Source organism: Fundulus heteroclitus, chromosome 13 (assembly GCF_011125445.2).
Source record: "Fundulus heteroclitus isolate FHET01 chromosome 13, MU-UCD_Fhet_4.1, whole genome shotgun sequence".
In the NCBI taxonomy this organism is placed as follows: Eukaryota; Metazoa; Chordata; class Actinopteri; order Cyprinodontiformes; family Fundulidae; genus Fundulus; species Fundulus heteroclitus.
The window spans coordinates 10613819-10672167 of NC_046373.1; the positions used below are offsets into that span (position 1 = coordinate 10613819).

The window sequence follows — 58349 nt, forward strand, 5'->3', positions numbered from 1 at the left end:
GGGTTAAACAGTACCTTTTTATTTCAGGTAAACCTTGTAATAGTAAATGTGAATACTGTGGAACATGTTATGTTGCACTGTAGAATAAATATGAGAGACAACAACTAATTCAAAATTGTAATAACGTTAAAGTGAAATTAGATTTAGTTAATTTATTTAGAAGTAATTCAAAAGGTTAATTATATCAGATACCGGTAATATTTCGTTTTCTAAAAATAACACAACTGTACAATAACACTGTTATTGTACAGTTGTGTTATTGTACATATATATATATTAATTTGCGAACCTGAGTCATTCCGGTTCGCACTCCGTACCAGGAGGTGGCGGTAAGGCCCCAATTTTATTGTTTGCCAACTGCCAAAAATAACAAAGAAGAAGATCGCGCTGTTAGCTTTATACTATGCAGTGGTTAGCTCGATGCTAGCAAAGTAACACTAATGTTTGCTCCTATTATTGACTGGAGATGGGCAAGAGAGACAATCGAGTGGTGAGTTCACTGCAAGTTAACCCGAACAAAATGTAAACATTATGTGTTTTGATATTTGCTAAGCGTGTCAGGTGAAAAGAATCTGTCTGACCATTAGCATTAGCATTAGCGGGCCTTTTTCAGGGACTATGTCAAGCTAAACATCAACACGTCTCCGCCAGACACAAACATGGCTTCTTATTGCTTTAACAGAGTGTATTTATCTAAACCTACGGCATTTATTGCTGAACTGATTAAGTGTATCATATGAAGAAACATGCTAGCTTTAGCTCATATTCAGCTGTGTCGCCCCTAAATGAGCTGGTGGGAATGTATCAAGCTGTCATCTTTACTATTAAACCATTTTCTGGCCTATGATGATCATATATATATTAATTTGAAAGAAGCCACCGAATAGCAGCCTTCTTCTAACTATGGAGGGTCTAAATTACCACAAGCAAATGATAAAGCATTAATTCACCTTTATTCCAAACAACTTGGTCGACATCATGGATTAAAAAAAGAGTCAAAATGGGAAACACAGTGCATTCAACAACGCTATCAAAGCCAAATCTATTTTATGATAACACACAAATGTGAGTTAAATCAAATCCATGAAATAAATCCATAAATAGTTAAACAGTTGATCCTGGAATAATTTAAACCCCCGAACATCTGATTGGCCGTCCTGGTCAGCAAAATGTCTGCAGACCAATCACCATCAGCCTGCCCACCAACTTTGAGACACACCAGATAAAACACATTTAAATTGTACTGCTCTACAGGACTATAAAATAAAATATATATGGGATATAAACATATATGGAGTTTAGATTTGTATTTGGTTCTACATTTAATGAAGTGAATGTGTATGTATTAAGCCATTTAAAATGTTTATTCAATGCATGGATTTCCTCTGTTATTTAAACACATAAAGAACTATTTAATGCCTTTTTTTTTATTAGGGATGCACCAATACTAATATTGAGGTTATGTCTGTCAACCAATATTTACAGATATGTGTGTGTGTGTGTGTATAAATACACACACATTTGATGGTCAAATTTTGCACCATTTTTTTTTTTTTAGCGACTGAAAAAACATGCTGACTGAATTTTTGGATGTGGTTTATAGTCTAGACTTCGTATGTTTTCTCTTGACTCCGTGAAAAACAACCACATTGCTGATATTGCATCTCTGCTTCATTTAAAACGCCCACAATCCTGGGTGTGATGCATCTCTGTGGCATGACCGAACAGAATCTGCATGAGCAAGAAAGCCACTTTTCAACAGGGTTTGTTTTCTTTCAGAGGTACAATGATCAGGCTAAAGTCGATTGTTTAGAGGACATGTTTTCTTTTTATTTTTCTAATTTGTTTCATTGTGGGTTTTTGTTGCAGTAACAGGTTCACTATTAAAGGACAGTTATTTTCTTAGTGCATTTAATTATCATTCCCCAATTAAAACTGATTACCACAAAGTTCCTCTGTTGTGTTTCAGGCATACATAAACCCCATTGCGGCTGCTCGAGCCAGGGGGCCTGTCCAGAACTCCGGACCAACTATACAGGATTACCTAAGCCGACCTCGGCCAACATGGTTAGTTGGTCACAAGTATTTTTATTTATTTTTTTGCCAATGTGTCCTTTACTAATATTCTAATATCCTTTGGATCAATTTGAGCTTACTAGTCACCTTAAATTGCACTAGCATCATCTCTTCTAATGTTTTTGGAAAGATGTTATCCTAATTGGAAACAATTAATTGATGGAGGAAAGAAACTCTTGAGTATGTATTTATAGCAAAACTGTTACATTTATCACACACAGCCAACTACTGTTAATATATCCAAAGCATTTATTTAATTTAAACCTTTTAGGAATTTTGAGTACTTGCTTTCCCCTTGTTATAAATGAGACTTGATGTGCACGCTCATTTCTCACAGTCGACGAGGACTCCGAGCTTGTTTTGGAAGGTGAAGTGGAGCGAGAGTAGGTGGAAACATCCCGGAAGCTAAATGTTGGAGAACTAAAACAATGAAAGAAATCTTGGCATTACAGAGTCTCAGTAGAAACCATTAAGGCAAGTTTAGTTGCATTAAAGCAACAAGACAGCTCAAAGTGCTTTACATGATGAAATTCCCCATTGTGGGGCAATAATGGGCTTTCTTAAATGGTGCATTGCAGTGGCACATTAAAGAAAAGGAAAGAAAAGTTGGACTACAGATGGAAATGAATGATGTTTTAGTTAATAGTTTATGTAGCAAAGTCAAAGAACTCAGGGTTTCAGCATTTTTGTAGTTCTCTGATAGTTTGTTCCAGATTAATGGAGCTTAAAAACGGAGCCTTTAGCTCTGTGTTTGATTCTGGGGGTGTGGAGCAGACTTGAAGACCTGAGCAGTCTGGAGGGGTTGATACGACATCAAATCTTTAACGCAGTTTGCTGCTGAGTCGTTTGGCATTTTCTACATGCCGACTGGTTTTTACCACTGTTGCTAATGTCGTTGTGCGCCTGGATCCAATAAGGAGAAGACAGTACCTCTGGGGAGCAAGCACTCCAGTGGCTTTGTTGTAAAACATATTGCGGGTTTGAGTAAGTAAGATAAAGTTTGTTTCTCTTCCAAAAGGTCCTTGGAAGTCTCTGGTGGAGTGCATGACATGGTGACCTTTCAGTCACCAGGAAATGTCATGTAAAAGTCTGGTGGCCGTGTCTGTAGACGGTAGACCTTTGGTATTTCCTCGAGAAAATGAGTCAAAACTTACAGCTTAACAGACTAATCACAGCATCATTGTGACAACTGACGGCCGTAAAGGCCCGTTATGCTGAAATGTGCTGCAGAGAACCCCTTATCTACTTTGGCGAGACCCCATCCAGCAGAGTGAATGTATTTCTACCGAGCAGACGCACTGAATTACTGCCATGCTGAATATAATAGTTAACATATTGGCATTCCAAACAGTCCTTTGTGCTATAACCGTTGCTGAGACCGATATTTTGATGGAGGTAGAGTTGCTGAAAATTATGCAGCCGTAGATTTGTCTCACTGATTTCTCTACCAGGTTAGGGTCATAATAATAATGCAAATAAAACGTCTGCCAGTGAAAAGGGGAAATGGAGGCCTTTCGAAACTGAAAAACTGCATGTGAACTGGTGGGAGTTTTATTGATTGCTACACTTTGGGAATTGTAAATTCACAACCGTCAGCGCAGTTATCTAGCTCCTTGTGTGTGCATTTCCTTCTGCCAATATAAAAAAGGCAGAAGGTGTAAAACTGTTTCCCTAACTTTCAGCAGAAAGCTTCTCTCTTGCAGAGAGTGCTGTAGGGGTGATACCAACAGTTTCTTTGCTATTTTTCCTTATTGAAATGTTCCTCTTAGACAAAGGTGATGTAGTTTTTTGCTGCAGTTGTTTTTTGTGCTGCCACCGAGCTATCCATGACAAGAGATTACTGTGAAATTTTGGATTAGGAGTGCAAATATTACGTTACACCACCGCTTTGTGGAAAATCTGAGTCCTGGTAGTAGCTCACCCGCTACTACCATCTAATGTAGAACAGATTCCTGGATCAATGTGTGCTTCTGTGCTTTTTTGTCTCTCTTGTTGTCTCTGCTCTGTCTTCTGTAACCCCAGTCGGTCGAGGCAGATGACCGTTCATACTGAGCCCGGTTCTGCTGGAGGTTTTCCTTCCCGTTAATGGGGAGTTTTTCTTCCCACTGTCGCTTCATGCTTGCTCAGTATGAGGGATTGCAGCAAAGCCATGTACAATGCAGATGACTCTCCCTGTAGCTCTACGGTTCCCCAGGAGTGAATGCTGCTTGTCGGGACTTTGAAGCAATCAACTGGTTTCCTTATATAGGAAATTTTTGACCAATCTTTATAATCTGACCCAATCTGTATAATATGATTGAACTTGACTTTGTAAAGTGCCTTGAGATGACATGTTTCATGATTTGGCGCTATATAAATAAAATTGAATTGAATTGAATTGAATCTTATGCAACCAGAAGAAACACCCCAAAACACATAAAGCACAGCACAACTTGCAATAAGCATTACCCTGTAATTTAAAAAAAAAAAAAAAACATTACATGTCACACAGTAGCTGGTGTGCTTCTAGATTTCATTTAGTTGTTAAAAAGATTCAATAGTGTTGAAAATGTGCGGTCGTTGCATTCTGATTGGCTCCTCTGAGTACCTCTGGATAACTGTGGCTGCCCTGGTCATTCAGTTTAACTTTGTGTTTAACAGGGAGGAGCTGAAGGAGCAGCTGGAGAAGAAGAAAAAGGGATCTCGAGCCCTGGCTGACTTTGAAGACAAAATGAACGAGGTAACGATGTCGTAAGATCTACTGATTTCACAGAACTACACGTGCGTCTCCTGCTAATAAACGGATCGCTTTGACTTTGCTAATGCTAATTGCAGAGATGGAGGAAAGAACTGGCTAAAAACAGAGAAAAACGGCTCGGGGACAAAGACCGGGACAAAAGGTCGACGGACAGAGAAGACAAGAAGGACAAAAAGGAGGTTTGTAATGGGATTTATGAGTGATGATCCTACCAAATTGTACATTTACTCACCCCAGCTCCTCCTTGTTTTCACACATGTATTCAGAAAAAGAAGAAGGAGAAGAAGAAGCCTAGCAGGGTGAGGAGAGACCTCCAGTGTTTTCACGGGCAACTTTACAGCCAATATTTCCCTGGCGTACAGATTTAAAGTACAACAGAAATCGGATTTAATCCTCGTCCATTTATTGGCTCAAGTCTAATGAACCCTGCTTTTAATGTGTTTTGCTCAAGCATTCTTCATCTTCCTCCTCCTCATCGAGTTCTGATTCCTCCAGCAGCTCTTCTTCGGAGTCCGAAGGCGAGGTGAGACATGCTGGAGAGAGTTGGTGAAAGCACTGCCGTATAACTGAAGCGTTTTGGTTTTAAATATAATCCTGATCTCGGCTGCTGGGCTCGTAATTCTCCTGTGGTTCTTGTTGAGGTGTTTGTCAAAGCAACGTAAAGACACGTCTCACATTATGGGACTGAATATAAAGCAAAACAAATTCTAACATAACAGCACAATTTGATAGAAAAAGCTGATTTTTCATGAATGTACTTTATTGTGCACTAAAATGTTTGCCATACGTGAGTTTCTGGGCATGGAAAGTTTACCTTTTTAGGAGCTGTGATCAACCACTTAAACCCATCATGACTCGATTTCTTTATAAAAGTAAAATCTCTAAAATGGTTTAAACCAAAAAGCCCAGAAATTATTGGAGAGGGAAAAAAAAAAAAAAAGAGCATACAACTTTAGGTCTGATTGGGTTGTAATAATTAAAATCGCCTGTGGTGTCTGCTGTCTTTTGACCATTTATGTGCTCCGTGTTTTTGACAGACTGTCCGGTTTCTTCAAACGCTGATCAGAAATATGATGATTAGACTAGATTCATGTTTTAATTTGTCTCCGTTTAAATCCCACAACTCAGTTAAGGAGCCGTGTTGTGACCCATGGACACATGCTTGTCACTTTGCCTTTAATTGATTGGTGTGTTTTTGACACAGGATGAAAAGAAGAGTATAAAGAAAAAACGGAAGCGGAAGAGATCTTCGGCCAGGAGACCGTCGGACAGCTCAGACGAAGACTCGGACGCTGAAAGCAAGGTTTGTTTTTCTTTTTCGTGATCAATTCCGCCTTTTTTTATTTCAGTAAACTTCAGGAAAAGGAAATCCAGATCTTAAGGCTAACTTTTCTTTTTCTTATTTCGAAGAAAAGGAAACGAATCAGGGAAGACGGAGAGAAAGAAAAGGTAAATTCCACCTGCCCATTAAATGAAGGTATATTAATGGGAAGTTTCTGACCCTTAAATAAACGACTGTAAACCTCGTCTCCATCAGGATGAAAAGGAGCGGAAAAGGAAAAGGAAGGCCGAGAGGAACCACAAAGACTCCTCATCAGAATCCAGCGTTGACTCCGATTGGGACGAGGTATTATTTGTTTGTACATTTATTTCATTTTTGGAGAAATGGGCTGCTGAAAACGTTTTGTTAGAAAGTGATTCCATAATTGTGTTTTCTACTTTGTGGTTATCAGACATATTACCCAAAAGGCATTTGTTGCTTGCCAGTATTTCCACTTCCTCAACCAGATAATTTACATGTCTTATTAAGCATGTAGTAAACTGCTGCTGACCGTCCTCCGGTCCACCGTGCACCAGGCAGGACGCCCTGCAGGGACTAATAAAGACAGCTCTAACAATCTTAGCCTGCCTAGTCCTCCCTTCCTCACCGGAGGACTTTTGCCAGGTCTGGCTGGCTAAGAAAATGCTGCCTGACCTCGCACACCCCGCTCAGAGACTCTTTAACCTTCTGCGCTCTGGCAGGACGTTCGGGAGTTTAAAAAAGACGCACAAACCGCCTCAAAAACACCCATTTTACCCAAGAGCTCTGAGACTCCTAGACACCGACTCTACGAGGTGAAACAGGCCCATTCTGTACGTGGCTCATCATCGCTCACTCACACCCCTGCATATGTCGCATAGTTTTTCTCCCTTTCATAATTCTGTTTTTAAGACCTGCTTTCTGGAAGTTTAAAGTGAGCCGCTCGATACGATTTTGTTGTGTAATGTAAAAGTTGTGCAATGACAGTAAGACTGAAGTCTCAGTAAAAGCATTCCTGATGATTGTGAGCTAGAGAGGTGGAGGTAAGTCACAGGAGTGCAGCAAGACGGCCTTGCATGAGGGGAAATCACATAAACCAGTCAAGAAAGGCCTAAAATGATGTGACCAGATAATTCCCTTTTAGTATTCTTTGTAAAATGGTTCTTGACCTCCTTTTTCTTATCACAACCCAGTTTATGGCATCAGGCGATGCTTGTCAGACGTCCGCCGCTTCAAAGCCGCTCAGCTAAACCGCTTCTGGGCATAAAGTGGCGTTTTGTTTTCTGTATGACACTAAAACGGACAATATTACCCAGGTATATCGGCTCTACATAAAGAGTTCATTAAAGCGTGAAGAGTATGTGTTTTATTATCTAGAAAGGCATCTTAGCATTCATGCATGGGTACTATGAGGTTTATAGCTTCCTCTAAAACCAAGCTGCAAAAGCGTCCATCATTGTTAATGGGCAAACCTTGCTGACAGTTCTCTGTGTTGTAGCCAAAATAAAAAGTAACTTTTATTCCTTTTTACAGGCTGAACCCAAGAAGAAAAGGAGAAGTAGCGAGGAGAGGGAGAAATGCACGGTGAGCAAAACACTTTCCCCAAATCACAAGCAAAGCGTTTGACAATGCAAAGTGTCAAAAACAAAGCCGCCCGTTTCCCAACAGCGTTTTATAAGACGGGCGCTTCGTGTAAATGCGATTTTTATCTGCTGAACAGAAAACATTTCTCGTCCCAGGGGAAGTCCAAGAAGAAGAGGAAAAAGAAGCACAAGAAGCACGGCAGGAAAAAGAAAAAGAAGGCAACATCTCAGTCGGACTCGGAGCTCGATTAAAAAAAGAAAATGTCTGGTGGCGGCGCTCCTGTTTTCCTCACGCCTCACCGTTGTCATGTTGCCCTCGATCATGAAAGGTTTTCCTCGTCGTGCTGCAGCCCTCAGGATGGAGCACTAGGACGTCAGGCGCAGTGCTCAGCTTCTGACATGAGAGACATGCCGGTACATCCATTTTTTTTCTTCCCCCAGAGACTGTTTATTATTTTTTTTTTGTGTAGATTTTGAGTTGCTCCACAAAAAAAGGCCGAGGTGACTTTTTATTTTTCATTTTCATCCCATGCATCTGGGATTAGGTGGGTGTGCTTTTCTCCCACATCATACCTCACATCTCCCGCCGCTCCACGAGGCTGTTCTGCCAGTGCCTGTGTCATGCATGTAGACCCTGATGTCTCGCCAGCCTCACATTGAAGTTGGATCTGTTAAAGGTCGTTAGCCGCACAGGCGACAGTGACCTCAAGAGATACTGGCTTTGTTCGTCGAGATGTTACATTGCAGTGTAAATGTATAAATGACAAGAATTCAATTAAAAAAAAAAGTGTTGTTTTAGCTTCTTCTTTTTTTTTTTTTTTTTTTTTTACTTGGTTGTAACGGGAAGTCTGAAACTTGTTTTTTTTTTATGGGTGTGATTGTGACATGTTGACGCTGCATTATGGTAATCCAGGCTATATTTAAACTCAGCATAGGTTAATTTTTTTTTTTTATCTTGGCGGTAATGCACACTGAAAGTGACAGTTATGGATACATGAGTGAAATATTTCTAGTATTTTATTTCTTTTCATTTGACTATGGATTACAGCTAATGAAAACTCAACATTTGGTGTCTTGGGAAATAAGAATAGTGCATAAGATCAATAAGAAGGATAGCTTAAACCAAAAAGTCAGGTTTCTGAAGGTAATATGGAGATAATACATTTTCCACATATGCCCGAGTTGTTAAACTCGGGTGACTTGATATCAAAACCTGTTTAATCTGATATATTTAAAGGTGACAAGAATAGCAAAAAGAAAACTATGCAAGGGGGGAAAAAATCTTTTTCCCAGCCCTGCAGGTAAGATTGATAGAGATGGCATCAATGTGTCGTTACAGGAATGTAAAAGTTTGCAGAAAGTAAAATAAAATATGGAGAGCATTACTACTTTGCTCCAGACTAAACCCCTTATCCAAAAACGAAGATGATTCTGGAGTTGACATCATTGAACCGACTTAGAAGCATTTGGGATATGTGTGCACGGTGGGTGGGGGGGGGGGGTAAACCTCCAGTTTTATTACACTTGGGCAACATGTAATGAAGTATTGCGTTTGAGTCGTGTGACTGGAACAATGTGATGTACCAAAGGTCATCACAAGCTGAAGAAATATGTTCCTCCAGATAGTGAGCGTGTTCTGTGTGGGAGGGTCTGTGTGTGTTTTTCTGCCTGCCAATGATTGCAATACCTTCGTCGGTTTCCTGCCATATTTGAATGGGAGGGTCCGGTGTTGGCTATAAAGAGCGAGGCACCACCCTTGTGACAGGCAGCTGTCTGATCACTTCATTCGCCAAAGGTAAGCATTTACTTGAGCTTTTGTTTTGTTCTGACCCGATTTATGTGTCCCAGTTACTTTATTGGGACCCGTGGGCGTAAAGTGGTTTGTTGGACTTCGATTAAAAGAAGTGAAAGCTCCAGATTTCTGACACTGACCGTCTCTCTCCGTCCAGATGCCGGGGATCACTTTGTGGCTGTGCGCAGGAGCGTTTCTGTGGGGCTCTGCGCTTTGTGACATCAAATGTCCTGATGGGACCCCCTGCGCTGATTTGTCAACCTGCTGCCAGACCGCTCAGGGTTACGGCTGCTGTCCGTACCCAAAGGTAAGCCGCACACCTTCAACCTTAACGCCACAGGTGAGAATCGGTTCTTACTCGGTGTCTTTCGCGTTTGTCCGCAGGCCGTCTGCTGCGCTGACCATTCCCACTGCTGCCCCTCGGGGTACAGCTGCAACCTTGCCGCGCAGACGTGCGTGAAACAGAGCCAGCCGTGGATCAGCATACCGATGGCCAAGAAGGTGACTGCAGAGGTGCCAAGCTCCCCGGCGCTGTCTCTAATCCCCTCTGAGGAGGTGAAGAACAACGACAACAACAACAACATCTACGTCCCCGACCAGATAAAGAGCACAGTTGTCCACTGTGACAACTATTACGTTTGTCCGGATGGTACCACCTGCTGCAGACATCCAGCGGGTGCCTGGTTCTGCTGTATATACTCTCCTGTGAGTAGATCTGCAAGCCCTATTGGTCACATTTGAGTTAAATATTTTTTTCATGGGTTTGTTTTGAAATTTAACGCCGCCTTTTCTCAATGTGGCTGCGTCCGCCGGCCTCGTAGGGAAGATGCTGCCTGGATGGCTACCACTGTTGTCCGTACGGTTACGACTGTGATTTCACGTACACTCACTGTATCAGAGGAGGCCTGAGGTACCCGTTCTACTACAAACCAGCTCTGTCTTCAGTCCCCGCCTCTCAGCTCTCAGCACCCCAAGACGGAGGCGGCCTGCAGGAGGTAAGCTTTGCCCCGCTGCGTTTCCCTGAATGCTACCCATGGAGGGTGGTCTGTGAATTTAAACACGTGACGCCTTGTTCAGATTTAAAAAAAAAAAAAAACGAAGGCCGTGCTTCATTTTTCCATTCACTTCAGAGCTCTACTTTGTTTTGGTTTATAGCGCATACAATACGCTGACGTTTGCGGTTGTAAACGTAACAAAATGGGAAATTCAATCCATAAACTATCTTTTTATGAGGCACTGTATATGTAGGGATGAGATGTGTTTGGTTTTGACTGCCAAGAAGCTGCTGATGTTTTATTATTTAAAAAGGTCTAGTAAGGATTAGTGAGCCCCTGTGATAAACTGTCACACTGGCAAAGGAAAGAGTCTCGAGTGTTCAGGAAGAAAGTTTGTTGCCTGTTTGTATTAAAATACTGGTGATTTATATGTTGAGGGCTTGGTTCCTGTTAGTTTGTTTTCCTCTGTCCTGCTTGTCTCTACTTCCTCTAGTGGTTAAAATATGACCAGACAGTTTAATGGTAACCTATTAAGTTATCATATTTTGTGACACAAAAGCACATTTTTGACTGATTTGTGGATGAATATATTTTTTTTAAAATATTATTAAAGTAAAGTGCATGCAAATACGGATGCTAAAATAACGATTAAACTGACCATATTCTTACAGGCTGTGCAAATGGCTCTAACAGAGACCAGCGGCAGCTCCTTTGAGCGGGGAGCCAGTCGCTGTGACGATAAATTTCACTGCCCGAAGGGCTCAAGATGCTGCAAGGGACCCGACGCCCAGTGGAGCTGCTGTCCTAACTAGCTGGTACGGTCCGAGCATTTAGTCCTGTCAAGCTGCAGATTTCAACATGCAGCGGAACGAATAATAGTTTTGTACAAGTGATTTATGGAGAAGAATATCTTCCACAAATAAGGAATTTAATATGTTGAGTGTAAAAGATTTGTTCCTGTTTAGTTCTAATCCTGAGTATGGTTTCAGAGTCTTCTGCTGCTCTGATGGTCGGCTCCACTGTGAGTACGGATCCTCCTCTACGGCCAAATGCAGAAAACAGAAGAAGTTGAACCCAGGAACACACCAAAAACGCTTAAAACGCATTAATCATTTTTTACTCATTTTTATTGGACCTGTTCTCTTCTGATATTTGATAAACATGTCCAGCAAAGTCTCTCTGTGCTTCATTCTTTCACTTAGGCTGTACTGAATAAGATTTGTTTCACAGTTAACAAGTAAATAATGTGCTCACGACCACATGAGATTATCATGACGGACAGTTATTATTTGTTGACCTTTACATTACTTCATGTCACTGTTTGGCTACAAGGAACAATAAAGACTGAGCAGAAAATCAAACTTTTTTTTCCAATGTTGTTGTATTCAGACAATATGAGTGCTTACAGCCGAGCGAACAACACTGATTTAAAAGTCCGTTACAGTGAGGTCTGTCTTCCCATAAGCCTTCAGTTTCAAATTTTGCTCACGTTTTGACCAGCACCCTTGATACACATGAGTCTTAACGCTCCCATTTCCCCCCCAACGACCGTATCACCAGAATGTATTCGCCGTGGTCGTGTAAAGCATTGCTGCAGTGAATGGAAGCAGCTGAAAGTCTCGCTTTTTCACAGAGTCTGAGAGCGTTCTCGTAAGTTGGAAATCACTGGAATTTATCCATTGTTTTAGTGACGACTACTAATTACCAATAAAAGCAAATATCAATATAGTTCTCCAGATTTTATCTCTTCATACCCTAAAGACTGTTTGCACGCTTTAAGCTTCTCATGAAGCATGTTGGTCCATGCAATCAACTGATTTCACTTTTTCTTTTTAAGTTAAAGTATTATGTCTTGTGTTATATATGTACATCTCACTATTTTAGGACATGGTGACAATAAAAGATTCTCGATAAAGAAGCAAGTTCACACACAGAGAGTTTGCATCGGTACTGATTTAAAGAGATACAAACCACTAGAAGTGCTAATTGTTCATAGCGGTACTTCTCAGTACATATCAGGCACAAAACTAGAGGCTTGGTAGGCAAGACTTTGGGAAAATCCAGCTACTGACTGCAAAAAGAGCACAGCATTACTCATGAGGGTTTAACTGCACTACAGATACGTACCTGTAAAAACCTGCTTTAAACGCACATTTTCCTTCCAGTCTCTCACTACAAGTTTGCCTACTAGTTTTCTTGCAATAATGTTTCATTTGCCAAATAGATACTTCATATAGTGGTTGAAAGGGAGGTGATAATACTCATACACAACAATTTAATTTATGGCTATTTTAAGGCTGTAAAATGCTGTAACTTCTATCAATATTGGTTTTACAAAATGAGCCAAACTGGAGGTATTAGTGGGACTTTTGCCAGTCTTTTGCTTTTGGCCCTTAGAGGGCGTCCTGTTCAAAAGCCTGAAAGAATGTCTGGAAACATCAGCATCCTCTCTGGTAACCAAAGGGTTTCCCAGCACACACGCCTAGCTTTGACTTTGTACAGAATGCTTTTACCGTCCCGGTATATCCACCAGGAGATCTCTGCTCAGATGAAGACCCGGCTGCTGAAGCAAGTTTTTCATAATTCGTCTAAACTGATACTGAAAGCATTTTTTTTCCATGTGCTTCAAAACGGAGTGTTAGTATAACTTTTGTTTTCCAAAAAGAGGAAGCAAAACAGGGGAAGGTAGAGCTCAAGATAACTAATGCTTACCCAGTCACTAAAGAAAGAAACCTGTAAAATCCTATAAATATGACTTAGTGTTCATCAGAATGAAGGGAAAGGAAGGCTGGGCCAAAGACTTTTCAAAAATTGTCTTAATTCAAATGGGGTCTATTTTTTTAGTTTGTTTATAACTATTATAGAGGGGAAAGCTACTGAAAATACTATTTGGATACAAGTCAAACTAATTCTGAAGCCACCACTTCTTTTGTAGTCCACCTGTTATAAATGTCACATGCTTCACTGTTTTAATTCAAATGAGTTTATATCGTGCCAATTCACAAATATTTTTTGTCTCAAGCCACTTTATAAAAAAGTAAATTCAATCATACAGACTTAAAGTCTCTGTTAGAGCTGTTTGCGCGGCCTGTAAGAATATGGTCAGTTTAATCGTTATTTTTCTAACTACATATTTTAGCATCCGTATTTGCATGCACTTATGCAAATTTCATACATTTATTACCTCTTTGCCAGCTTGCAAATATCAGTCTGAAACCCTTTGCTGTCAAAACAGATTACAATTTTTTTTTAAATAAATATAAACGGGTTTTTTTTACTGTAATGATCGAACTTTATTGATAAATCTGAAATAAGAAAAATTATTCAAGTCACATTTTTTCACTTTAACATGCTAAGCACAGTCCTAGTATTTTAAATCTCATTTAAGGAAGCACGGTCCGATTGAGTTTGTTTGATTCTATAAAAGGTACAGGGCGTTGGGTGACAGTGGAAAGGAAGAACTTACTTTTAACAGGAAGAAACTTCTAACAGAAGTGGGATAAGGAGGAGATGTCCACGCTCCTGGAGGGTCAGATTGACCCAGAAAGATGTCAGATCAGAGAAGAACATGAACATCAAGACGCTGGTCAAGGGAAGGACAACAGAGGGAACTTCAGATGAGAAAGATTTTCAGGTATAAACATGGCCATACAACAAAATTATGGTGAATGATGACATAAGAGAACACAATATAGTGCAAATTAATAATGAATACAAACTTTTAAGTTAACTTTTTTTTATGTAATGTTTTGATATCACTTGTGTGTTACTGTTACTTGCATGAAGTAATACTGACGCCACCAGGGGGTGACCAGGGTAAATTGTAGGCAGCCGCTCTTCCCGAGCTTCTATTGCTCGGTCAAATCTGACTGTGAAATATTTAGTCCCAAGAAAATTATACATTTGGACTTTATTGCACAGGTGACAGCCCATTATGGTACCATGCTGGAAAACCTCTGAGAGCGGCTCATTCTTTAACCAATGCTTCTAAAAGCAGACCTGCATGCACTTGTTTGTGCAAGTCACCTTTAAAAGGAACTATGAATACTGTGGTCAACTGGGCAAAGAAATAGAGTATTATACCAGCGAAACCACCTGAACCACACTTTATTGCCTTAAAATGCCAGGTTCCTTACGTTTTACCACAGTGGTACAGGGAAAATGTCACTGTCTCGTGTTAGTAATGCGCAACCGTTGACACTACTTAAAGTTGCTCTGCAAAACCTCTAAAGAAAAGCAAAAACTAATTTTAGTTTTGAAAATAATGAAATAAAAAAAAATTCAATAAATAAATATCACTTTAAAATAACCAATTATAAATGTTTTTTTTTTAACATCTCTTGCCTTTTATTTACATGATCCAAATAATTTTTGGCTCAATCTTTATTGCCAGTCTGACTTTAAACTAGACATTACCGTTGAAAGCAGTATTTCAAGGTGTTTTGTTTATTTAGCAGTCGGAACCACAACGCTCCAGTCTGAAATTTAGAGACGGTATGTGGCTTAGATTAGAGCATCCCGTGAGATCTGAATGTGAGAAAAACTCCATTATTGTAAAACACTAGAAACATTCCCTGCAGTCATGCTTTTAAGGAGGATTGTGTACTAAGACTTCCTCTTTCTACATTACCATTTGGACTTTTATTCCACCCAGAGGCAGAAGCCAAGAAGAAAAGGAGAAGTAAGGTGGAGAAATTTATGGTGAGAGCAATGTATTTGGTTCCTTCACCAAACAGCCGTGTGAATACAAGATTTTCATTCCCATCAGGGGGCATTGCTGTGATGCACTTTGCAAATAAATGACACAAAATACAACCCTTACATAATTTATTTTGGGTCTTTGGCCACACTGGTGATGGTGAACTCAAAGGAGAATCGTCCTGCCAATGATCTGTCTGTCATTGCATAGTTTAAACTTGTTGGGTTTTTTTTTCTTTTCTTTGGAGGGCGGAGGTGTGATGTTGTGGATAGAGGAACTGAGAGTAAAAAAAAAAAAAACAGATATGAAACTGTAATAAAATATAGGCTTGTATTTTTCACCTAAACCTCAAATTAGATTCTGAAATGTTTTGAATGTTAATGTTTGCTCAGACTGTTTGCATCTTTATGCATTTAACAGGTTCGAACGTGCCACAAACCTAACAGTTTGGGGTTTCCTGTAGGTAATAATAACAGGAGCAGTAAAAAAAAAAAACATTATATTGCAATTAAAGCAAAGTAAACAAAATAACATTATGAGCCAAGACTAAAAGGCTGTGGTTTTCAGGCTCTACCTGGATTGTGAAGTCTAAATTCCTGCCCTGGCTTTGAGGTGTGTCTACAGGTCTAGAAGCTTCACCGGGTTTGAATCAGACTTTTTAGGACGATGTTGTGACTGAAACACTGCCTGTGTGTGTGTGTGTGCGTCTGTAGCCTTGTACAGTGGTAACACCCTGTAACACCACTGGCTGAACTGAAAAAGTTCATCTTGACTGGTGCAAAGAGGGAGGGTCTAACTTCTGCTATAAAGAGTGAAGTGTATGGTGTTCAGTTTAGGGGAAGTGGAGACCTTGTGACAGGAAGCCTTTCAATCACTTCATTGGCAGACGGTAAGAATCGATTAATCTCTGTTAAACTTGAAACTTGAATCAAGACAGTTTTTGAAAAGTCTCGCCAACATTTACACTTAGGGTGTAAGATTTAAATGAGATGTTAATATTTTAAACATCTTTGGAGTGAACGTCCTGTTAATGTATGGAATTTAACAATTTATTCGAATCATTCTCTTTTCTTTTTTTAAATCAGGTTGACCTGAAACATTCAATGTTAATGAAATTTTTTAACAACAAGGACTGGGTGTAAAAGGTTGAATTTCTTAGTAACTCTCTGCATGCAGGCTCAAAACTGTACACACCCACATACATCCTTGTTTGTGTTTGGTTAAACGTCTCTTACTAAGTTTCGATTTGACCCCAATTTTTTTTTTGTAGCCATTGGCAAGCTTCTGGTAAATCTCTCCCTGGATACATAACCATGCATCTTGGAAGAGAGTTCATTTAAAATGCTTGGCAAAACTAACATATTCCATTCATTTTCAACTACCATGAGGTCGGCACTGCTCCAGAACTTCAATCTCAACCTGCTTTTTACATTTCCAAACTACTTTTCTTTTTTTTATTTGCGTTGGAGATCATTGTCCTGTTGGACCGCCAAACTGTGCAATAAACCAGACTACTAGTAGTAAAATAAAACACAAAGCAGTTACCAACACTGCCATGCTTAGCAGTAGGAACAGTCTTCTTACTTGTACATTTTAGATTCTCACCATGGCTCCTTCATACATAAAATAGCTCTATCTTTGTTTCGTCAGACAGTGAAACGTTTCTCCAGATACGGTCGGCTTCTCTCAACGCGGAATGTAAAGCCGAGTTTAAAGTCGATGTTTTTAGTGCCGGTGCTTCTTTCTTGTCTCACAAAACACACCCTGAAAACGGATTTCTGGAATGACCTTTTTGAAGCCAGAACCTAAACCCTGCTGAATGCTGAGTTTGCCTTCATTTGGTAATCAGGGTGAAAATTAAAGTTTATTTTTCAGGTCACATGTCATAACTTTGTTATGTGGCTGGAAACAGGTACGGCAAGGGTCTCTAACCTGTTTAGTTATGGAAAAAAAAAATACATCAAACACATTGAGTAGACGTGAGCTGCGCACCGCAAACCAAATGTCTGTGACCCACTTCTCTGTTGGCTTGAGAAGGTTTCTGTTGCCCCTAAGAAAAGGAGGATGTGATTCGCCCACATGTTAGCAAGGAAAGCCCTGAAAGGACTCAGTAATGTGTTGCCCAACTGGTCGGATTGATTTCCTTAAATGCAGTTTAGACATGATAAGGTTGCTCTATATGGTGAAGATGGTCCCCTGAAGGCTATCAGGGACGTGGAACAGATTTCCGTTTTGCAAACCTTACTTACCATCCATTATAGTGAGATCTAGATCTGCGAAACATGCAGGACGGGCCAAAAAAAAAGGATATTATTGTCCTGAAGGAAGTTTTTTTTAAATGGGATATTGTGAACTATGAGTTGTCTTATTCAAAAACAGAGAAACAAATAAATAAATGTTTTTTTGAAAACCCTGCAGCTGCGTGTGCTTAAAAATTAATAGCGACTCTCTCTCTCTCCCTCCCTCCATTAGATGTTGAGGATCACTTTGTGGCTGTGTGCAGGAGCGTTTTTGTGGGGCTCTGTATTCTGCTCCATCGAATGTCCTGATGGGTCCTCCTGCTCTGATTTGGAAACGTGCTGCCTCACTCCCCAAGGATATAGCTGCTGTCCATACCCAAAGGTACGTCACATTCCTTTGACCATTGAGGCATTTAACTCACTCATATGGTGATGTAAAAAGGTTGAAAAACATACATACATAGGAAAACCAGTGTGAGTTTCACCAATTCTCTCTCCCTGCTTTTGTCTGGCTGAAGGCCGTCTGCTGCCCTGACATGGCCCACTGCTGTCCCTCAGACTATCGCTGTGACCAGGCCACAAAGACGTGCGTGAAACAGTACCAGCCGTGGATCAGCATACCGATAGTGAGGAAGGTGGCTGCAAAGGCGCCAAGCACCCCGGATTTGTCTGCCACCCCCTTTGAGGAGGTCAAAGACAGCAAATTACCAGAGAAGCTAAAAAGTTCAGTTGTCCACTGCGACAACTATAACGTGTGCCCTGATGGCACCACTTGCTGCAAACACCCAAAAAGTGGCTGGACCTGCTGTCGATACTCACCTGTGAGTAGACCTGCAACCCCGATTAGCGACTTAATGTCAGAGAAATTCCTCGTCTTCAACCCACACCTTGAAAACGCTTTTACTCTTCTTTGACACATTTCCATTTCCATATATATCGCTTTCGCCTTGTAGGCAAAGTGTTGCCTGGACGGCTACCACTGTTGTCCCTACGGTTACGACTGTGACCACTCTTACAGTCATTGTGTCAAGGAAGGAGCGCCGTATCCGTTCGCCGGCAAACGACCTATGACCTCAGTCCCAGCGTCTCCCGTTTCAGTGTCTGAAGACAGAAGCATCAGAAATGAGGTAGGACACTCACAACACGTGGTTAAAATTGTTCTTTACAATGATATTTCCAAAAATACATGGACACAATCATAACATCTTTGTGGGAAAACGTATTATTTTGAAATAAAATCATATTTAAAATGAACTTGAACAGGTACATAGGAGGGTATTAATAATAACATTCAACATGCATGTGTGGTTTTGCTCTCATTGTTTCATCCTTTTCTTGCAGAGACCACTGACAGCTCTGACTGAAGCCAGTGGCAGCTCCTTTAATCAGGGGGTTATTCGCTGTGATGATAAATCTTTCTGCCCAAACGGCTCTAGTTGCTGCAGCGGACCCACAGGCCAATGGAACTGCTGTCCCCATCCACTGGTATGGCTGCTGCACCTGTTCAGTTGTTTAGAAATCATTGACTTGCACTTTAAAAGCCATAAGCTGCAATTGCACCAGGAACCATACATTAAAAATATATATAGATATTTAGGATCTAGAGATTCTACCTGTCCTGTCCAGAAATATAGAAATTAATGTGTTCGGGACTTCTATTGTGTTTTTCTGACACTGTGAATGATTTTTCAGGGCGTGTGCTGCGCGGATGGCAAGCACTGCTGTGAGTACGGATACCAATGTGACCCCTCTTCCTCCAGTTGCACAAAATAAGCCCCTTTGACGACTACTGGGACAAACCAAAAAGACTGAAATCGCATTACTCCACTGGGCGTCAACTGTTTTTACACTCGTTTCAGGCCAACATTCGCCATAAAAATCATTAAAGGCCTTATTACTGTGGATTGTGGGCTGAATGAAACCTGTCACCAGAAACGTGTTGCATCACACAAGGTTATTGGGGTTGATATAAAGGGTTGATCTGCCTTTTAGTTTGTTTAGGTTAAAATTTTTGATTGCAAATGTTTTGTCACACCAGCTTCTTGTTTTATTTCTTAGCTGTCCTTAAACTGATCTCCTTCCTGTCATGACCTGCTTTGTGAATTAGATTGACGGCAGAATCTGATACATCAGAAGGTGACTGAGCTATCGATCGTTCCTTTTTAAATTAAACTAAACTAAAAACTTACCAGAAAATGTGATTAGGGTTTTCACCTTTTACCTTTCAATCACTGTATCTTTCCTTATCTAATAATTTCTTTTTCTTTGAAAGATTGGAGAAGGAATAAATATATGGACCATAGATACCCAAAAGGTTTTGCTCATGTTGTTTAAAGTGTGTCAGTGTGCTTCTGCAGGCATTCGTGTGTGAATAATTACATACACAGACATTGAAACACACCCACAGGATATGAATAACAACAAATGATAATTGGAGAGGGCAATGCCAAAATAAAGGATGCAATTCCATAACAAAGTAGTGTGTGCTTGTCCTTGCAAACAATAATAAAATGCTGTTTTTAAAACAAAGGCTTTAATATGATGTTGGCCCACCTTTTGCAGCTACAACAGCTTAAACTCTTCTGAGAAGACTGTCTGTGAACACAGTCTGTGTGTAAGGATTTTGCAGCATTCTTCCAGTATGCCAGTTGTGGGATCAGACACTAATGTTGGAAGAGAAAGCCTGACTTACATTAGGACTCTTTAAGAAACAAAGAGTAAAATGTAAAATGTATTGGTATGCTGGAGTACTAATAGTCCCTTCTGCTAGGTTTAAGTGGCCAAGCCCATACCCTGAATACCAGCCACACACTATATTCCCTTGATAGGTTGAAGCCCGTCTTGGTATCACACTGGAATTCATTTAGAGCGACCCATATGTTTGTGGAGGCAGTCTGCTTAGGTGCCAGGTTTTAATTTGTTTTTTGCTTCTTTTATTTATTTATTTTTTACACCTGAGACCATGTGTTGTGATACCTGCCTCCAATGATTTGGATCCAGGAGTTATACAGGCTCCTTTACCTACCTCCTTCCTTACTGACTGCACTGTGCAGACAGCACTTATCATGGCGACGGCTGACGCACTTCCGCTTTGACTAAAGAGTTTGTGCCCAATAGAGGTATTTGGATGGAGCCTCTGGTTCTTGAGGGTTGGGATCCTTACATTTTTAGACATGCACTTAGGGTTTTTCCCATGACCTAATTATTTTTGATTCAGGCCTTGAGGATTGCAGTTTAACACCATTTTGGATGTTAGCAGCATTTAGTAAGCTTGTGACAGCAAGAGCTTTTATTACATGCCTTTGTGATTATAATGTGTTTCATTTGAGAGAATAGACTTTAAAATACTTCTGTTAGTGTATAAATCCCTAAATGGCTTAGCACCTAAATACATCACAGACTTGTTATCAGTGTATCAACCCTCCAGACCACTAAGGTGTTCTGGCTCCAGCCTGCTCTGTATACCTAGAACCAGAACTAAACAAGGAGAAGCAGCATTTAGTTCCTATGCTCCACTTATCTGGAACAAACTTCCAGAAAACTGTAAAGGTGCGGAAAGCCTGAGTTCCTTTAAAGCAAGATTAAAAACACATTTGTTTAGGATTGCCTTCAACTGTTCTAGTTAACTGAAGTACCACTTTTTTGTTCTATTTTCTATCTACATTTTATTCCTACTTGCTTTTATTCTGTTTTATTTTGCTATATTTTAATCATGTAAAGCACTTTGCATTGTCTTTGTACTGAATTGTGCTATATAAATAAATTTGCCTTGCCTTCATTTCGTCTACTCATTGATATGTATTTTACTGGGTTTTCCCTTCTTGTGAAGCACTTTTGAGACACTAGTCTATGAAAATGTGCCATACACATAAAAGTTTAACTTATCTAATAAAAATTTTCTAGCAAAAGAGCAGGGTTCTTTTCTTGATTGCCTTCTTTTTTTCTCCGTCCTATTTACTCCAGTACAGTAGGTGGCGATATGCATTTTACACTGGTAATGTAATCCGGAAATAAAACAGAATACCTTCCGCTTTCAATGTAGGGACCGGAAATGCTCTTTTTTTTGACCCAATGCGTTATTGCAGGAGCGTTTCCGTGTGTGGGAACAAAGATTAAAGCGTGAAAATGAGCCAAATGGAAGAGCTAAAGTTGTTTGTGGCTGCTCGCCTGCAGGTTGCCGCCTCTGAAATCCTGACTGTTGTCGCGAGAACTTTAGCTAACTACGAGGAAGAGACCACCCGGCTGAAGGAGGAAAACAAGCGCCACTCGTCACTGTTGGAGATTATCCTTAAAAAGAAGTTACCGAAGAAAAGAGGTTGGTCCGTGTGGTTTTCCTTTCGGGGATGAAACAGAAATTGTGGGCTCATTATCTGCCTTTTCAAGGATAATGTAATTTCGATGCACTCGGCTTAAAGTTCATATTATGCTTTTCAATTCTTTCTTTTTCACATTAAAATAATTCAGTTGCGGACTATATAAAGCGTGACTGTAATTCTCTGATCTGAATTTCTTTTTTGTCATTTTTTTTACCCTTCTGATGTGCGTGTGAGAGCACTTGTTTTGTTGCGGTCTCTTTAAATCTGAAGGAGGCAAACGCTGTGACGTAATTGTTAGAAAAAACGTGAGCAAAAGAGAGAAAACTGAACGGCCTGAAAAATAATTTTTTGTATTTTTTCCATTTATATATATATATATATATATATATATAAACGAAGAACAACCACCCCATGTTATTGGGAGCTCACTCGGTGTCCTTGATACAGGGGACTCGGGTTCGAATCCCGGTTGCGCCAGGAAGGGCATCCAGCTTAAATAAAACCCCAGTATGTCTGCTTGTATAATATAATATATTATGCAGTATATCAGTTGTAATGACTTCCTGTGGCTCCAGCCCTGAATATGAAAGCAGTCGAATGGACTTGCCTATAAGAGCAAAGAATCAGATTTGAATTCAATCAAATCTGATTGTTTACCATCGAGTTTGGCTCAGTAGGAGGTATTTCAAGCCTGTATGTCTTGTAATTTGAATGGGTATTCCTTACAGATCCTAAAATCACAGCCTTCAGTGTCTCGGAAAAGTAAAATATTGTAAAAAGATGAAACATTGCGAGCTGATGTGCTTTTCATCGCTCTTGTGACTATTGGTCTTTTCAGGAATGCAATCTCAGTGTTTCCCCTACCATTCTACTGGGGGGCAACAACCCTATATAAATGCACCTTCCTGAGTCCATCAATGAAAACCGATGTCTGCTTTATTCTCGGAAACCACATTTTTGTTACAAGTAGACCCAATGAATGTGTCAGAAACGGGTCCCAAATGTAATAAAGTTAAAACTGAATAAAGTGACGCTCAGCTACTCTAAGCATAAAGTTTGAATAAATAAAAATTAGGCTCTTTAAGTTGGGTCTTTGAAACTCAACATAGTGTCTTTAGGATTCTTGGATTCCCCTCTTTTCAAGAAAAAAATCAGTCCTTGAAGCAACAATTTTCTTGTATCAGCTTGTCAGCTGATATTTTGCTTCTGTGTGAAAGAGATGCAAAGCCTACATTTCAGTCACTTTCCCTTTTATTCACACCAGACCTGAACTAGTTGGATCTCGCTTCTGTTACTTTGTTTTCCTTGACAAAATATACAGATTCAAATGCGAAACAAAATGGTGGCTGCTTCAGATGTCAAGCAGGCAGGAGATATGATGGGCGTCCCACATGTTTCTTGTTTAAACATGTTTTTCGTTGTCAATACTGTGGTTTTGTCACACACTCTACAAAAAAATTCAATGGCGAGCCACACCTTCTGCCTGTCCAGTGCTTAGTTTCCCTCCAGAACGTGTGCTCTTCAGCAGGCTTTGTTCTCGTCTCTTCTCGGCAGCTTGTCATGCAACCAACGGTGCCACCGCCAAGCTCGCCGCTACGGCCGCCGCTCAACCCAGCACCGACCCGGCTGATGGTGACTCTGCTGCTGGCTCGTCTTCTGTAAAATCAGATGTTAGGGTCAAGATGGCAAAGCCTGCCTTCAGCACCATTGGTGAGATTTCTGTATATTCTTACTAAAACAAATCAACCTTTTTTAGAAAAAGAAGTGTTGCTGATTATAAACTAACTTCCTGCACGGTAAGTAAACTCTTCACACCTTGCCAATCATTTTAACTATTACAACCCCTGTGTGTACCTTGCTTGATTCCTTTTTGGTGTAACTTAAATGAGAAACTGTTACTTCGCTTAATGTCTGAAAGCATTGAAAATGCTTTCTCTCACCTTCTCTTCAAGCCCATAAATAAATCTGGTTTTGTCCTCCAGGCCAACACACTGCCTTCACCTCCAAACAACACTTTATCAAGTTTTCATCTGGGGACGATTGTTTGTTCTGTTTCAAGCAAGTGACCGCCACAGAGCAGCACCTGATGAAAAGGCATTATGATATAGCTGTTCATTATGTTAACAACGGCATTGGTAGGTTGTTGTTTTTTTTTTTATGTCCAATATCCAAACATTACATTTGAGAACACCGTTGGGGATGAAAATGTCATACTATTTTTTCTTTTAGTCTCTCTGTGAGATGTTTTATATAATGCTCATTGTGTGGTGGTTTGCAGAGAAAGAATATTTTTAATATTCACCTCAAGTAGGGCTGGGCGATATGGATTAAAAAATAAATCTCCGATTTTATCATACCAAATCCGATTAATCGATTTTTTTTCCTCCTTTTTGTTTCATAAAAAGAAATTAAAGAAATTATTTTAAAACCTTGCTTTTTATGTCAAGTATTTCGTCAGGGAGTTGACCTGAATTCAAAGTGCAACTAAAAACAAGCTGTGAAACATGCTTGTAAAACAAGATGGCAGCCGTGCCATTATAAACAATGAAAATATAACAAAACTTTTGCTGCTAGTGGTATTACACATCGAGCTAAGAACAGGCTTCACTGCACTTGTGAACTTCAACCTAAGTTAAAAAAAAAAGTAAATAAGTAAATGAAGTACCTCGTATTATGGTAAAAAAAAAAGTTTCCACTTAACAATATTTTGACAATATATTTGCCTAAACATCATCACATGCTGTTCTCTTCATGGAAACCCAATGAGTGTATTGGCAAAATAAAATCCAGATTTTCCAAAAATGAAATCTTTAAGAATTGTAAATTCGAATTAATCGATTAAATCGATTTATCGCCCAGACCTAACCTCAAGCATCATTTCCAAAAAAGTCTTCGGAACATTTCATGGTCTAATGAATATATTTTCCTAAGAGATGCATGCTTTAATTAATGAACCACATACGCGAAACTGGCATCTCAAAACATCAACAGATTTTTATTTTGCATTTTTTTCAAATAAGAACTTTAGCCCTTAAACTGGGTATATGGCCTTATATACCCTTTTTCCTCTGTTGGCAGAAAAATTTGTGATCCCGTGTATGTGTTCAGCACAAATTAAGGACAGAAGTCACTGGCACTGCCCGTGCTGCAAGGCTGTCATTTATCGAAGATGCAGCTTTGAAGTCCACCTGTTGAAACATGGTAGGTTTAGTTAGGAATGTGTGTTTTTACTTCAACGTCTGTTATATCGCAGGTATACAGTTAACCAGACAGAATGCTATATATGTATAATGTTTAGTACTGTTTTCACTCACCTGAAGTATTGTTTTTTTTTTTTTCTTGTAGGTTATACTCTGCTTGAGCCAAACCAAGTGAAAGGTCAGTATGTTTGATTCGGATCTACATGCACAAATTGTGCTAAGATCTACCTAGGTCATCATTCTACTTTATTCATACATCCAGTTGTTGTTTTAAAAGGGTTTTGTATTTCTCTGACTGAAGGTAAACACAAATTTAGATACACAGCGTTTTCCTGGCTTGGTTAAATGTCATGTTCTTCGGTTTTTCCTATGTTGATTGGCTAAGAGACATGAGCATTTGTCGTATCATTTTTCAATCACAGAATCGCAGGAAGTGCCTGATTACTAAATAAGTCCCATTACAGCTGGATTAATTTAGTAGAATAGAATATTAATTTAAAAATATGTTTTGGCTGCATTTATTTAATTAAAATTCTGTGTTTACTGTCACATTTTGTATTGGGGTTTGTCTCTAAAATTGGTTGTTACTAATGACCTGCAGTTTTATGGCAGCTTAATTGGCTTTGTTCATATATTGAACAATATTGCAATGCTTTTCACCACAGGGAACCATCATCAGCCTTTCACTGTCTCACATGAAGAAGAGCCTTCGAGTCTAGAAGACTGGTATGAGGAAGAGCTCACCAGTCTGGAGCAGCAAGAGGAGACGGCTTCACTGCTGCTTCAAATCAAAGAAAAAGCAAAAACAGGTATCAAAGTAAAGCCATGCTGTGTCAAAGTAAAGCTGCACAAACAGTCCATGTAAAACCATTTTCTTTTTCATCTTCCTCCGTTTCCTCAGGCAAACGTATAAAAGTGGAGGACGCCCAACACGTCGGTAACAGTCAACAAGAACAAGAAAGCCTTCACCAAAATCAAGCCCAGGACTCTGGCAAAGACGTCCTTTTGGACACTTACAGGAAAGTTATCATTATGGAAGATGGTTCCACTCGCCCTGTGGAAACTCATCCGGACAGTGGGGTTGGTAAAGTGCTGGAATCGGCTGGCAAAATGCAGCCCCCAGCTTTAACCAGTGATCCTGGGGAATCCCGAGCAGCGTCGAGTTCAGATGATCTTAGCCCGCCGAGCAAAAAGCGTGCAAGAAGTCGACGAGCATGTCTGAATTTGCATACAGTGAAAAAAGAGTCGTCTGCCAGTCAAAACCGCATGGGGTCTTATTACTGTAAGGCCTGTGGGGAGATTTTCCATTACATGCACAAACTGAAGATTCATGTGCAGAAACATTCAGGCGACAAAATCCGGATTTGTGGGATTTGCGGAAAAAGTCTGGAGCACAGCGAAAGTCTACATGAACACCTGCAGAACCACGAAAAAAAGAATATCTGTGGCATTTGTGGCAAGCAGTTTTCAAGAGAATCCCGTCTGAGGCAGCATAAGAGTTTTCATCGACCAAAGACCCTAAGTTAGAGGCGTCCAAGCTTCGTCACACAATCCCAAATTGTCAAGTCATAAGTACTCAAGGGCTATAAAATAGAAAAAAAGAACATACCCAAAAATGACGGGGTTTTTTTTCTTCCTAATCCACAAAATAGCTGCATTCAATACTTTAATTAAACAAATTACAATTTTTTTCTGTTGGAAAGGGATGCGCAAATCATTTTAGATCCAAAACTTAAAGGGTATTATGCATTTGCTTTATCTCTTTAAAAATGTCTACTCAGCAATGTATTTAGTAAATTTTACTAACTGAATTGAAAGTTCATATTGACTTGGGCATGAGAGAATGTAAAAAGTGTTTGTATTGAAGTGTACTTTGTGTTGGAACATTTCCAATTGTGAGAATATGTTTAACTTGTCCGTATGAGTTTTGCCCTAATTAAACATAAAAAGATTCCATCTGCATCAATACAAAGCTAGGGATGGGAGAAATGCTGCTGGAGTCAAATGTTTGATTGTAGTCTTTCAGCAGCAAAGTGTTCTCAAATGTAGCTAGTGTTGTCCTGGTGTTATATCTTTTTTCAGCATTATCCAAATAAATGTTGCATTAAAGTTTAATCTTTTTTTTTCTTTTTTTTTTAGCTAAGAAGTAATTCTTATACATACTGTCATCCTGTTTACACATGATTAGAGGGGTAAGCACTGAGGTGCTGATAATCACTGCTCTTGATTAATTGATGTGTGAAACTACTATTTTTTTTCCTCCTTCCTTGAGGGTTTGATGCATACAGCTGTGTTAAAACAATGCCAAGACAGTTGGATATTGGTTATAACCAGTGCCAATTGTTGCTAGCATTATAATAAAATGTTTTACAGGATGAAATGGCTAATGTGTGTGTTTTGGATGGAGGGGTTTCATAGAGATACAGGGTTAGTTATGGGTGAATAACGCAAATCACTTCCGGGGAAGAAGTAAAGAAAATCAAAAAGATGCATGCATCGGAGCGGTGCTGAACGGATCACCCTGCAGTTGCATTCCGTTTCCCTCGGAAAACAAAATTGGAAGTTGGGAACGGCGTGAACCAGAGTAAAAACATTGCAGTTGGAGCGAAAATAAAAACCCGAATAAAAAGCATTCCACCTGCATTCCATTTGCCTTAGAAAATGAAAATGGGAGTCTGGAATGTTGTTAACCCAAGTAAAGAGTACTCCAGTTATGTTGCATTCCATTAGCCTGGGAAAACGAAAGTGTGAGCTAGCAACGGTGTAAACCCGAGTAAAAAGCGTTCCAATTGATATAGCCGGAGAAGTCGGGATTCGAAAGAAAAAAAGTTTATGTGTCTGACAGGCCAGGAAAGCCATTGTTGTGTTCATTGTATTTGTTATAAATATCCTTAAAAGCTTTACTTTCCACATGCAGACACCACTTTTGATTTGTTCGGTTCAGAGTTGTAAACGTTGATTTTAGACGCACTCTTACAACCGTGTCTTGTAAAATAAATCACAGCTTCCTGTTGTTGACGGGAGGGCGTTACAGTTGATTTTTCCGACCGGAAGCCGGGATTCCCGAGTTCCGACTGGCAAATGGAATGCAACAAGTGTGATGGTGCGGGCTCAGTGGTACGTAACAGTTTCGTACTCAGCGTCACCCGGTCTCTCATTTGTCTCCCATGATAATGTGACAGGAAAAGAGGGGCTAGCTGCTCCGCTCCAGAGCCTCTTCCCGTTCAGTAACCCCACCTGGGTTACTGCCTCTCCTTTTTTTTATTATTATTATTTCATTCTGGGAAACATGGCTGTGATAAAGACACAAGACCAGGTAAGCTGACGCGAGGAGCTAACATCTGATTAGCCAACGCGAACTTGTCTCGTGCTGAGAAATAGTATTTACTCTGTTCGTTACCAACATGTCCATTATATGCATCTTGTTTTAATAATATATAACAAAAAGCATTTTTGTTAGTTTGTGGTGGTTCGTAAAGGTATTTTAAAATACTAATGTCCAAGGGCTAAGCTAATGTTGCACCGCTTCTATCGTGAACTTTGATATGACATGCTAGCAAACTATAGCTAGCGGTAAAAGTCAACAGTGGGATAGCGGTCCTCTTTAAAAGCAGCCCAAAATCACGTCACATGTTGCCTTAAATCAGCTCCACCTTCACAGCTTGTTGTTATATAGCGATTATTATTATCATTATTTTTTTTGTCGTTTTGGGCTTTCGAAGTATGTGTTGTTCCTGTGGTGGTGATGCACCAGTGAACACAGCAGGATGGACAGGAAGGTTTACCTGTGTTTTTTTTTTTGTTTTTTTTAAACCAAGTTATGCTAGGTATGCTGTGTGACCCGGGAGTTTGCTTTATCACCTGTCTTTGCATCTGCACGGTCAGTCTGTCACCTGTTGCTGCGGATAAGAAAGGCTGTCAGACAAACAGCGGCTGAAGTTGGTCCAAAAATTACAGCTGCCCTGACAAAAGTTGGCGCAGTCCAAGGCGTCAGCAGCTGCTTTTCAAAACGTTGTCAAAGCCAGTTTATTGTTGAAGGGACGGTGGCATAAAGGTGCAAAATGCAATGTCAAGCTGTGTTATGTTAACCCAAAAGTAATCAGGGGAGACTTAAGCAGAGAAGGATAAAAATGTAAGCTTATTTATTTGATAGGATGAAGTATCTGCTACTGGAAACAGTAGACAGATGTAGCTGAGTTTGGGATTTCCAAGAGGATGGCTGTTGTACTTAAAACAATGTAGCTGCATGAGCCTTGGCTGTGTGTAATTAATGTTGATGTAGAACATTAAATACCACAAGATCATGCTCGGCAAGTCGAGTTTCCTTAATCTAACCATTAAAATAATAAATAATGCCATGTTATCAGTTTATTTCCTCTTCCAAGGCATGGCATTTGAAGCTAATGGCACCGTTTAGAACTGAATTCATAGGATTCAAAAGCCCACTGCAGACTGTCACTATACCATAAGTTTTGGCCAACAGGTGATTGGGGGGAAAGAAAGGTTTGTCTGCCTTGGATCAGCTGGATTAACTCTCTTGTGCTCTACCACAAAAAAAAGTGTGTGACATCCTCTCTGGCTGTGCAGGCCAGCACAATGTTATGCTGGATGGTCAGATTTGATTTGGTGCTCTGCGGTGCCACCATCTTCTATGGATACGTCTGTCAGATATAAAAGCAACTAGATTGTGGGTCTTGTGAATGTTGAATACGTTTGAGCACCTGCGCTAATACAGCAGCAAGACATTCCACCACGTGTGTCAAGCACATTTGCCCCTTTGCATTTTGTTTGTGTAATTTAGAGTCGATAATCGTTTGTTGTTACTCGTGACATGGGACAAAGTTTATCAAACATGCTTTTTTTTTTTTAAATGAGTATACAGACAAAAAAAGGATTGTTTTCATGCATTTAATGACAGTAAAAATCTGTAATTTGACCGGGCGATAAGACAATATTGACCGATTTTGATCACCGGCTGATTGATTAGTGCATCACTAATAATAGTGTCACAATTGATCCCCGCTGGCTCATTGATTTTGGAGCCTTGCTGCCTGCTCTGAACTGCCTGCTGTTCCGGGCTAACTGAGAGCATGTCACAAGTGGAGGACTGTTCCCTCATTGTTCTGTGTTGCTTCATGATACCAGAATGGACATGAGAAAAAAAATTGTGTTAGTGATGTTTTGACTTCTTTTGGCCTCTAGAGGGCGTCATACGATCAAAAACATACTTTGATGTCTTGAATGAGAGGAAAGGTTGTGGGCACTTAATAAGAACTCATCTTTGTCATCACTGAAGGTAACCACACAGTTGTAGTTGTGGGGCCCCTCAGATGTCTGATTCATTTATCTGCGTGATTCATAACCAGATAATGTCAATGTTTTTACCACGGCTCTGATTTTGTACAGTATGTTTTTACTGATCAGAGATTTGTATTTTGTAATTCATGAAGTCTTTTATGCCATATCCTCACATAAACACAATAATCTAAACCAGGAGTCTCCAACCTTTTTGACACTGAGAACTTCTTCGTTGGTATTGTCACATGAAGGACTACCAGAGAGAAGTCAGAGTTCACCTTAACTTTATGTAAAATAACCACATTTTTCATGCTTAGTTATAGACGTTGTCATTTTTAAATCTATATAAATGCAAGTGTAAATAAACAGGAAGAGTAACTGTATGTATTAAGTTTTAGGTGCAGCTCATTGGCGAGTTGTGCTGTTTTTAGAACAGGCTTGTGGGCGCCACTTGTGGTCCTCTGGGGCTACTTGGTGCCTGCGGGCACCATTTTGGTGGCCCCTGATCTAAATTTTAGAGTTATCTGGATGGGCTAAATAGAAAGCTGATTAATTTAATGTATTTTGGATGCTTGCTTTTTTATTTGTATCTGTGTTAGCCGTCTGCTGTGCAGCTGCGTTTTGTCATAGCGCGTTCCATGTCCAAAGTTTGAAAAGGATAAACTGGGTTAATAATGTTACATAAAATGTTCTGACTTTGCTGAGGGTAATTAAGACATTAAATCAATGACAGGGATTATGAGTTTAGTCTCAAACTCCTAGACTGATTGTTTAAAAATGCAGAAGATCCCAAGTTTTTACACATAATTATATGTAAGGTACGTTATGTTGTTAAACATTACATTTTATATTCACGGTTTTTTCTTTTTTCAAATCTTCATTACAACAGGTTATTTCTGTTGGACCATAAAGAGCCTCATTTTAAATTACTTAAAACAACATATCCTTAGGCAATTTGTGTATTAAATGTGTACAAATGAGAACTGACATGTCTATAATTTTCAAACTTAATGTAAAGGAAGATTTACTTCTAACATAATTCTACATCAAGCAAGCACCTTATTTTAATCTATTAAATAAATCTAACAGAATGAAAGAAAGATTAAAAAAAGAGGTTACCCAGATTAGTACAATATATAGATTACAGGTATTCATTGGTTTATGATACTACCTTATCTTCAGTCTTTGCTTTCTTATCTTTGAGTAAGTGAAAGAGAATAATTCATTGGTTGTTTACAATCTGGAGTCGTGGCTTGAAACCATATTTATTAGTTTGTGATTAACACAACTCCTCCTTGTTTCAGTCAGTTCTTGCTCTTAAAGTTTTCAGAAAGCCCTTGTTCATGTCAGGACATTTTCTGACCCTTTGACCCTTTCTGCTTCTGCTGTGATGGTGTCTGAAGACAGGAGAACTGGGATGCCAAAAAAAGTTCAAACAGCATCGCTGGACTTAACGGGAATTTAGTTTGTGAAAAACATGTGAATTAGGCAGAAAAGATAAATGTCAACATGTGTAATATGTGCAGAGACAAGTTGTTGAAGTTCCCAAAACAATATCAAATCCTTAATAACTAATATTGATGAAACACAATGCTACTGTTATACATATTTGATTGGTTTATTCAGTGATCACGTTTGTTTTGTCTCCTTCAGATGAGAAAGTAATGATCAAAACCCTGAGATAGCCAACTATGCACTCATTGACATTTGCACAACCATAAAGATAACATGATTCCATGAAAAGGAAACTGATAGACATTTCCTATAAAGGAAAGCTTTGATGCAAATTAAAAACAACAAAGTAACTCATTAACAGGTATGGGGTAGACGCCCTTTTTGATGAATATAAAAATAGCAGGTTGACTTCTGTCTCTCCAGGACTCTCTTCTGCATCCTTCCCTGCAGATAATCTCCTGCAAAACCTTAAAATCTCTCAGAACAATAGACATCAGACTCCAATATGATGTTCTTCTTCTTCATGTTTGGTCTTTCTCTGGCTGCTGTGGCTCCTTCGGACGGACAGGAGACGAAGTTACTGCATGGCGACTGCCCCGTGTTCTGGTACAACTTCAATGGCCGCTGCTACAAATACGTGGCCACACTGATGAGCTGGGCTGATGCAGAGTGGTACTGTCTGTCTCAAGGAGCAAACCTGGTGTCCATCCACAGTCTGCAAGAAGAGAGCTTTGTCAAAATGCTGATCAGCAACTTTGATCCCGCTCAGGGAATAACCTGGATCGGACTCTCTGATGCTCAGAGGGACGGGACATTCTTCTGGTCTGACGGATCTAAACTTTCCTTTACCTACTGGAATGCACTAGAGCCAAATAATGGAGGAGAACCCGAACCGTGTGTTCACACCAACTGGGACACAGCCAGGAAATGGAACGATAAACGGTGTTCTGATAAATATGCCTTTGTTTGTAAAGCTCGCCCAGCTTGTGATTCTGAATGCAGGCACCTGTCATTCAGATTTTAAATGTGTTGATTAGAAAAGATCAAACCGAACATGAAGGTTTAAACAGGCTTAGTGTATCTGTTATTTGTTTTTCTCATAAAGTTTGATTTTTGTTTAGCATTCTTTATAAACTCCCCTTTGTACAGTTTATTTACAAAGTTACTTTGTTGGTTGGATTTCTTTTGGCCTCTAGAGGGCATCCTACTATCAAAAACATACTTTGATGTCTTGAATGAGAGGAAAGGTTGTGGGGACTTAATAAGAACTCATTGTTATCGCAGCTTTGTCATCACTGAAGGTAACAACACAGTTTTAGTTTTGGGGCCCCTCAGATGTCTGATTCATTTATCTGCGTGATTCATAACCAGAACATTTCAATGTCTTTACCACGGCTCTGGTTTTGTACAGGAAGTTTTTACTGATCAGAGATTTCTATTTTTTAATTCATTAAGTGTTTTATGCCATATCCACAAACACAATAATCTAAGCCAGGGGTCTCCAACCTTTTTGAAACTGAGAACTTCTTCGTTGGTATTGTCACATGAAGGACTGCCAGTACTGACCTTTGATCTAGAAGAGCGGTTCCCAAACGTTTTTTGGCTGCGCACCCCCTTCTGTGTCGCGACCGGGTTGACGCACCCCCAATCTTCAAAAAAAAGTAACAAGCTTTTTATAGCCATACTAAAAACGGCATGTTTAATCATGCTCAAATGACCAGAACTCATTAAAAAATAAAAATAATCCATTGGTGGCCCAGCTTGGAGCAAGAGGAAGAATGAGACACTCGGATCAGTCAAACCTCCACAACCTGAAACGACTGAAGCATTGACCATCCAGGTGGATTCACAGACTAAATCTGATGATCCACCTGTGTGTGTGTTCTCACTTTATTTATTTCATGTACCAGCTTTAAAGTCTGACTCTCAATTTACGCCGCAAAAATACAAACAGAAGTTTAATTTGATTTGCATTCAATGATGAACACTTTGGTAGAGCGGCAGAGAGTAACAATAACAGAGTGCCGGCCTTGATAATGCCGTTATTAATCAGAGAAATAAAAGGTTATTTTATTTGCCCGTTATAAACATTCCCCGCAGCCCCCACCACCGGTTGCCGACTTCCCTGTTCCGGTCTGAATATGCGCTAAAACTGCTTCTTTAAAATGAATCTCAGTGAAAAGTATTACAACCCTGTGTGTGAGTAGGGCTGGGTATCATCTAGGATGAGCCGATTCGATACGATTCTCGATACACAGCTCACGATACGATACGATTTTCGATACATAGCTCAGCTTGCTTTGATTCCAATATCGATATTTATTACTTTGAATTAATGCTCAGTGATTCAATCACCAAAATCAGCCAAATATTATGTTTATGTCCTATTTATTGATCCCAGACATATTAACAGGAAAATAAAGTGCATTTGCTTCAATGCATTTAACGTGTCACAGAAACCAAAAATGTGCCCAAACATCTGATTTTAGGGACAAAGGAGCTTCTAAAATCCTGTCGGCCGTTCCACAAATTCGTCTCACTTGCTCTCCTTCGCTGTGAACTGTAATGGTTGCGCAGTAATAACGCCCCCTAGAGGTTGGGAGGTATATCGATATTGAAAGCCAGAATATCGATATTAAATCGTTTTTAAAAATATCGATATTAATCTTTATATCGATTTTTATGCACAGCCCTATGTGTGAGCAAAGTCAAGAAACCACGTCTGTCACCAATTTCCCCCCCAGCAGCCGTGGTGGGGAGGCCATTAGAGTCAGAATTTAGGTCTGCCAAAAAAAAAAAAGCTCCAATCCACCTCGCTCTTTGATTTGCCCCCGCCTGCGCTTGCTCCTCCCTCCCTCTGAGTTAATGGGGTTGTGCGGCCTGGCAAGATTGCTCCTTTTAGGATCTGGTCTGAATGAGAAGGAGACTGGGAACACACTCAGTCACAGACACGCAAACACAGACCGGTCTTGTTAGCTACCCTCGCATTCTCTGGCAAAGCCTGTTTTGTTCCAGTTTTCTAATGAGATGGGGACTTTTGAAGCCGTGCCACTGATGCACCAAACAGGATAGCGAACATGCCCCGACTGGTTATCCCGTCTTATTCAGAAGTTTTATCGTTTTTAAAGAGAACTGCTTCTTTATTTGGACCAACGTCCAAATCTGTAAATGTTATATAACTCTTGTTTACCACATGGTCGTATAACTAAACCCAAGCTGTGTTGGGTACATTTTTTTAAATGCCCTCTGTGTGTGTAGTTAAAGTATAAAAAGCCTGGGAGCTTTATTTCTGACTTAAACGTGATCCTTGCTTTATGGCGCCGCTTCCATAAAATAAGGATCAGATGAATCACACGTTCTAGTTGTAAAGATCTGAATATTCATATAACTCAGCAAAAAATCACATTGGTTGATTGATTTATGGTTAAGAATTGTTGTTTACTGGGGTAAATATTGTCAGGGAAAAAGCAGATAAGTTTTCATTAGCCCTAGATCATCTTCACATTGTAACCACAGACTTTAGTTTATTTTAAAGAGATTTGATGTGATCTGCCAACTGATAGTGGTGCTAAATTAAACAGCAGAAGAAGGAAGGATATGTAGTTTTTAAATATTATAAAACCGTAAATGTTAGGGTAATCTACCTGCTTTGCACATCAGGAAGCAGTTTTGATCTCCCCCCCCCCCGCTATCTGTGCCACTGTGTTCTGTGGCTTTTCCTGAAGGGATGATAAAACGTTGCTTTGTTTACTATTTTTTGTTGTTTTGCAAAGATGAGAAGTTCTTCTTCTGTAGTTTTTTTTTTTTTTTATTATTTATTTTTTTTTGGGGGGGGAATTGGATAATTGCGCACGTCACAGTGGTTCTATTCAGAATAAAGCCGGGTGCATATAGACGCACATTATTATCAGATGAATTCATTGTGTGCCCATATAAATGGTACAATCCGATGATTTAATCCGAGTACATTTTAATACGATCGGGAAATTTTTGTGAATGTAAACATAGCTATAGACTCGTGGGGGAAGAAATCAAATGCTGTGCTAAAAATAAAACCTACCAGTCGTTAAACAGCGTACTTTACGACACCAGTTGACCTTCTTTCAGCATATACTGATGATCTGCAGTCAGCAGTGGAACGTTTACTCCCACAATCCCAGCCGTCCTGTTGCAAACATGGTTAACGAGTGTTTGCCATCGTACAATACAACTTTATTTATAAAGCACTTCAAAAACGACACCGTTGTGCTGTACACCGATTAAAAATGAATGCAATGCAGAAATAGCCTCGCCAGCTCTAGCAAGCAGAACTACAATAAAACCGTGACCAATTTAATAAAACATCTGAATGATAAAACTAATAATAAAAAAAGTATGTATAATAGAAAATAAACAGCAACTTGAAAACAGAGTTTAAAGGCAAGAAGAAATAATGTTTTGAGAGAAGATTTAAAAACAGGAAGTGAGTCAGCCGGTCTGATTTTCACTGATTGTCGCACGATGATCAATTATCTGCCCATCTGTGTTGAATTCGTCACGATGATGATAACCATGAGAATTATAATCCCCCATCCTAATCCCTGCAGCATGATGCTACCACCCCCAAATGTGACACGGGTAACGGTGCATTCAGACTAATCTGCGTTGTAGGTGTTTTAGCCACACATGGGCCAAAAAAGTCCAGTTTCAGGGATGTTCTGACCCGAACACATATGGTTTCTCGTTTACAGTGTCACCTAGATGGGATTTTATTTGGGGAAATCGGAGGAAAAGGGGGCTGGATCCAAATGCCTGCCACACCTTTAGAGTTTAATTTGTAAAATAATTAGGAACTGTGTATCATATTCCAGTAACTCACTTCTATGTGATGGTTTATTTCATAAATTCCCCTCTAAATTACATCCAGTTTTGTGATGGTGACATAAAAAAAAAGGGGGGGGGGGGGGGTGAATGCAGTTGAAAGGTCCTGGATATTCAGTAAATGCTCTAATAAATCTTAATCGAAGCAGATTATAATTCTGCTGGGATAATTTTTGCTCTCCATCTTGCTCTTATTTCTGTTGCTCTCCTTTTTCTATGTTGATGTTTACTTGTCTGCTCCGGTCATCTTTACATTTCTTTGTGCGCTGTGGAGCTCCAGGCACCTGCCCACAATTATCTCTCCCTCTCTGTCCGTCTTTCGTTTTATTTTAACTCTTTCACTCCCCTCTCCCTCTCTCTCTCTCGCTCTCTCTCTCCCTCCTCTCTGTTGAAAGAGCTGGCTTCAGCAGTCTGACTGAACGGAGCGGCGCGCCCCCCCCCCCCCACCACACGCCGCCCGCTGCCGCCCCGCTCCGAGCTAATCGCAGGGTCCGTACACGCGCGCGTGCGTGCGCCTGGCTGCGGCTCCGCGCTGAGGGCACGGGGCGTCCTGCGCGCCGCTAGGCAGCCCAGACTCATTCTGCCGCATTCATGCCTCCTCCTGCCGCCACCATTACGCAGAGGAATTCCCTGCTGCCTGCACCGCCGCTCGCAGACAGAGCGGCTGTGGGTTAGAGAGAGAGAGAGAGAGAGGAGAGAGAGAGAGGAGGAAAGGGGACAGGCTGCAAAGCGAAACTGACAGATAGAGGACAGAGCTGGATTTTTGTGCTGCGTTTCGCTTGGAGATGTTCGGGTGTTTGTGCGGAAGACACTTTTTCTGGGATTTATCGCCGACCTTTATGCCATGGGACTGCGCACGCATGTGAGAAGAAAGAGAGAAAGAACACGGTGTATTTGTGCGCGTGAGGTAGAGAGCGTGTGAGCGTTTTCTTCCCGATGCGGTCAGAACGGGCCAGCCGTGTGTGTATCGTGGTGCTGGAGGAAGTGGAGGAGGACGAGCCCTCTTCTTCTTCTTCATCATCATCCCCACCTCCTCGGCCCAAAGCGTTTCACGAGCCGAGGGCTCACCAGGTCTCCCGAGGGGCTCCCGCTCAGGATGACAAGGTGAGACGGAGGCTTAAATTTCTCAGTGTTCAGATTAATTATGTTGCAGGTGCAGGCTTCACAGCGTTAAAGATGCATCTGCAGCTTTAACTGCAGACCGGCGTACTTTCCATCCGTGGTCTGGGTTTTAAAAAATCAATGGAAGTTCACACTGGCATGTCCCACTGCATAAAACTACAATGGACTGCCAGCACCTGTCATCCAGCACTAAAATAGCCCAAGTGTACGCCTGGTTCATGAGAGCGACGTGGGTTTGTGCAGCTGATCAGCAAAGCCTGGTCTTTGTAGTCTCCTGTGCTCCGTGGATAAAGGGCAAGGCTATTGCCGAAAGTAAGCGAAGAGCCTTTTTATGTTGTGCTCTTTGAACTATACACCGGGAAAGATGTGCGGTCTCTAACGACAGGCAGGATTTGTGCTCCGGATCGTTGCATAGCAGCAGGTCAGCCATTGTTTTTGGTCCAGTGAGTTGAAAAAGCAGCAAACAGATGCTGACATAACTGGATGCTCGGGTTTGTTCTTTCCGCAAGGAAGGTGTGCAGAAAAGTAGGTGTGCTTGTGCATTTCCAGCAGTATTTTAATACATTTTGAAACTTGAATGCACCTTAACTATTTTAGTCCTTTGTGTTTTTTTAAAAAAAGCCTGTATATTGTACGAATGGATCAGTGAAGCATAGGGAAGGGTACCTTTCACATTTGAACCGATACTCGGTACCTGGGAATTGATGCAGGTTATTAACGGTACCTATGTTTTGTACTTTTGAGTCTATTTTTAAAAAATCTCTAAATTTTTCAATTTAACATATTCATTTCTCAAAATATGAACTTGTTTGGATCTACAAATTAACTTTATTAAATATTTACTAATTTTAATTACGTTGGCCTGAAAAATCATTAAGCCAATGTACCAAAACAAGTTATCACACTGCAAAAACGGATCTAAAAACAAGTAAAACGTTCTTAAAGTTAGTCTATTTGTCCTCGATTTGAGCCAGTAAATAAGATTATCTGCCAATGGAATGAGTATCTTTACCCCTAAAATAAAATAATTAGACATCCTGCACTTGAAATAAGATGATGGAGATGAATTGTTCCTATTTTAAGAGGAAAAATCTTATTCCATTGGCAAATAGTCTTATTTACCTGCTCAAATCAAGGACAAATGCACTTATTTTAAGAAAATTTAACTTATTTTTATTTCTGTTTTTGCAGTGCAGAGGTACAGAGTGAACAAGGTGAATAGGGGATTGAAGCTGTGTCAATAAAATTCAGGCAATTATTTTAGTGCAACAGTTTCAGAGAAGGAAAAACAATTATTTAAAGCATTTTATCCCGCTTTGTGAATCAGGGCGGGATACATTTACAATAAGGGAACAGAGGCTTTCCTCTCTGCTCCCTTTGCTCTGACTGCAGATGAGTTTCAGGACGAGGCAGCGGTCTATTTGTCTGTCTGGGAGACGGTGCTTGGAGAAGTGCTTGGCTCTTCAAAGACAATAACTCCAGAACGATTGTTACTTTCACAGGAAGTCACCGATAACAGAAGAAAGTCACTAGAGTTTTGCTAGTCGCTTTTTCGAAAAGAAAAAAAAAAGGTCCCTGGATTGGTCTGAAAAGTCGCTAAATATAGGGAGAAATTCCCTAAAGTGGCAGCAGTGACCAGGTGCTTCCTCAGATTAGAAGAATCGCCGCTGCTGGCCTTGTACTTCCCCTCACAAATATTGCAGCGAGCGTAATCTGCTGCCCTTTTTTAAAAGCGGAGACGGCGCTTTCTATCAGCCTTACTTTGACTGGACCAGCGGCTACTGATGTCATCACGCTCTTTTGTATGCAGTGCTGTGTTCATGTCCCCCATGGAAAATCTCCCACTCTTCACTGTCACTCAGTGTCACAATGATGCGTTTAGGCACCGAAACATGGTGCCGTTTGTTTTTACGTGAATCGGTACCTGGGATGCTTTACAGGCTTACAGCTAGCATACCACCAGGGAGCAAATGGCAAAACGTCAAGAGGGCTGGATTTAAGATTAAAGAAGGTTTCAGCAGTATTTAAAAGTGTTTACCTAGCCGTCTATAATACAGTACCCTGCTAAAGTATTTACACCCTCTTCACATTTTGTCTCCTCACATCTTTAAACTTTAATTTAAAAAAAATTCAATGAAATTGTATTTATACAGCGCCAATTCATGAAACATGTCATCTCAAGGCACTTTCCAAAGTCAAATTCAATCAGATTATACAGGTTGGTCAAAATAAATTCCTTTAAACCCAGTAAGTTGCATCAAGTCATGACAAGCAGCATTCACTCCATCTGAAGGAGCATAGAGCTACAGGGACAGTCGTCTGCATTGTTGATGGCTTTGCAGCAATCCCTCATACTGAGCAAGCATGAAGCGACAGTGGAAAGGAAAACTCTCCTTTAACAGGAAGTAAAAATAATGTATTTTATTGGGAGTTTTCTATAAACCAACATAGTGAGGTGGGAGGGAAGTAGTGTTATGGTTTTGTACAAAAAGAAGTGCAAGGGAAAAGTATGCTGTGCATTGATAGTTTTTAGCACCACCTCTTGCTGCAGATACACCTGCAAGTCTTAGTTGTAAGAGCCAAAGTTCCCTGGTCTGGATCTGTGCTCATACCTCTTGGCAAAGTTGCTCAACCTCGTCACATTGGATGGGGACCATCTGTAAGCAGCACGTTCAGAGTCCTGCCGCAGTTTCTCAGTAAAACCTGGATCTGAATATCGACCCTCTACCTCGGTCTTCGTTCTTCTGAAGGTGATAAGAGGTTTTCTCTCAGATCGCCTTGTATCCTCCATCTATTGTCCCTTCAAATTTGACCAGCTTCTCGGTTCCTGTGAAGGAAAAGTATCCCCACAGCATGTTGCTGCCTCCACCATATTTCATAGCAGGGGATGTGTGTTCTGGGTAATGTGCTCTTATTCATTTATTTTTTTGCACAAATGGCATAATGTTGTCATCTCCCCAGAATATAAACATGACTAGTTCATGCCTCGCTTCCATGAAGGGCATGAAGAAGAGTTACCACGGCCCTCTAACCACTTCTGGGACTATTGCTCTCTTTGCCCAGCCTGTCAGTTTTAATCAAAGGCCATACCTTGTGGGTTTGCGGTTGTGCCGAAGTCTCTCCAACCGCTGCGTTCCTTGGTCTTGATGATGCTGTTTGTTTTCTAAACTTAAGAGGTCTTCACACAGACAATGTTTCATACGAAGGATGTGCCTCCTGCAGCAACGCAACTACAGCCTTCCACAGGAGCTGCTGGACATTTTCTCCACCATCATTAGTCAGTCTGTCCCTTGTTCGTCCATCAATTTGTGGTTTGGCTCATGCACAAAATGGGACAGATCCAGACTGCAGCGAACAATTAGGTCTCCAGAGAGGACCATCATGGCTGACCTTCTGTCCATCCAGGGCCTATGCAGGTCTACGATCAGGAAAGGGGCAGCCAACATCTCTGCAGACCCCACATCCAGCACGCAGACTGTAAAACCAGCCTCTGCAGAGACAGTTTCTCCCGCAGGCCTGTCACTCTGATGGACACCTGACGGTCCGAGGGTTTGAATAAATACCCATCCAACCATGTCTTTCTGTATTCGTTGAAAATGTACATGTTTGAATATTGACAAGAAAAAAATTTGTTTTTGTATGTTGCACCTAATATGTCTTCATTGACAAAAAAGTGAAACTAAAAAAATTTCTTGTTGTATGAAGCAAATTGGCAATTAAACCTGATTCTGAGATTAATTTACACTGAAGGTGGACTCTATATGCTAATTATGTGACTTTTCACGGTGCTTGCTTTTTATCACCGTACCGGAGCTGAATATAATAATGCATTATCCTTCCACTATGTTGGTCTACAGCAATGAATCTCAGTAAAACACGTTGGAGTTTGTGCTTTAGAGGTAATAAATACCTTAGGGCTCAATAACTCGTTTTGAAGATAACGTTGGAAAAACCTCAGGGCAGATTCAAACGCTTGTTGGAATGTCTCTGTTTATTTGTAATGACAGCGTTTAAAGTATTTTCCCTCAGTGTCCCTGGTTGTAAACTAACGCTTCACCTTTTCATTCCAAGAAGTATTAAAATGCAAATGAGTCCTTTCTGCAGCTGCTTGTACTGATGTTAGGAACGCTAAAAGAATGTTGCACGGGCTGTATTTTTGCACTTTCTACTTCCTCTTTTCTAGCTTCTAAAAGGTATCTAAAGTCTGTGGGGCTGTCATATTATTTTTTTTGTATTAAACCCAGGTTTTACATAGTATTTGCATTTAGTCTGCTCTTCTGGTTGTACACGGCGAGAGAAGGGCGGCTTTAAAACTTACAGACCGCCTCAAACAACGACAGCTTTTTAGAAATCCCGCAGCCGTCACGAAGCGCTGATCTATGGCCCGGCGTGGCCTATGGCTTTGTCCTAGCCTGGGATTATACTCAAGAGTGTCAACTATTCCATATTTAGCTCTCATAAATGTGACCAGCAGATGAGAAACGTCTTCACTTAAAATGAAAGGTTTCATTTCTTTTTTTGTGTGTGTTTGTGTCTCTCCGAAGCCGTCCCTGTTGAGAGCCATCTTTAACGTGGACCCAGACGAAGTTCGCTCTTTTATCTTTAAGAAAGAGGACGTCAACCTTCAGGCAAGTCGGCATCTTCTTTCCCTTCATTCGTCAGAATTTTAAAATATTAATGAGCTCTATTTTCTAAACAGTATTTCAGAACTGTGCTTTAGTCTCAGACTCGCAGGAACCAAGGGCACGACCTTCACCTTGCTCAGCTATTACCTCCCAGTGCTTTTTATTTTTTTCCCCCCTGTGTTTTTAGTCTTCTGTTTCCATTTTCTCAGCTGATACCCCATTATTTTGCATTTATTGCCCCTGCACCCTGTACTTGTGTCCCCCTGTGGGTACATAGCGCTGGTGTCATCACATTGAACTCCCCAGAGTCAGCAGCACTGGCCCAGACCTCTTACAGTCACGTGAGCTTTGTTTATAGCTTCACTTTGCTGATTACTCTTCTCTGCGCTGAGAAGGGAGGGGGGATGTTGCAGCAGCCTGTGTTGACTTGATGGAGCGAAGTAAAGAATAAAAGTGAAGATGAGGATTTTTTTTTTTTTCGCCTTGTGGCTCCGGTCTCATGTTTCCTGTTGTCCGCAGCAGTGTACGGTCAATAGATTTCACCCTCACAAGCAGATTTGTGCCAATGTGACCAATGTCAGGTTGAAAAATGAGGATACTGTAGCTGTTATGGTTTAGGTATTTATCCAGCCTTCTCTCTTTTCTTTTTCTTTTTCTTTCATCTCGTAATATCACCCCCCAGGACAATGAGAAGCGGACCCCACTCCACGCTGCGGCGCACCTAGGAGACGCTGAGATCATTGAGCTGCTCCTCCTTGCAGGTAGAAATCACAGACATGCTTTTCTACATGTAATCTGCTGTCACTGGAAATCGTTTATACTCTTTACACTGCAAAAACAGAACTAAAAATAAGTAAAATTGTCTTGAAATGAATGTATTTGCCCTTGATTTGAGCAGGTAAATTAGATTATTTGCCATTTGAATGAGTATTTCTACCCCTAAAATAAGATAATTTGATATCCTGCACTTGAAATAAGATGATGGAGATGAATTGTTCCTATTTTAAGTGCAAAAAATCTTATTCCATTGGCAAATAGTCTTTTTTACCTGCTCAAATCAAGAACTAATACTTTTATTTCAAGAAAGAAAATTATTATTTTTAGTCCTATATAGGTTTAGTGTCTGTTGTTGTGATATCTCAGCTGGTCACGCTTTCAGTCGGCAATCTGATGAACCATTTCTGCAAGAGTCTTCATGTCCGTTAAGCTTTTCCACAAACCACAAACTTTCATGCATTTTATTTAGGTTGTATGTTTTACTCTCCTGTAGCGCCGTTTCTGCCCATTCTTCTTAGCAACATGGCTCTGAGATTTGTTGGAGAGCATCCGTAAACATAAATTATCAAGTCGCGGCACAGATTTTCTTCTTTGGTTCGGTCAAGGACATAAAATACTGTAAGCTGAAGTTTGTAACCTGACAAAATGTCGACAAGCTGAAGGCGTGTTCTCGCCCCACAGCATTGGGCTGAGTTGAGCCCCTTTGCATTGTTTGGTATTTAAAAGCAGTTGTTCAAAGATATATCGAGCTTTACTTTACCTGACAGAATGGCTCTTTTGATCATGTTCGATTGTGTAATTAAATTTAAAGTTAGATAATTAGGCACGTCATTTTTTTATGGCTATTTCACATGAAATTAGTCATTTTGACTAATTTTCTGCATTGTTTATTAACGCCCTAAAGGACTTTTCAGCTCATTCATTCACAAAAGTTTTCCCCTGGTCTCTGATCCACTGTTGTCATCATCATCATCATCGTCATCATCATGATGTCACTGTCCCCTGGAGGCTGGTGGTCTCTCCTGCTAGATATCAGTCAATCGCTGAGGATCGTACATGGTGAAGAAGGGCTGCGTAACACAGAAGCAGGGTTAGAGTGATTGCCTTAGCGTTGGTGTGTGTGTGTGTGTGTGTGTGTGTGTGTGTGTGTGTGTGTGTGTGTGTGTGTAGTGTTTCTCAATGATGTGAAGAGCCAGCAACAGGTGCAGCATTAGGGCTATTTTAACCCCCCAGGCTGTGCCAAAAAGGATCATCTGAGATGTTTCTCTTTGCCTAGAAGCCACGTGAGCAGCCTTTGTAGAATCAATTCGTCTGCAGTAATGTTGTATACTATGTTTATTGTTTAGTTGTTTTTTTTTTTTATATAAAAAAAAATGGGGGAAGTAATGTGAAGATTTTTTTTCTTTTATGTTTAATCATTTTTTTCATTCTAATCTGTTCTCTGATTGAAGGAGCCAAAGTTAATGCCAAAGATAAGAAGTGGTTGACTCCTCTTCACCGGGCTGTGGCTTCCTGTAATGAGGTAACGCGTTGCACGGACACGACTGCTCATTTATGTGTTGGTCAAACTTAATTTTGTCACAACAAAGCAGTGAAACATCCAGAGTAATGGATTGTGGTTATTTTACCTCATGGAGACGCCACCATTTGACCTGAGAAATTGAACCTCTGTTAAGAGACCCTCTTCTTAAACCATGCATGCACATATTAATAGAATATGTTGTTTCATAAATACTGATGTAGGATACGTATACAAGCTGGTTATTACAATGTGATGGCCATAACTATTTGGACATGAGTATGTTGGATAAAGCATAAGAATTTCTGGAGTTATTGTTCTTGGTTCTGGGCAACGTGCCCACACCAACACGGCCTCCTTGTGTTCTTTCACTTTCTCCGTTCTATTCTAAGCATGAAAGCCCACCAAGAATAGCAAAGAATTTCCTAAGCATGACACCTTGCGAACGTGTGCGCTTTGAGCGTCGCCCACCGGCCCCTGTGTCTGCGCGGCCTGACCCGTGACCCACTTTATGTCCAGGATGCGGTGACGACGTTGCTGAGGCACAGCGCGGAGGTGAACGCTCGGGACAAGAACTGGCAGACGCCGCTTCACGTAGCAGCCAGCAACAAGGCGGTGCGCTGTGCCGAGGCTTTGATCCCGTTGCTGAGCAACATCAACGTGACTGACCGCGCAGGACGCACGGCGCTGCACCACGCCGCCTTCACTGGGCATGTGGAGGTTGGTTAGCTTTTATTTAATACCCACAGACAAGGATGCAATGCAATTTTCTGAAATGCAACAGATGATTAATATGCTCAAAACTTTTTTTTTGTTGATGGGAACAACCTTAAAAAACAATATCTGAAGATGCTTCTGCATTGACTAACCAACTAAATGTCAAAAACAATCAAAACCAGCTGGGCAAACACCAGATAACGTTGCTTTACATCAACTTTCCTTTTGAATTAAGCTCTTTTGACATTTAGAAGGAATCTAGCCGTGGTCTTTTCGTAAAAAGACCACGTGACAGATTTGTTCCTAAAGGCCAGCGGACACGTGGACTCCTATCACCACAGAACAATGGTTTACTGTCTTTCAGTCCATCCGGTGGATGACCTTTTGAGTTACCATGTGGCTTTTTTTTTTTTTTTTGCATAATTCACCTTGAGGCCACGTTTCTGGGTTTCCTTTTCTCCTGGATATTTTTCCCCCTTCCTGTTTGTTCCCACAGTCATTACCACCAAGTCTTAATTTGTCCAAAAACAAACAATGATCTGATGTACAGATACTTAAAATAGTTTATTTTTACTATTTGTGTCTGTTAAACTATAGCTGCTGGAATGCAGAACACTTTTTCGGCTCTGCTCATGGGGTCTGTACAGGAGCACTTACTAAACTCAAAAACATCTCCATCAGATGGTGAAGTTGCTGCTGTCCAGAGGAGCCAACATTAATGTATTTGACAAGAAGGACAGGAGAGCCATCCACTGGGCAGCCTACATGGGTGAGACTGTAAAAAGAAAACGTGTTTTCGGTCCATCTGGAGCTAGGCAACGTTAGTTTATTTGATTTAAAATACAATTTTTCTCACCTCTGGCCTGTTGGTTTGTGTCATCAGGTCACCTGGAGATTGTGAAGTTGCTGGTGGCCAGCGGAGCTGAGGTCGACTGTAAGGACAAGCAGGCCTACACGCCGCTTCATGCTGCCGCCTCCAGTGGCATGCGCAGCACGGTGCACTACCTGTTAAGCCTCAGTGTCCATGTCAGTGCACACAGCAATGTCATTATTGCTTAAACGTAGCTTAGCTGTCAAAATGTTTCAATTTCTATGCACTACACCTGCTCTTAAATAGCATTGGTTTGTAAATGAAGATGGTTCTTCTCCACTTAGGTGAACGAGGTTAACGCCTACGGCAACACGCCGCTCCACCTGGCCTGTTACAACGGACAGGACGTGGTGGTCGGCCAGCTCATCGAGGCGGGAGCTAATGTACACCAAGTGAGTGTGCCATGACTCTGCCCCCGAGAGAAGCTGCTGTTCGGGTTCCTATTTCCCTTAATTGTTTGGTTCCTCACTGCAGGTGAACGAGAAAGGGTTTTCTGCACTTCACTTCGCTTCGTCTTCACGCCAAGGTGCGCTGTGCCAGGAGCTGCTGCTGGCCCACGGAGCATGCATCAACCTGAAGGTTTTTCAGTGTTTACATCCACTTCCATACTAATGCTAAAACACACGAGCTGAGCCAGGCAGCTGTGAAACGGGTAGCTGGGACAGTTTTCTACATCGATTGTCCGAGTGTGTGCCACAGCATACAAATCAGAAGATTTTAACATTTCAATTCAATTTTATTTATATATCACCAAGTCATGATTCAATCAGATTATATACAGATTGGATCAGATTATACAGATTGGTCAAAAAGTTTCCTATCTAAGAAAACCCAGCAGATTGCATCAAGTCTTGACAAGCAGCATTCACTCCTCATGAAAGAGCGTAGAGCCACAGGGAGAGCATTGTCCATGGCTTTGCAGCAATCCCTCATACTGTGCATGCATGAAGCGACAGTGGAGAGGAAAACCCCCCTTTAACAGGGAGGAAAACCTCCAGCAGAACCGGGCTCATCTGCCTTGACCGACTGGGGGTTACATTTACAGCTCCAACTGCTCTACAGAAATACAGATTTTCACATTTTATCACCTTAGAATGACAAACTTCAGTGTATTTTTGTTCTGTGTGATAGAGCAACACAAAGTAGTGCATAATTGTGAAGTGAAAAGATGATCTTTCAGTGTTTTTTATTTATTTATTTTTACAAATAAAAGTCTGAAAAAAGGGCATTGATCCACTTTTGTGTATCCATTACCCGTATAGACCTGAAGGTAAGCTAACCGGAGCTGTCTTGCTTGCATGCACCACAGCAGCGTTTTACCTGACTCCGCCAGATAGATTTGCTCCGCATATCCATCTGGAAACCTTCCGTTGAAGTAATTTTGGGAAGGGGCGAAAATACTGGTTAGCTGATTGGCCTATGTTGGTGATAGACGGGCCAAATAAACCAATCAGATTCGTCGTCGCTCGTAACAGAGCGACGACGAAAACACAACCACAAGCCAAGCTGCTCTTGCTGCTGCAGGTAAAGGCTCGTTAGCTCAGCAAAGAAATACTCTGTAATTCCGATAAAACTTGCTCGATAACGCTAATTTCATCGGGTGAAGCCGCCATGTTCTTTAGACTGAACTGTCGCGCTTCTCGTTGCGTCACACCTCAACCCGCCTCAAAGCCAACGCTGATTGGACGTTCGTTTGGTGAACGGCTCCAAATTTTCTTTAACGGAGAGTATCCAGACTGATCTGCGAGTGAAACCTTGAAAGCTCCCGAGATCAGGATGGTCTCACGAGGCTAAGCAGCGTTTGCATGTAAGCAAAATGCAGCGTTCTGCATAGTTTCCACTGTGTGTGGTAGAAAGACTCACTCTGCACGTGGACGATGGCGCTAAACATATAGCCAGGGCAACGGTGGGTTGGTTTATATTAAAGCATACTCAAGAATAAAAAAAATTGCCCAGTCAAAGTCCAGTGATCTCCTGTGTCCCAAATGCGCAATAGAGGATGCGATGACGTCATACGTAGCAAGCGTGCTCATTGTTTGCGGAAGTAAACATGGATCGTAATGCTGCAGCGTATCTTGCGTTCTTTACGTTATTCTCCAACCGGAGCCAGCACATTGCCAACACAATCTTTTTAAGAAGATCGAATAGGAAGATAGCCACGTGAGCGGCTTTACTGATACGGACTTCGTTCATAATTTTAGAATGATAAAGGCAACCTTTATGTGCGTCTGAACGGATCTCTTTAGAACTCTCACATAAAAATACACATCTTCGGCGGACATAGCAGCGAGTAAATGCGTTGCTGTGGGGCTGTATGGACTTGCAACAGGTGTTTGTTACCGCACAATAGCCAACCTCTTTGGCATAGCCAGGTCCACCGTTAGTGACGTTTGTCAAGTATCAATGACGTACAGGTCAGATGAATGCGACCTGGCCGTACAGACACAGGTCTCATTTGAAAAGATCAGATACGTATCAGATTCAGGACCACATATCCAATCGGAACGGATTTTTTCCATTTGAAAAATCCGATCTGTGTCGTTCAGACTGTCATGAAAAGATCAGATACAGGTCGCATATGGGCAAAAAAATCTGAATTGGGTCACTTCAGACTGCAGTGTGAACGTAGCCTGAGTTTGGGCAAAGAATGGGCAAAATTTGCTGCCCCTAGATGTGCAAAGATGGTGGAGCGTAAACCCTTAACTGTCAGAGTTTTGTGCCGCATCGTGTTGGTCTGCCACCAAAAATCCCCAATGACATCCCTTGAAGCTAGTTGCTGTAATGTGACAAAATGTTTTAATACTTTAACAAGCCACTGAGCTGATCTCTGACAGTTTGCTTAACACTTTGGTAGCAGTGACGGAAACCGATATCAGTGTTTCAACAGCCTCAAGATGCGAGGCCATATGGCAGTGGATGGCTGCCCGAGGCAGAAAGCTGCTCAGGCCTTATGTGTGTGTGGGTGTGTGTCTTGTCCACTCAGGCTCAGTTTAATTTAGTGTTAATTGGAACTAGTCAGACTATTTTGCTTCCTCTAACGGTCTCTTCTGTGTTTTTAATCCTGTTTTATCCAGAGTAAGGATGGTAAGACCCCCCTCCACATGGCAGCTACACACGGACGGTTCTCCTGCTCCCAGGCCCTCATTCAAAATGGTTAGAGAGGGCTTGTTTCTTCCACGGGTTTAAAAATGATTTTGGATATCAGGTTAGTTTGCTTTTTCTTCGTTTTTCTCCCAAACATCCGTTTGTTTTATGTTACCGTTTACGCAGGAGCTGAGATAGACTGTGAAGACTGCAACAGAAACACTGCCCTCCACATCGCAGCCCGCTATGGCCATGAACTCATCATCGCATCGCTCATCAAACACGGTGCCAACACTGCCAAGTCAGTTCCAACGACATTTAACCATCCGTGTATTTTCCCACAGTTTGTGGGTTCAGTGGTAAACAAAAAAATAATTAAAATAGATCGACTTTCATGATAATCGGTGTTTAAACCTGCGTAAACTATAAGCCTTCTCGCCTTATCTGTCGTGCCTGTAAGGACTTGTTTTTCTCATTTCAGGAGAGGCATTCACGGGATGTTACCGCTCCAGCTGGCAGCTCTCAGCGGCTTCGCTGACTGCTGCAGGAAACTGCTGTCCTCAGGTAGTCACGCTCGTGCCGCCCCTGCCAGCAGAATCACCTGCTTGACATCCAAATTGATGCTGACTGCATATTTGTACAGGATTTGTCATAGACACCCCCGATGACTTTGGAAGGACCTGTCTGCATGCTGCTGCGGCGGGAGGGTGAATGTTTCTGCTTACTGTGTTTATTTTATATTAATTCACAGTATTTGTGTGCAAATTAAAAGTTTATTTAAACTTTTTTATTATTATTCATTCAAACAGAAACCTGGATTGTCTGAACCTGCTGTTAAACACCGGAGCAGACTTTAACAGGAAGGACAACTTTGGAAGGTAAACTTAAGGGTCAAAACCGTTTTGCAAATCCAAATGCAGCGTCACATTTGAAGAAAGCAATAAAACGAAAGGATGTAGGGATTATTTCTGTCTCTGTGTTTGTAGTAGACTCTAAAAGGGCGTAAGTGTGGTTTATTTTAAAAATGTCTGACCTTCCCAGGGCTCCGCTACACTATGCATCAGCCAACTGTAACTACCAGTGTGTGTTTGTGCTGGTGGGCTCTGGGGCGAGTGTTAATGATCTGGATCAGAGCAGCTGCAGCCCTTTGCACTACGCCGCTGCCGCCGACTCAGATGGAAAGTAAGTTCATCTTTCTGTTCAATCCGAGCCATTCATACGTGCGCCTAATTCTTTGCATGGGGAAAAAAAAAAAAACCTCTGTCTTCGGGATTTTCTCAGATGTGTGGAGTACCTGCTGAGGAACGATGCTGATCCAGGACTGAAGGACAGACAGGGTTACAATGCGGTGCACTATGCCTCAGCCTATGGGCGCACACTCTGCCTGGAACTGGTGAGCAACGTTTCCTGCAGTCTGGAAGCATTTTCCGGATCAGGTGCATATCCTTAATGGTTTTTGTTTCCATTCCCTTCAGATCGCAAGTGTGAGACCTCTTGATGCGGTAAGAAGATCTTTCTGGGTTCTCAACTAGCAGGACAGCTTTAACAAATACTTTGACTTGTTTTTGCAATTACACTGGCAGAGTCAGGTTGAGTAGTTCATGAATATTGTGTGAAGATCTCAAGAACATCATCTGGGGTTTATTTAAACCCAATCTAATGTCATGATGAAGTTCGGCCCAAAGCTTGTTTGCAGAGAGAGAAATGTGGTGCATCGTTTCATTAAAACCTTGACCTGTGTTGCACGTTAAGCAGGCAGATGATCAACGCGACTCTGGATTTATTTCTCTTTACAGCCGTCAGATCTCATTGTTTCCTTAAGAAGTGTTTAAACTCTGTTCTTTGAGGTGTTCATTTCTGGTCGGATTGTCTAAGATGCAAGTTTTTATGCAGGCTAAAGACTAACTGGAAGACTCTAGGAAATGCTACATAAATTATCTAAAACCTTTTTGTTCCAAACAAAATAACACCTCAGTCGACTGTACTCCTATTCGTTTTGCCGAATTATAAGCAAATTACATTTCTGTGGACCTTTTTATGGAACATGTTGCATGACCTTTATGTAATATATGAGCCGTTTTTTGTGTGTTTTAGTTAATGGAGACATCAGGAACTGACATCCTGAGGGACTCAGACAGCCAGGCCCCCCTAAGTCCACTTCATCTGGCGGTCAGTTTTGAAGATTTGAGACTGGCTTGTTTCTGACATTTGCATCCAGGATTTGGGTATCTTTTCTTATTTCAAAGCTAACTGTATGTTTGCCGTTTACTTGTCATTTTAATCAGGCTTACCACGGACACTGCGGGGCATTAGAGGTCCTCCTGGCATCCCTGCTGGACGTGGACGTGCGGACCCCAGACGGACGGACCCCTCTAAGTTTAGCCTCCTCCAGGGGCCATCAGGAATGTGTGTCCCTGCTGCTACATCACGGCGCTTCCCCCATGACCTGTGACTATATATACAAAAAGACATCCTTACATGCTGCAGGTAACCTCATCAGGAAGCTACACATCATATTTAGTAGTTAGGTTTTCCTGCTAAAGATTAGATTAGATTAGATTTAACTTTATTGTCATTACACAGGTACAGGTACAAGGCAACGAAATGCAGTTTAGGTCTAACCAGAAGTGCAATAGCAGCAAGTGCAGGATAAACAATGGTTTCATAAGTACAGGACATGGATATGTACTGAATAAATATAGAGATGGATACTATTATAAACAGAATCTTACTGATAGATTTGTCCTATGAGTATAATATATAGATAACTAGTATTGTGAACTAAATTTACAGCTGGATATATACCGAATATAATATACAGGTGGATATTACTATGAATAGCATTTTACAGATATGTACAATAGCATAATATACAGATGATTGTTATTATAAAGTTTACATGTATTATGAATATATGTACAGATGGCTATTACTATAGGCATAATTGTGAGCATGATATACAGGTAGCTATTACTATAAAATGAATAAATAAAGTTCGGGCAGAAGCTATTTAAATTAAAGTGCAGTGGAAGGTAATTGCATATTACAGTTAAAGTACGGTATTGCAAATGTATATGTAACAATTGGTACTGTGACTAAACAGTCAGCAGTGCAAATCAATATTCAGTCATAGTTAGTAGTGCAAGATGCATGTGAACAGTTGTTACAATAGTAACAGTCAGGAGTGCAAATCAATAAATAAAGAGGACGGCAGGCGGTTCCTTTCAGGAAAAAGAAATGAGACACGTCTGTCTGTTTGCTGCAGCTATGAACGGCCACCAAGAGTGCCTGCACCTGCTTCTGAGTAGCAACAATCAACCCATTAATGTGGATGCACAAGACAACAACAGACAGTGAGTGTGCCCACAGAGAAAACGGGATTTTGGCTGACTATTTTTTTCCCCCCTTAGGTTTATTATCTAACTTGTTCATAGATGTGGAGTAGAGATAAAACCTAGAAGACAAACCAGGTCTTATTGAGGCTTATTTTCCCACAGGACGCCTCTGATGTTGGCAGTTCTGAACGGAAACACACAGTGTGTGGAGTCTCTGCTCGATCACGGAGCCTGTGCGGACACTCAGGACCGCTGGGGCCGGACGGCCCTGCACAGCGGGGTGAGATGATCAAACACGAGCACTAATGTTGCAACGCTAACGCTGCTTTTTTACTGAATGTCTGTGGTGTCACTTTAAGAGATGAAGCGGTAGATGGCACAAAGGCTTGGCATCTGTTGCAAAATAGGGTTTTTGTGTTATTTTGCAAAGATCTGTATTATTAATCCAGACGCTTTAGCCCAGGGATTCTCTGTTTTCTGTTGAAAAGGTTTTCCCACAAAATGGGTGAAAAATCGAACTTGTAATTTTCTGGTTTTAATGCATTAAAGCCGTCCTTCAAAAGATTCCTTTTTAGAATGTATAAAAGTGTTCTAACGTATAACAATGGTTTCTAACAACTAAAATGTTTCAATATTGCCACGCTTTTTTAACTATACAATAATATCGACAATATAAATGGCTTTTAGCCTGACTCGTACCTGCATTCAACTTTTAACCTCATGGCAAAAATAAAATCAAGCCACTAAAGACAAACTTCAGTTACATTAAAGCTATAGCTGGTGATCCTGTTCAGAAACACTTTTTGTTATACTGCGTAAAATGGTCCTTCCACCCTGATAGTAGTAAATACATTATGTATTCAGAAAAAGGAGGTTAAAAGAATCGATCTGTGGGAGCTACAGGCCTGTAAAAACTCTGACAACTCCCTGTCAGAGTCTTGGTCCTGCTCTCACCCCCACCCCCCCACCTCTGTCCCTAAAGGTCCGGGGGTATCACAGACTTCTGATGTTCTCATGTAACACCAGTGTGCGAGCTTGTTACTTGTTAGTTTATGCTTGCTGGCTGCACACCTCCTAGTGTTTATGTATCCAGTTAGCTTTGGTGTTAGCCGTTCATTGTGGCTCTGCTGCTCTCATCGTAAACTTTGAACATGGCTGAGAGTTGCACCGCGCTCGTGTTCGTGAGAAGAAGAGGAAGGCCTCAGTAGAAAGAAATCAGACCACAGTGGATTTGGGATTTTTTTTTTTCACGCAAGCCCTGTAAGGAGCGGAAGCGCAGGTAGGACGGTCTCGCGCAGTTAGTCACAAAGGGACTTGGGGAAACTTCTGGATAAATTGCAGTCTCTACCTATAAGTTTTGTACATAATGCACACATAATTCACACCTCTCCTACTGCTGTAGCCCCTTTCACACTTACAACCTTATCCTGTAATTTAATGGGTCAGCGTTATGTGTGAAGAAAGTCAGAACTGATTCACTGGGTAAAACTGGCTCTGCAAGTTACCGGGTCAGTTTACTGGGTCCGTTCTAGTGGGACTAAACCCGTTGGGTTCCTGGGTAGGGCACGCCTATGCGTGATCACCACTGAGCTATATTATACACTGGAGTGCTGGTTTTGCCGAAAAACTGAAGTCACTGGCCGCCATCTTGCTCCTCCCTACTCTCACAGAATCCCACAGGATTTGGTTGCAACAATAAGCAGTTTTCTGACTGTGTGAAAACGTTTCACAGGTAATTCTACAGTCAGTGGATGTACTAACACTATCAACTACTAGGAAATTAGGTGCTGAAATGTTTTACATGTTATTCATATTATATATATATATATATATATATATATATATATATATATATATATATATATATATATATATATATATTCCCTAGTTAGTGGGGGGAAATAGGGAGTACCAATATGGCGGCTTGTGGCTTCAAAGCGACTCGTTCAAAAAGACGGTGATTAGCACTCCAGTGTATAATATAGCTCAGTGGTGATCACGCGAGAGGTCCGTAGTCTGTAAGAACCACATCAGCTGTTTGACAGATGTAATTTCAGAGAAATTCTTCTTTAGATGTTGGTTTGGTCAGTTTAAGCTATAGCTCTTGCATTACTGCCACCTGCAGGTGATATTAGGTCCATCCATTGCACTGTTGACAGGTTAAGTGTGAAAAGAGCTAATCTGTTAATTTATAGGGACTAATTTGCATCTGTAAAAGGTGGCGATTCTTGTTTGACTCAGTAATGTGGTCCCCATAAATTAGTGCGACTTATGCCTTAGTGGGGTGGACTCATTGATCTTTGCCTTGCAAATGTACTCATACAGCATCAAACTTTTGGTTTGTCTTCTAAATTGATGCACTTTGTTAAAGTTTAAGGCTTTTTTGTAGAACTTAAATCTTGATTGTATTGATAAAAGCTGGGGTAATATTTCAACATTAAGTATTTTTAAATGTGTATTTAGTCCTGGTTTTCATCTCATTGACCTCACAGGTTTTAATAAAGGTTGTTAACATTATGCAGATTATTTGTTTTTCCCAAACCTATTAAATAGAAAATCTGATCATTTCTTCTGGTGCTTGCTCTGTAACTTGCAGGCTGCCACAGGTCAGGAGGGGTGTGTGGAGGTCCTCGTCCGTCGAGGGGCCGCTGTGTGTGTGAAGGACATCCGGGGCCGCACCCCACTGCACCTGGCTTCAGCTTGTGGCCACGTGGCAGTCCTCTTACACCTCCTGGCGACCTCCCTCCCATCCGACACGCCCCTCACAGACAACCAGGGCTACACGCCGTTGCACTGGGCCTGCTATAACGGTGCAGGAACACAGCATTCCCACTTCTCTGCTCTGCGCGACGTTCCTACAGAACCGTAACATTTCTGTTCTGCTGTCCCCGCTGTCCCGCAGGTTATGATGCATGTGTGGAGATTCTGTTGGATCACGAGGTGCTCGGGAGGATTAAGGGAAACCCCTTCAGCCCGCTGCACTGTGCTGTGTAAGACAGCCGCTGTTTTTACTCCTGAAAGCCGACGCGAGGATAGATGTTGTCTAAAGGTACGCGTTTCTGTTTCAGTATGAACGATAACGAGGGGGTGGCCGAGATGTTAATAGATTTTCTGGGTGAAGACATCGTCAACGCCACAGACTCCAAAGGAAGGTGAGACGGTCTACGTTGCAGGGAAATAACTGTTGTATTTTTATCATTTGTGGACGAACTCAAGCTTCAATGTGAAACTGTGTTGCTTGCTGCAGAACCCCCCTGCACGCTGCTGCGTTCTCTGACCATGTGGAGTGCATTTCTCTCCTTCTGAGCCAAGGAGCGCAGGCCAACGCTGTCGACACATTGGAGCACAAAACACCGCTGATGATGGCGGCTCTGAACGGCCAGACCAACGCTGTGGGTGAGTGCATTCACTGGTGTCTTTAAGGACAAACCGAAGCCTTTCTGTTTCTCGTTTATATGTCATTTTCTTCTCTTCACGTGTTAAGAGGTGCTGGTGAGCAGTGGGAAAACAGACTTGTCCCTGCAGGATGTAGACAGGAACACAGCTCTGCATCTAGCTTGTTGCAAGGTAACACATTGGCACTTATTTTAAATAATGCATCCATTAACTTTCTGCATCAGCTTAATTCTCATAGGGTTGTAGGGGGGGCTGGTGCCTAACGCCAGCAGAAATACTGGGGGACCGACCCCCGGTCCGTCACAGGGAAACTGCATGTCTTTGCTCTATATATATATATATATATATATATATATATATATATATATATATATATATATATATAAAATCTGCTGCTCAGAACTTGACAGTGACTAATAGAAATCAGAAAGTTTAATAAAACAGCATTTATCTGTATTATTTGTGTTGTTTGTCTTTAGGTTGCGGAATAGTTATATTTTGTCATAAATGTAAAACATTTCATTGAAGAAAAGGTTTGTTTTTCTCTGTTTGAAAACATAAAAACAGAAAGTTCTTCTTGCTTAAATAGTGGATACCTTTAATTGAAAGGGTCGTGATGAATTCTTGCGGCTCTAAACGTAATGTAATGTAGTTATTGCCGACCACTGATGTGTTGCTTTTAAACGTCCCTCTGGTGGGGATGGCTGGGTTGTTTTCCTGCACAACACAGGTTCAGCTACTGAACAGCAGGAAGAGGAACGTGAACACCTGGTTCTGCTTTGCTCCGAATAGTTTTGAAGAATTATATTCGTTGTTGTGGCTGCACATCTGTTAAGACTTAAAGATGCCAAACTCAGTCAGGTTCTGTGTGAGAAGAGAGGAGCTGTGTCAGGCTGCAGCAGGAGGCGGCGTACTTCTCCTCACTTTGCTTTCCTTCTGCTCCTCTCAGGGCCATGAAACGAGTGCCTTGTTGATTCTTGAGAAAATCAGCGACAGGAACCTCATCAACTGCACCAACGCTGCCCTCCAGACGTATGTAGCTGACAACGGTGGGACGCGGCGGGGCTCCCGCTGAACATGTTCTCACCGTGTCCTTCCTCTCGCAGGCCGCTGCATGTAGCAGCCCGGATGGGGCTGACGGTGGTGGTCCAGGAGCTGCTGGGGAAAGGAGCCAGCGTGTTGGCGGTGGATGAGAACGGTCAGCGATCCTAATCAGTAACTTCACTAACTCTTAGGGCGTTGCATTAAATATGCTTTCTCCCTTCTTCCGCGTATTCTCAGGTTATACTCCAGCTTTGGCCTGTGCCCCCAACCGCGACGTGGCCGACTGCCTGGCCCTCATCCTCAACTCCATGATGCCCACCTCCCCCATGGTGACGATAGCAGCCATACCCGCTTTGTCTCTCGCCCCGACAGTCATCAACCACCACCCGACCTCGAACCACATCTCCAAAGGTGTTGCGTTTGACGCTCCGCCTGCACTGAGACCCGACCACGCCTCATACTGCAGGCCGGAGAGGCCGCTCTCCTCCGTTTCCGCAGACGATGAACTGAACGACTCAGACTCTGAGACCTACTGAGGGCTTTCGGAGACGGCCTCAGAACGCCGGCAGGCTAGCCAACCACTCAGGAGCCTTAATAGATAACCGACTAAAAGATGAAGAAAGTAGAGCAGGTTATTTTTGGCTAAGCTTCCTCAACTTTAAAAATAGCCTTTTATACAAACCGCACACAGTGCCTTGCCAAGGTGTTCCTACCCCTTGAACGTTTTCTAATCTAGTCGCGTTGCAACAGCAAACTTCGGTTTATTTTATCGGGATTTTATGTGATAGAGACCAACACAAAGCAGCGGGTTTAAGGTGTTAGTTTTCTGCTATACAGTGTTTTTCATGTAGGACAGTTTTGTGTCTCCTCTGACCAGAACACCTCCACGTTTGCTGTGTCCTCGACATGACTTCGAGGACACTGATTTTTTTGTCTTCCAACAAGGACTTGGTTACCATTCATCCACAAAATTTGCATTTGTGAATGAAGGGACCAATAGATGTCCTTTTAAAATGTCTCTGTGGCTCCTCGCGTCTCTCCGTTGATTCTCTAAGTACTGATCCCCTCTCCTGGTCGGTCTGCTCAGGTGGACAGTCGTGTCTTTGTGGGGTTGCCGTTGTGCTTGATGCTTTCCGTTTTCAGATGTTGGACTGAGCGACGCTCGGTGAGATTAAACAGAATAGAAACATCCTTTACTGTCCCATAGTGGGGAAATTTAGCCGTCACAGTGGCAAAGTGGAAGCATGCAGATTCACACGAAGAGGGAAAAAAAATCTAAAAACAAACAATCGGAATAAAAGATTTTAG

The 58349-nt window shown here is 41.3% G+C and overlaps 6 protein-coding genes across 7 annotated transcripts; all 6 read left to right on the forward strand.

Moving 5' to 3' along the window:
- The first annotated feature begins 351 nt into the window (after nucleotides 1-351).
- On the forward strand, nucleotides 352-8494 carry fam133b (family with sequence similarity 133 member B). The gene is made up of 11 exons (XM_012860150.3): nucleotides 352-490; nucleotides 1970-2067; nucleotides 4717-4795; nucleotides 4891-4992; nucleotides 5080-5112; nucleotides 5265-5336; nucleotides 6018-6116; nucleotides 6224-6262; nucleotides 6351-6440; nucleotides 7647-7697; nucleotides 7853-8494. Exons 1-11 carry the CDS (start codon nucleotides 467-469, stop codon nucleotides 7946-7948), a joined length of 783 nt encoding a protein of 260 aa, XP_012715604.2. The 5' UTR covers nucleotides 352-466; the 3' UTR covers nucleotides 7949-8494.
- An 860-nt stretch (nucleotides 8495-9354) lies between these two features.
- Nucleotides 9355-11844, forward strand: LOC105924278 (progranulin). Its single transcript, XM_012860144.3, has 6 exons — nucleotides 9355-9491; nucleotides 9646-9795; nucleotides 9873-10193; nucleotides 10310-10483; nucleotides 11155-11298; nucleotides 11473-11844. Exons 2-5 carry the CDS (start codon nucleotides 9646-9648, stop codon nucleotides 11293-11295), a joined length of 786 nt encoding a protein of 261 aa, XP_012715598.2. The 5' UTR covers nucleotides 9355-9491; the 3' UTR covers nucleotides 11296-11298; nucleotides 11473-11844.
- Nucleotides 11845-15972: 4128 nt separating this feature from the next.
- LOC105924267 (progranulin) lies at nucleotides 15973-19951 on the forward strand. The gene is made up of 6 exons (XM_012860134.3): nucleotides 15973-16071; nucleotides 17655-17804; nucleotides 17941-18243; nucleotides 18376-18549; nucleotides 18764-18907; nucleotides 19115-19951. Exons 2-6 carry the CDS (start codon nucleotides 17655-17657, stop codon nucleotides 19193-19195), a joined length of 852 nt encoding a protein of 283 aa, XP_012715588.2. The 5' UTR covers nucleotides 15973-16071; the 3' UTR covers nucleotides 19196-19951.
- A 1504-nt stretch (nucleotides 19952-21455) lies between these two features.
- On the forward strand, nucleotides 21456-27318 carry LOC105924256 (zinc finger and SCAN domain-containing protein 26). Its single transcript, XM_012860125.3, has 7 exons — nucleotides 21456-21737; nucleotides 23293-23448; nucleotides 23721-23873; nucleotides 24817-24939; nucleotides 25084-25116; nucleotides 25604-25747; nucleotides 25840-27318. The coding sequence occupies exons 1-7, from the start codon at nucleotides 21548-21550 to the stop codon at nucleotides 26463-26465; spliced, it is 1425 nt and encodes a 474-aa protein (XP_012715579.2). The 5' UTR covers nucleotides 21456-21547; the 3' UTR covers nucleotides 26466-27318.
- Nucleotides 27319-28053: 735 nt separating this feature from the next.
- LOC105924237 (serine/threonine-protein phosphatase 6 regulatory ankyrin repeat subunit A) lies at nucleotides 28054-57948 on the forward strand. Of its 2 annotated transcripts, none has more exons than XM_036145038.1 (29): nucleotides 28054-28254; nucleotides 42218-42301; nucleotides 42981-43059; nucleotides 44527-44597; nucleotides 45114-45314; nucleotides 45993-46080; nucleotides 46195-46337; nucleotides 46467-46574; nucleotides 46657-46761; nucleotides 49257-49335; nucleotides 49453-49567; nucleotides 49748-49830; nucleotides 49910-49973; nucleotides 50076-50144; nucleotides 50308-50448; nucleotides 50548-50659; nucleotides 50742-50768; nucleotides 51361-51435; nucleotides 51552-51753; nucleotides 52532-52619; nucleotides 52764-52881; nucleotides 55198-55411; nucleotides 55504-55591; nucleotides 55670-55753; nucleotides 55849-55997; nucleotides 56086-56168; nucleotides 56947-57029; nucleotides 57104-57195; nucleotides 57279-57948. In XM_036145038.1, the coding sequence occupies exons 1-29, from the start codon at nucleotides 28228-28230 to the stop codon at nucleotides 57575-57577; spliced, it is 3171 nt and encodes a 1056-aa protein (XP_036000931.1). In that variant the 5' UTR covers nucleotides 28054-28227; the 3' UTR covers nucleotides 57578-57948. The 2 variants fall into 2 exon arrangements, with proteins under 2 accessions (XP_036000931.1, XP_012715564.2); XM_012860110.3 differs by lacking the exon at nucleotides 28054-28254 and adding an exon at nucleotides 37070-37655.
- Nucleotides 32056-33121, forward strand: LOC105924087 (ladderlectin). The gene has a single exon (XM_012859983.3). It carries the CDS (start codon nucleotides 32197-32199, stop codon nucleotides 32713-32715), a length of 519 nt encoding a protein of 172 aa, XP_012715437.2. The 5' UTR covers nucleotides 32056-32196; the 3' UTR covers nucleotides 32716-33121.
- Nucleotides 57949-58349: the final 401 nt, after the last annotated feature.

What these genes read in the sequence shown, in the direction of transcription:
- fam133b (XM_012860150.3), top strand. Translation starts at nt 467, where the DNA reads ATGGGCAAGAGAGACAATCGAGTG. An exon ending in AGCCGACCTCGGCCAACATG is followed by an intron (nt 2,068 to 4,716) that starts GTTAGTTGGTCA and finishes TGTGTTTAACAG; the next exon opens with GGAGGAGCTGAAGGAGCAGC. An exon ending in TTGACTCCGATTGGGACGAG is followed by an intron (nt 6,441 to 7,646) that starts GTATTATTTGTT and finishes TCCTTTTTACAG; the next exon opens with GCTGAACCCAAGAAGAAAAG.
- LOC105924278 (XM_012860144.3), top strand. Translation starts at nt 9,646, where the DNA reads ATGCCGGGGATCACTTTGTGGCTGTGCGCAGGAGCGTTTCTGTGGGGC. An exon ending in GCTGCTGTCCGTACCCAAAG is followed by an intron (nt 9,796 to 9,872) that starts GTAAGCCGCACA and finishes GTTTGTCCGCAG; the next exon opens with GCCGTCTGCTGCGCTGACCA. An exon ending in ACGGAGGCGGCCTGCAGGAG is followed by an intron (nt 10,484 to 11,154) that starts GTAAGCTTTGCC and finishes ATATTCTTACAG; the next exon opens with GCTGTGCAAATGGCTCTAAC.
- LOC105924267 (XM_012860134.3), top strand. Translation starts at nt 17,655, where the DNA reads ATGTTGAGGATCACTTTGTGGCTGTGTGCAGGAGCGTTTTTGTGGGGC. An exon ending in ACAGAAGCATCAGAAATGAG is followed by an intron (nt 18,550 to 18,763) that starts GTAGGACACTCA and finishes CTTTTCTTGCAG; the next exon opens with AGACCACTGACAGCTCTGAC. An exon ending in ACTGCTGTCCCCATCCACTG is followed by an intron (nt 18,908 to 19,114) that starts GTATGGCTGCTG and finishes ATGATTTTTCAG; the next exon opens with GGCGTGTGCTGCGCGGATGG.
- LOC105924256 (XM_012860125.3), top strand. Translation starts at nt 21,548, where the DNA reads ATGAGCCAAATGGAAGAGCTAAAGTTGTTTGTGGCTGCTCGCCTGCAG. An exon ending in GCCTGCCTTCAGCACCATTG is followed by an intron (nt 23,449 to 23,720) that starts GTGAGATTTCTG and finishes TTTGTCCTCCAG; the next exon opens with GCCAACACACTGCCTTCACC. An exon ending in CAAAGAAAAAGCAAAAACAG is followed by an intron (nt 25,748 to 25,839) that starts GTATCAAAGTAA and finishes CCGTTTCCTCAG; the next exon opens with GCAAACGTATAAAAGTGGAG.
- LOC105924087 (XM_012859983.3), top strand. Translation starts at nt 32,197, where the DNA reads ATGATGTTCTTCTTCTTCATGTTTGGTCTTTCTCTGGCTGCTGTGGCT.
- LOC105924237 (XM_012860110.3), top strand. Translation starts at nt 37,488, where the DNA reads ATGCGGTCAGAACGGGCCAGCCGTGTGTGTATCGTGGTGCTGGAGGAA. An exon ending in CTCCCGCTCAGGATGACAAG is followed by an intron (nt 37,656 to 42,217) that starts GTGAGACGGAGG and finishes GTCTCTCCGAAG; the next exon opens with CCGTCCCTGTTGAGAGCCAT. An exon ending in GTTGGCGGTGGATGAGAACG is followed by an intron (nt 57,196 to 57,278) that starts GTCAGCGATCCT and finishes GCGTATTCTCAG; the next exon opens with GTTATACTCCAGCTTTGGCC.